At 48.6% G+C, this 71184-nt stretch overlaps 1 protein-coding gene across 5 annotated transcripts; it reads right to left on the reverse strand.

The window, feature by feature from the left end:
- Positions 1-6273: 6273 nt before the first annotated feature.
- SLC25A37 (solute carrier family 25 member 37) lies at positions 6274-49884 on the reverse strand. 5 transcript variants are annotated; one of them, XM_089912799.1, is made up of 5 exons: positions 49600-49684; positions 14987-15029; positions 13997-14225; positions 11905-11961; positions 6274-10028 (listed from the first exon to the last, which is right to left on the reverse strand). In XM_089912799.1, exons 3-5 carry the CDS (start codon positions 14217-14219, stop codon positions 9508-9510), a joined length of 801 nt encoding a protein of 266 aa, XP_089768925.1. In that variant the 5' UTR covers positions 14220-14225; positions 14987-15029; positions 49600-49684; the 3' UTR covers positions 6274-9507. The 5 variants fall into 5 exon arrangements, with proteins under 5 accessions (XP_089768925.1, XP_022450749.1, XP_030617843.1 ...); XM_022595041.3 differs by lacking the exon at positions 14987-15029 and having other exon boundaries at positions 49600-49884; XM_030761983.2 differs by lacking the exons at positions 13997-14225; positions 14987-15029; positions 49600-49684 and adding an exon at positions 13498-13920.
- Between the last annotated feature and the right edge of the window lie 21300 nt (positions 49885-71184).

The raw sequence follows: 71184 nt of genomic DNA on the forward strand, positions 1-71184 counted from the left end.
AGAAGCACACTCAAGTGTGTCTCTTCCTGGGCTGGGAAGGGGAAGCATAGGAAGCCTGTGTATTGATTTCTCCAGACCTCACCTATATCTTTTTCCCTTACTGAACCATCTAGTTGTATATTCTTACTGTGTTGTTTATAATAAATCTTAGCTGTGATTACAACTGCCTCTGAGCCCTGTGATTCCATCATCTCATCTTGGGGGACCCCTGAAACACTCAATAATGCAGTAATAATGTACACTGATAGATATTCTGTGTTAAACTGTTCTTACATTCTTGGAATAAATCCTGTTTCGGCATGATGTATTTTTTTATATCTATTTATTTATTTAAGTTTTGGCTGCATTGGGTCTTAGTTGCGTCATGCAGGATCTTTCGTTGGGGCACGCGGGCTCTTCATTGCGGCGCGCAGGCTTCTCTCTAGTTGCTGCGTCCGGGCTTAGTTGCCCCACCGCACGTGGGATCTTAGTTCCCCCACCAGCAATCAAACCTGCATCCCCTGCATTGAAAAGTGGATTCTTAACCACTGGACCACCAGGGAAGTCCCTGGACATGATGTATTTTTTAACTGCTTGGTTCAGTTTGCTAATTTTCAGCTGAAATTTTGCATCTATATTTATAAGTGAGAACCGTCTGTAATATTCCTTTCTTTCACTTTCCTTCTCTGGTTTTTCTGTCATGGTCATATTGATCTCAGCAGCTTTGTAAATCCGGCTTATAAAACCACTTGAGTTTGGACTTCCCTAGTTGCACAGTGGTTAAGAATCTACCTGGCAATGCAGGGGACGCGGGTTCGAGCCCTGGTCCGGGAAGATCCCACATGCCGCAGAGCAACTAAGCCTGTGCACCACAACTACTGAGCCTGTGCCCTAAAGCCCGCAAGCCACAACTACTGAGCCCACGTGCCACAACTACTGAGCCCACGTGCCACAACTACTGAGCCTGCACGCCTAGAGCCTGTGCTCTGCAACAAGAGAAGCCACAGCAATGAGAAGCCCGCACACCGCAACCAAGAGTAGCTCCCGCTCGCCGCAACTAGAGAAAGCCTGTGCACAGCATCGAAGACCCAACACAGCCAAAAATAAATAAATAGATTTATTTAAAAAAACAAACAAACACTTGAGTTTGAAGAAAGGAGAAAAAAAGATGAAGAATTACTCTAACCAGTATTAAGTTTCATTATATAGCTATAGTAGTAAATAATCTTTCTCTTTTTTGTGTTTTATTCTTTGATTTATGTTTTTATATTATTGTTTTATTTTTAAATAGTTTTTTTTTAATTTTCAATATCCCATTATCTGAATTCCTGGTGGATATATTCCAGTTGTTTGTCATGATTATTGACTTTAGCTTTCATTGGTTTGTAATTGTAGATTGCAAACCCATCTTTGGCAAGGCTTACCTTCCTAAATTGTTTTACCTATTTTACTGCTACTTCATACTTTTAGCTGTTTGTTGTGGGAGGATTTTCAGTTTATCTTAGTCTTCCACATTGCAGAAACCGGAAATCAAACCCAACATTATTTGCTTATCTGCTGTTGATGTTAGAGGTAACTTGGCAAGGCTGCTCACCTGATCTTCTGAGAGAGCACTGCTTGTTCTGCCAGCAGTTTTTGTGGGTTCTGATCCATCTGCTTCCACGTTAGGCCAGACTTTCAAGTCATGCATCCCCTGGCAAAACATGCCGTATTTTCCAAACCGTGAAACGGTTGGTCCTCCCACAGACACTGCCTTTCCTGGCCCAACACATCCCAAATAGTCAGGGCCACTTGGGCATTCCTGGGCCAGTCAGGGTATTTCACAGGCAGATTTAGCCATTCATTCCAGTTCCATCTCATACTAAATGCCTTGTAGGAGGGTCTCACTGGCAAGGCCAGAGGCTTCCCTTCCGCAAAAACTTGGCAAGTAACATAGAGGTCAGAACATGTTTTTTGGTACAGTCCTGAAAACTTCCACACTGGGTCTTCTAGAACAGCTTTATAACTCTTTTGTTCTCTCTTCCCTTCCAAACTTCCTCTGTTAAACTGCACAATGATGTCCAGGTCACAACGGTACATGTAGTGAAACTTCTCCGCTTCCCCCATGCCCCGCTCCACCCACCGTGGGCCAGAGTAACACCTAAGGCTGAAAGCAGGATGCTGGGAAGACTCCAGGACTGAACTCCTTCATTTATTCTTTTTAAACCACCTGTTCTCTTAAAAGAAGCCACCAAAAGCCAAGGTGACAATGACAAAGAACCCAGGTGTCCACAATGCCTCTGTCGCTCTGGGTTTCACGTGGGTTCTGCTTTGTAGTAAGTGATTTCAGTAGTAAGTCCTTGATAACAGAAATTCACGAGAACTCTAAGGCAATGCCTGGACTTCAACTGCCTTGGGTCAGAGACCCAAACATCTCCAGTATGATCTTGATTTTATAGTTTTTCTTCTCACATAGGACTTTCAGATGACAGCAGACACAGGCTGGGCTATCCTTCCTAAGGTGGCACTTGTGTCCTCTCAGCAGTGGTGCTGGTGGCTCTCCCCAGCTGTCCCACCTGCTATAGAAAGTGAAAGATCACGGCTGCCACGTGTAAATAAAAACATGAGCAAAGGTTTTCTTAAAGAAGCTATGTCAACAGGAAACTAAAGTGGAATTCTAAACCGTGGATATGCCATCGCATATCCACCCCTTCACAAAAGGGGGCTTACACGTTCCCCAAAGTAAGGTTACTTTTAGGAGGAAAGGCTAGAGAAATGAGTAAGCTTGGAAGTATTCTCGAATTTTATAAATGTATTGGGGAGTCCACCTTTTAAACAATGTATCTGACCCGGGACTCCTGATGAAACTTCCTTGGTTCCCACTAGAACACCAGGGTAGCTCGGATGCTCTATAAATCATTTAACTTCTTGATAGATATCGAGTTTGCTTCCAGATTTGACTTTTGTGAACAAGCCTGGGATGGGCATTTCTGATTACTTGCCTGATTATTGTCTTAGGTGGCTATTGGAATATTCTGTCAGGTATATTAGGAATGGCCCTTGGAGGGCAAGCAGCTGAACCTGGGGGAGGTGGGGTTTAGCAAGGAATCAGAAGAGGCAAGGGTAAAGGGGAGGGGAGACAAACCAGGGACAAAGAGGGCAAGAGCAAGGAGAGACAATCTCGGAATTTGTAAATGACTGTCACTGCTTTTACATCACACCTACCCAAGTCGAATGGATGACTCCTCCTCCTGTGAAAAAGCCTCACCTCTTGGCTATCTTCATAGTTTTCTGACCACTCCAGTCTCTCCTGGTCCCCATTTCTCTCCTCACTGTTAAATGTAAGCATTGCACATGGTTCTTGTCCTGCCCTGTTCATGAGATCAAGACCTCAGGGTCTCATATGTCCATTAGCTGTTCTCTTTCTCTTTACTCCCTGAATCTGGCACTGCCATATGCAGGTTAGCCTATTCTTAAAGTCAATAAGCACTGGGGAGCCCTGGAAGATTTTGAGCAAGTGAGTAACATGGTGAGTAGCACGGTAAGGGAGTAGCACGGTAAGGGAGTAGCAGGGTAAGTGAGTAGCACGGTAAGGGAGTAGCACGGTAAGGGAGTAGCACAGTAAGGGAGTAGCACGGTAAGGGAGGAGCACGGTAAGGGAGTAGCAGGGTAAGTGAGTAGCAGGGTAAGGGAGTAGCACGGTAAGGGAGTAGCACGGTAAGGGAGTAGCAGGGTAAGTGAGTAGCAGGGTAAGGGAGTAGCACGGTAAGGGAGTAGCATGGTAAGGGAGTAGCAGGGTAAGTGAGTAGCACGGTAAGGGAGTAGCAGGGTAAGTGAGTAGCACGGTAAGGGAGTAGCACGGTAAGGGAGTAGCAGGGTAAGTGAGTAGCACGGTAAGGGAGTAGCACGGTAAGGGAGTAGCACGGTAAGGGAGTAATAATGTAAGTAACATGGTAAGCCTCTGGTAGGAGGGGCCAAAGTCTCTTGGGGTTAGGAGAACAGTAGCTGAGATCTGGGAGATCTCCAGCCAGCACCTGAACACCTAGATCTGGAGCTCAGGAGAGAGGTGGGAGCGCTATCTCCCACATCTGGGAATCATCTTTCCAGGGGGGCCAGGTGAAGCTGTGAGGGCAGATCAGCACCAAGAGGGGTGGAGAGCCAGGAGTTCCAAAGGCAAAACCTTCCCAAGCAGCCGTCCTTAGGAGGCCTGGAAAGCAACAAAAAGGTAGTCAGGGTGTGGCCTGAAGAAAGGCAAGGAACCATCACCAAGCGGGGGGAGGTGGGGGGTGAAGAGGAAGCTCTGGCCAAGAGCTCAGCTCATGTCGAGCACGCCCAGGGAGGAGGGGGCCTCCTTGGTATCCCACCTCCACTCCATCCTGTTACTTCCGCCAGATGACTCTTCCTAAAGCTGAGCTCCAGTTGTGGAGTCCTCCACTCAGAGACCCTTAATGACTCCCCGTTACCCACTGATTCAAGGTCAGATGACGGTCAAAACTCACATTTGCAGCTCGGCACCGAGGTTTCTCCTACAAGGCCTCTATGGCTCAACCCAGCTGTTCTCCCGAACTCTTAGGCCATGCATGCATTCTGCCTTAGACCAGAGCCAAGCCTTCATTTCTCTGTAAGCAGTACTAGCCCCCCTCCACTCCTCCCAGGGGCCGTGTCTGTCTCTTGGACAACCCTGGGCTTCTTATATGCTTCTCGGAGGTGTCTGTTGCATTTAGGTCACTCGAGCGGGCAGAAGTGGAGTCTCTCTCCGAAGAGGTGGGAACTGGAACAGAATGGAGCGCTTGGCCGGGGAGGAAAGGGAAGCCCTTCCCTTCATGGATTTTCTGGGCTGGAATTTAAAGAGTGTGGATGGGCTGGAAAGGACTCCTAAGTGATGAAGATGGTCTCTGTCGTAGGACGAACCAGGAGCTCCAGCACTAGAGGGGACCCCGGGTCGAAGACAGAAAGTGCAGCCAGCATCTCTTTCACTCAGTGAAACTTCAGCGAATATCACACACCAAGCCCCGTGCTATGTGCCAATAGTGGTGGACAGGTAAGCTGGCTCTTCAAAAAGAAAGAGCCCTGATTTATAGCACCGGCCCATTTCTGTGGTGTAAATATCCCTACCATTGCTGATTTCAAGCTACCAGCGTGACATTACCGAATTCGAAGCTGGGGAAAAATGCGCCCTGTCACCTCCGGGGAGCTGGTGCAGGACAAGACGGCACACCAACGGCGGGGACAGAGCTGGGGATTGGATGGACTAGTAAGTGTCTCATGGAGCCTGGTCTAAAGGTTATCAAGTTACTGTTTTACATCCACGGCAGCCTCCACTACCATCTTGGTGGGTCTTGATTCGATGTCTTCCCTTATATTCTTCTATTAGACTGTATGGCCTGAAAGGGTGGGAACACCACTGACACTTGGCTCGTGTCCCCAGGGCGCCAGGCACGGTGCTCTGCTCGTGGGAGGTGCTCTGGACTTGCTGGCAGGTGGACTCCATGGGGCAGGGAGAGAAATCTGCTGAATGGGTACATACGCACTGGATGCCCTCCAGCCCGGCGTGGAGGCAATCAACAAGCCACAAGGCAGCTTTGAGAAGCACAGTGTTGGCCTCTGGTAAAAGTGCAAAGCAGGAAGTTTACCTACAGCCTTCTCCACTCTCTGATCAGCACCGCTGCCCACCTCCTGGCACCACTGCCCATGGCTGGTTCTCAAGCCTGACCTCAACCCTGACTCCCCACCCTCACTAAAGTCTTTGGTGGTTATGCTGAAAGCAGGCGCTCTGACCTCCCAAACTGTGATGAGTCAAGAGCTGTCCCTGGCTTTTCAAAGGGGTCCGAGATCCCCCAGCCCCATTCTCAACTCCAGAATAGGTCTAGTTCCTGGTTTAAGCTGTGCTGTTTAGGAAGTATGTGTGGATTCTGGTCCCCCTCGGGGTCTTCCGTGTAGAGGAACCCTGATTAAGCCTCCATAAAGGGATGAGAGAGGGAAAACAGGCATGAGCGTGCCAGGCACCAGGGCTGGGCATCCCAGGTGCTGGCAGCCTCTCACACTCATGATCCCACAAGGATAGAAGAGCTGCCACCCTCCCCAGCAGAGCGAGCAAAGCCATGGAGGCTCCCAGCCCTGCCCCATCATCTTTCGTGACCATCCCTGGCCACCTGCTTCCATTTTGATAAGAGGGCTGAGGGGCACTTTCCATCGAAGCCATAGATCCTGGTCCTTAGTGCACCAGACTGCAGGAGACACAAGCCCCATGAACTAGGTTCCTTTTCTCCATCCACTTCCCTCTTATTTCAACATTCCCACCAGAGCCCACAACACTTCAAAGATCAAGGCTTTATTTTCTGTAGCTCCAGTGTCACAACTGTAGCAGCATATCAGAAATATCCCCACACAGAAACACACATTTCTCCCCTTCTTCCAGGAACTGGTGACAATCAAGAGGCAGAAACCATGATATTTACGACAGGAATTTAAGAAAGGACACTGGCCCACCCTAGTAACATACATCGTGCGTCTCGCAGGTGGGAAGCAGCAGTACATTTGTATTGAACAGGCACAATCATCCTTAAATAAAGTTAAATAAAACCTTAATGGTATAACAACGTGTTGCCAGTGCAGCCTTAGGGGGGGACTTTGGAGGACAGCTCTTGGAACAAGACAACAGCATTTAAAAACAAAAGAAAAGAAAAAGAAACCACACAAAAGGATGCAGGCCAGTATCTAGCGAGTTTCGATCCAAAGTTAAGAAAAAAAAGTCATGGATTGAAGATTTATCCCATTTGGAAAAAAAATCAATTTTTTAATTCTAAAAAGTAAAACTCAGATGTATGAGGGGTTGGATCACAAATCATGGTCTGGACAGAAGTCACTGTTATTGAGTATTGTATTCAAGTGGCATTGCTGGGCGGCAGATGACACCCCAATGACACCAAAGACACCAGTGACCAAGTTTGTGCCGTGACTGACTACATTAGGTTGGTCATCGCCAGGGCTGGGGGATGGGGAGAACATGTTCCTATTTCGTTCTTGGCCAAGTCAAAGTCACAGTCAACTGGGCCGCAGTCTGCATGGGGCAGCAAGACAAGCTTTGGAGCTCAGGGTGAGGCGGGGGGCGGTGGTTACCTCCCACAAAATTCATGACCACTTCTATTTGTTTAGTGCTTCACAACTTTCAAAGCTTTTTCAGATACATCGCTCATTCAGCCTCTGGAAGACCCAGTGGGGAAGGCAGGACAGGTGGCATCACCCCCATCTCCCAGCTGATCCCTACACACTGGGAAAGGAAAGCCAGGATCAGACCTTCCGACTCTGAAATCTGGAGACTCTATCTCTCCTGACCCAAAGGAGTTCTCCCAAAGAAGTGAGCCGTTTCTTTCCTCAATACCATCGAAAACAAAATCCCATAAGAAATAAGGAATATTTCGCAGCAGTGTGGTGTATCTGAAGTGGACAAAAAGGGGTGGTTGGGTAATTATTTTAGAATTCGATCTAGATTTTCTTCCATTTGCAAAATGTAACACTGACGGGGTATATGTTTAGAGAGATGTCAACACTTCCCCCAGCAGTTTGGTCTCCGTGGGCTTTTGGCATCCCTGAGTGGGGATGCAACTGCAACGGAGTGGGGAAGCTCGCTGCAATTGATTTCCACCGGGGGATGGGGGTGGGCTAACTCCGAGGTGGGACAGGTCAGCAGGCAGGCCCCCCAGCCCAGGAGAAGACCCTGCTCATCGGGGCACGTGTGGGAGCTGCCTGACGTGGGTTTCTGCTGTCCTTGACCTGCAAACTACTCCCAGAGGCACAGCACACGAAGTTCTGAGATGCAAAAGTCCCAGCACCACCTGAGTTCATCCCAGGAGTCACGGCATCCGAAGGAGCCCAGGTCTGAGCCTCGGTGAGAATGCAAGACATGGACCGTGCCTAAGGCGAAGGGCGAAAGGCAAAGGGTCAAGGTCAGGACCAGGCCGACCAGAACGAAAACACACACGTACTTCCTGCTCATTTTGAAAGACAGCTCTAAAGGAAACTGTGAAGCCACTGGGTCTTCCCTCGGAGAGAGGCCTGGGAAGGCTTGGCTGGAGGAAACAGGCTTGCGTTTGCTCTCAGGGATAATCTGGCTCAGATAGGCCATTTCAGGAAACAAGGCATCGTGTTCCCAGCTGGCGTGGACCAAGCAAGGCTGAAGATGGTTCAAGAGGCGTCCTGACTGAGCACGAGGGCCCGGGTCTCTTGCGCAGCGGGGCTGGGGAGCCTGGCCTGTCCCTGCATGGTGAGAGGCTCTTAAGGTGGAAATTTGTGATGGGCAGGTGTACAGACAAATGCCGTGGATATGCTTGCTGTGTTTTTTAAAACCCCTAAAACTGCACAGGGAAACACAGGAGATCAGGAGATTTAGTCAACACACACACAGACAAGAATACCTGAAGTGCCTGGGTTAAAAGACTGTTGGAGAATTAAGTCCTAGGATCAAGGTAGGATTTATCACACATGCCCGCCCAACAAGTGGCCAAGCGTTGGCATTTCAAGGGCTTTTAAGTGCTGGCCCCCCGTGGCATACATTCACGTCACCCACAAGGGAAGGAAATGGTTTCAGTAAGTGTAAGACCAGCCACCCTAATTCCACTGGGGCCGCTGTGCTCCAGTGTGAGCCGTGCTGACGCCCAGTACGTGTGCGTGCGGGCGAGCACACAGCAAGAGGAAAAGCCCCAGGGCCAGATCTTTGGTCCTGGAATTTCTAGGAAAAGACCAAGGGAAAAGGCACATGAAGGTAACTGATTGAGTAAGAAAAAAAAAAAAAAAAAAGTAGCTAAAAGTATTATATCATTATTTTGACTTGTTTTTCAACGTACCATTTTCCCCTATGAAAAGAAAATTCAAAATATAAACCTTATATTTATTATTTTACATTCAAGTGGAACTTCCATCTGGGGGGGCTCAACACAATTTTAGGCCACGTGGAGCAACGTATTACTTTGGTGCCTTTTGACTTAACCCGATGGAAGAATTCAGCTATTTTTTTTTTTTTTAAACAGCTTTATATTCCCAGCTGTAACACTTGCTTGTACACACACACAGGCACACACGCAATCCCAAAACTTCTACATAGAAAAATAAAGGATAAACATTATCCATCTATGTGATACTGTGTACTGGAACTTCTATATACATAATTTTTTTTTCCTCTTTAATGTTTTCAGTCACTGCACATTTTCTTCCCTCCTGGGTGATCTACGTACGATTCTAGGGGAGGAGATGCTATACTGAAGCAGAAAGGCTACATCGCTCTCGGGGGCGGGGTGGGGGGAGGAAGAGAAAAAGCACTTTCTCGCTCCCCGTCAGTCTTTCGACACGTTCTACCACCTGGGATGTCCCTGCAGACGGACGGCCGTCGTGTAAGCGGCTGTCCCGTCCTCTCCTCTCTCTAAGGCGTCAAAGAGCAGATCCTGCCAACACCCTGCCCCAGGAATCTTGGTGTGAGGGCAGGGGAAGGGCAGCAGTCAGGGAAAGTCTTTGCACCATCAAAGATTCTGGCATCATTTCCCACAGCCCGTTCCTTTAGTACGGAGTTCTATTCTCTAGCTTGTGCTTGGTGAGGAAGTACTTGAAGAACTCGTAGACGGACCAGGAGATGGCAGTGGACGGCATCTGGTAGATGACGCGGGCCTGCACGCCCTTGAAGTAGCCCGGCAGGCCGTTGAGCTGGTACACCGTCCGGAAGGCGTTGGCCATGCCCGACAGCCGGCCGCTGATGTTGGCCAGGTTGAGGGCCATGTTCTCCTGAGTGTTGAGGAGGGTTTTACAAACGTCCAGAGGGGTGGTAGCGGCTGCAGCCAGGGCCCCGGCCAGCCCGCCTGAGATGATGTGGGACTGCGGGTTGTAGCCCCGGTACGGGTTGATCTGCTCCTGCAGGAACTCATAGGTGATGAAGTGGATGGACTGGAAGGGAACGTTCATGGTCAGCTGCGTGGTGTAACTCCGGTAGAAGGCCCCCAAGCCCTCCGTCCCCCACACGGTCCGGATGCAGCTGAGGGCCGACCGGTGCGGCGAGTCGTACATCTGCAAGCGCTGCTTCACAACTGTGGGCGGGTCCCGGGTGGTTGGGTTTAGCCCCACCCCAGGTCGGAGTGAGATGGAAAGCCAAGCCATAAAGAGAAACAAGCAAGTTTAGACACATGGGTAACAGGGCACAGAGAGCTAGCACACACCCAGCCCCAGCCCGAGAAACCACCGAGGGCCAGCTCCAGGGCATCCCGTTCAAACACTTGCCTCCGGGATCCAGGGCCAGGAGGTGGCTGTTTCCTGACGTTTCTACTGCCTGCCTCTTGGTTGACGTGGCCCCCAAACCAGGCAGCCACTTCAGACGAGACTCCCCGAGCTGAGCCCCCAGGCCCTAGCTGCCTCGGGCTTCACACACGCTGAGAAATCTAAACCCTGCTCCTGGCTCCTCGGCCCTCTTCCATCCCAGTACGTCTATTGGACACATGTCCCGTCTTTTATTCGCAGTGGTCTGTACCTCTGACAGTGTTTTTAGCTTCTGGGTCTCAGTGCTCTTGGAAGAGACACTAGAATGATATCAGCCCAAGCTCAATGGCAAACTCCAGTGAGGACCCTGGCTTTATTAATACAAAAGTAACTGGTGGGTCAAAGGACATGGGGCAAATACTTAGAATTTTAATTGTCCCCACGCAGTGCAAGATAAACACATACAGTGTGCTTTACTTTTAAAGAAATAAAGTCCTTAAAACGATATAATGTCAAGGAGAGGAGGGTGGAGTTGAACCTCATTTTTCTCTCCTTCAAAAAAAGAAAAGTAGAAATAAAATTCTTGCCTGGTTGACATGGGCTAACTTACTGCTCATTGATATGAATTGCCTTAAACACACAGAAAAAGCAGCCCACCTCCCAATCTGACCCAAACATCCCTGAAAGTCAGAACAAGTTTCCTATCTGCTAAGGCATGGGAGGCAGCTGACAGCAAATAAATTGTAACCTTAAAAGACAAAACCAGACAAACTTATAATGCAAGATTTAAAATGCTGCATTTTTTAACCTCTGATTCTCCCTTCTGGCAAGGGACCATTTTCAGATAGAGGAGGAAAAGGGAGAGAGTCCTACATCTCACACAGAGAATAACCCAGCTGAAGGTATGCCCAGCACCGGGTCCAAAACCTCCTCACCATTCTGACCCAAGTTGGCTGAGGACGTGAGGATATTGAAAAAGCTGACAGAACTCGTCTGTACAGCTAAGAATTGCTTTATAATGCTCCCAAAATTCCAAAGGAAAAAAAAAAAGAAGGTAATGTGGGAGAAGACAGTTACAACAAAATGGCCAAATATTAATTTATGAAGTAGAGCGATACACACATGGGGGTTCACCATACTCTTCTCCCTACATTCGCCTGTTTGAAATTTTCCATAATAATTTCAAATTTCTTTTAAAAAAGCAAATTGAACATAAGCCCATAAGCCCTAATGAATGGCCTCTGACAGGTTCCTTCTAAATTCGTCTATGGTTGATAATGGTTAACAAGGGCCCAGTGGGGTGTGTTGTGTGCACATGTGTACGTATGTGAGCACACACAGTTTCAGAGTAGTGCAAAAGCACACAAAAGAATTGGCAGGAGAGCCTGTTAAGCAGATATCCTGTCTTTACCCCCAGAGATTCTGGTTTAGTAGGTCTGGGGTGGAACCTGAGAATCACCATGTTTAACATGCTCCCAGGAGACACTGATGCTACTGGTCTGTGTAGCTCTGCTTAAGCGAACAGGAATCCCAGAGCTCAAATGCTCACGTGCCTTCTCGAGGCCTTTGAGAATATGGTACAAATTCTCCTGCTTATTCCGACTGGGGACCAAGAGTTCCCTTGCCCGACCTTCTGTCCCCACCCCCCAACTTTGCTCCGGCCCCTCTGCGCATCCCCTACTGCCACTCCCTGGGACCATGAAACATTACCTTCTGCTGGATTCATTACCGCATCGTGGAGCAGGGTGGCCATACTCCCAGCTATCCCTGCAAAACAAACTCCAGAAAATTACCCTCTGGGACCAGAGGTTCTGAGGAAGTTCCTGGAACTCTGGACTTTGCATTCTAAGAAGCAAAACTCACTACCAACTCCACCCAGGTGAGCACTGACTCTTAAAACCCTAATGATCATGGAAAATACTGGATAAAAATGAGGAAGGTAACACAGGTATCGTTACTCACATTTCAATACTGCAGAACCTCATTTTCCGTGGGAAAAGGCTAGACCTGCCAACACTGGATGCTACCAGAAAACACACTTGGTGGCTTTTTCCACCACAGGGATTTTAATTCTCTCTCATCTCTGGCCTTTGTCTACAGATTAACCCACTCTGCCCTTACGCTGGGGGCAATGGAAGGGGATGATATCATGTATACAGCAGAGACGGAGGCGGGGGGGGGGGGGCGGCGGGGGGGAGAAGAGAAATCTTTAAGAAAATTCCTTAATAAAATCCAGGCATTTTTTAAAGCAAATGGCCAAGGGCAAAGGGCGTCAGGGAGATCTGCATATGGCAGGTTTCCAGGGTGAGTCTGCAAAGTGATGACGTGTCTCAGAAATGGCCGAGCCCATCTGAGGGTCTCCTCTGGCCTGGCTTCAAGAACCAGGAACTTCGAAAGCCAGATTCCAGCCTGGAATTTTGCTTTTGGCTCTGGGTTTCCTCCCTCTGTGGGTGACACTGCCCAGTAATTAAGATAACTGCTAAAAGGTGGGAAGAATGAGGGACACAGGCTAACGCTTCACAAATGCATATATATCCCCCTCCCTCCCTCCCTCCCACAAGCTTAGGATCATCCCCAGAAAGGTCAAAACGCGACCAAAGCACACACCACAGTGAAGCAATAACAGTGCTGGGTAGAACTTGACATAAACTGGGCTCCATTCAAACCGCCTTCAAGGGGCTCAGAGACCAAGGAGCTAAAAAGGCAGTTTCAGCAAAAGGAGGGCCCTGAGGCCACGAACTTGAGGACAGCATCAAGAGTGCAGATCTTGGTGACGGTCCGGACAAATGCAACTAGGGGCCGATTTTGAAAAAGCAAAACCAATGTCTGCAAACCAGCCAGGTTGGAGTCATTATTACCAGGGTTTGCTGATGGGAGGGATGCTTTCTGGTTCTGAGTAGAACAAAAAGGAGAAGGGGTAGAAAGTTGTTGCCAGTCACATCTACCTCTCTGTTGCTGAAAAATAAATTTGTTAAAGTAAGTTCTCCTTATGCCACTAGCCAGAGTCTCGCTCCAAACCCAAACAGAAACCAACAAAAGCCAAACCCACAGGAGGCGAAAATAACCACTTGGCAGGGCCCAGTAAGACAAGCCTATAAAACAGTTGCCTGCGGCCTGCTCAGGCCACCCCCCACCCTCCTGGTTCCCTCGAAACAACAAAAGAAAACGATTTCAGCCCTTGCTTGCAGAGAGATGCAACAGACGGAAGAGAATGGGGGCGAAATTCCCAAATCCCCAGAAGCTTAGGTGGGAAAGGTCCTCTGCGCAGGAGCAAATCCTTTGTCAGCCATAAAACTTCTTGACCTTTTAAAGCTTAGTTAGATCTTGACGTTGTAGAGACCTGTTGGGCCAGTTTTTAAATAGTCTCAAAGAAGCTGTCCAGATAACCTTTTTTTTTTTTTTTTTTTTTTTTTTGGAATCCAGCATTCAAAAGTTTTGTTTCTATTCAGGGTTGTTTGTTTTTTTGTTTCTTTTTTTCTCCCCTAGATCTGATCATTAATTGCTTTTGAATTTTTTTTTTTTAAAAAAACAAAAAGGCAAAACCCACTCAACAATGAAACACCTCTGTCACTGATTCTCCCTGGGCTTCAGAGAGCGAAGGAGGGGAATGAAAAAAAGCGCGTGCGCGTGTGTGTGTGCGTGTGTTTGGGTGTGTGTGCACACACAAATCTAGAGTCCTTGATTCATGAGCAAGCGTGGCGGAGATGAGGCATCAGGCTGCTGGGTCACAGGGAGGAGAACCCTGGGGAAGGGTCTGTTGAAGGAGAGACCTTTCTAACTCCAGACAAATGCTTGCAAATACCGTTGGCTAGGTGGCTGTTCCCTTGGTGGTGGAAAACGGCATTTAAAGTCCTTTTCATGTTTTCGTAGCAGGCAAAATACAGGGCGTGGGCCGGCCCTGCGCCCATCATCATCACGTTGAGGCCTCGCAAGGGTCTCCAGAAGCCTTCAGTCCGTATGATTTTCTTGAGGGCTCCGTAGACACTTGTGTAATGGGCCTTGGGATCTGGATTCAAACTCTGCATTCGTGTCTGGGGGAGGGCGAGAAAAGAAAAGAGTGGGGTTAATGAGGCTGGTCAGGAGCGAAAGGAAGACCCAGGGAGAGAGTGAGAAAATAACAGGCCATTTTTATAGATTCACAGGATTTCTGGGTGAAGAAAACTTTTATTCTTCTCCTTTCTGGAGTAATCCCCCACCCCTACACACACACACACACACACACACACACACACGTTCACATGGATTTCATTATGCCCAGCAAAGGCGGTAAAAATGAGGGGCAGGATTTGGAGTAGGAACACCTGCCCGGCCACTGGGAAGCTGTGTGACTTCTGATGAATCCCTTAACCTCTCTGGGCCTCAGGATTTGGCACCAGAGACCAGTTTCCACGGATTGGGGGTAGAGGGGTGGGGGGGATGGTTTCAGGATGATTCAAGCACATTACATTTATTGTGCACTTTATTCCTATTATTATTACATTGTAATATATAATGAAATAATTCTACAACTCACCGTAATGCAGAACCAGTGGGAGCCCTGAGCTTGTTTTCCTGTAACTAGATGGTCCCACCTGGGGGTGATGAGACCGCCTCAGCCCCACCTCAGATCATCAGGCATTAGATTCTCATAAGAAGCGTGCAACCTAGGTCCCTCGCATGTGCAGTTCACACATAGGGGTCGCGCTCCTATGAGAATCTAATGCTGCTGCTTATCTGACAGGAGGCGGAGCTCAGGTGGTAATGCAAGCGATGGGAAGTGGCTGTAAATACATATGGAGCTTCACTCACTCACCTGCTGCTCACCTCCTGCTGTGTGGCCCAGGGGGTGGGGACCCCTGAAATAGAAGTATCATTATTATCCAGGGGTTCCCACTCCGGTTCTAAAGTCTTCTGTGCCCTCACTTATCTGAGACCTCTGTGTTGTGGAAGCTCCATTCAGCCCCAACCATAAATCTCTCTGGAATCCTCCATCACCCACCCCCTCATCTCCTCTAAATACATTTTACATTTCATCTATACAAGTTAGCACTGAAATATATGGTCTTGTTCTTAATTTATTCCTATGTATAGTCTTGCCCCCTGGAGGCAAAGACCAACTTTCCCCATCTCTGTCATCCCCATCACACTCCCCAGGCACTTGAGTAGTTGTAATGGTGAATCTTATATGCCAACAACCCGGCGAGGCCACGGTACCCATGCTGGCTCCAATTATGGCCGAACGCTAGTCTACATGTTGCTGTGAATGCATTTTATAGATGAGATTACCATTTAAAGTCAGTAGACTTTGAGTAAAGCAGATTACCCTCCACTGTGTGGGTGGGCCTCGTCTAATCAGGTGAAGGCATGAAGAGAAAAGAAACTAATGTCCCCCAAAGAAGAAAGAATTCTGCCTCCAGTCTTTGGTTGTAACATCAACTCTTCCCTGGGTCTCCAGCTGGCCTGGCCTGAAGATTTTGGACTTGCCAGTCTCCACAATCATGTGAACCAATTCTCTCTCTCTCCCTCTCTCACACACACACACACACACACACACATACACATTATTGGCTCTGTTTCTCTGAAGAGCCCTGACCAGTACAGTAAATAAGAAATATCTGTGGGTAAATGTACCACACTGGCTCAGTCCTGCAAAAGCAGCATTCCCTCCTCCACTCCCCTCCACCCAACACACACAGTCTAGAGCAGAGGGTCTCCAAACTTTTGTAGAAATACCCTTTTACCTCTAAACAAAATCATAAAGATACTAACATATAAAATAAAAGAGCTTCTCTGACTGGAAATGGGACAAAAAGTTCTGGCCCTCCTCTCACTCCTCAAGGCAGAAATCCCCCCGACCAGGAACCCCAGGGCTCAGAGGAACAGCATGAAAACCAAATTAGTGGTGGTTTTATTTTTTGGCCCTGTGGCGCAGCACGCGGAATCTTAGTTCCCTGACCAGGGATCGAACCTATGCCTCCTGAACTGGAAACGTGGAGCCTTAACCACTGGACCACCAGGGAAGTCCCAGGACACCTTTAATGCTTTTAAAAAAAAAAAAAAGTAAAGACTACTTCTGACTATAAAATTGGTCTTTAAGTTCAATTTAGCTTTATTAAATACTACTTTCCCCTCTTTTCTTCTACCACAGACTGGTGAAGCCGCCAGATACCTGGGTCCCACATTCCCAGGGGGGGAATGGACAGGGTCAGTGTCCCTGTACCTTTTTGTTTAAGTGTTTTCTATTCTAACCCGTTTCAAAAGGATTTTAGGCAACTTGATAATAGAGGACACATTATAAGCAAACAAGACCAAAGGAAGAAGTGGGTGAGTGTGCCAACCAGAAGGGTCGCTGACTCATGGCTACAAAACCTGTGCTTTGTTCCTAAGGGCACTGCTGGCCAGAGAAAATAAAGTACACGAAACGCAAAGTGCTCCCTTTGGAAGAGACAAAACTGGTGCTCCAGGGATGGCAGAGGTTCTCTAGCACTAAATTCTAATGGATATTTGAAATTGCTCAAGCTTTAGAGCAAATGAAGCTTCATATTTTGCCTGGCTTTCTCTTATCACTGCCCCCGATAAAAATCAGGAGCCTGATGCAGGAGGTGGTACAACCAGGTGGCCGAGAAGGCAAGTTCTGCTATCAGACAGAACTGATTCCATCACTTACGGTGTGACCCTGGACAAGGCAGTTAACCTAAGTTTCAGCTTCCTCTTTTGAGAGAAGGAGTGAGAAAATTAAATGTCTATTACTATCCTTACGGTTAATAACAATAAAGGATTCATCAAGAGGCTAAGTAATATGGTTCTAGTACCTGGCCTTCCAGACCGTTCTAAGCTCCGTGGAGCAGGGGTTGTTGTGTCTGTCTGAGTCACAGCACATCTCCAATGCCCATTACAGTGTCTAACTCACAGTGGGGGACCAACAAATGTTTGTTGAATGAACGGATACGCAAACACACACACATGCAACTTAGGGTACCAACGAGGGTGAAGCCGTACTATGTCCCTTATTCACCTCCCCTAAGTATAAGCATGCTTTCCTGTAATTACCTGTCCCTCCATCACCCTTTATATCTAGAGCGCTCCTTATTGATGAAAAGTTCACATGTGGCTGCATTTCTCAAGCCCAGAGTGTGAGTCTCTGAGCCACAAGAGGACCAGAGGCAGCCTGTCCCTGGGGGCCTAGCTGGGGCCTGTCACTAAGAAGTGGCTCCTGCCAGGCCCATTCCCAGAGGAGAGACCCGCCTTGGGGAAGGTCTGCAGTGGCAAGACCAGCCTATGGAGGTCAGCCTTCCTCGGTCCCAGCAGCCCCTCGCAAGCAGGGGTGTGGCAGTGCAAGAAAACACACAGGACTGGAGTGAGACACTGGATCCTGGCCCTCATTGGCTCTGACAGGGCCAAGTGGCCTTGGCCGTGGCATCTCACCTCTCTGGTCCCCAGTGCCCTCAACTGTAAAGCAAAGGGGAGGATCAAAACAGCGGCTAATTATCAGAATCACTTGGGAAATGTCTAAAAATACCTGTCTGGGCACCACCCCAACACATATTGATTTAAAACTTTCTTTTTAATTGAAGTATAGTTGATTTACAATGTCATGTTAGTTTCAGGTGTACAGCAAGGTGATTCAGTTCTCTCTCTCTCTCTCTCTATATATATATATACACACACACATATATGTATATACATGTATATATATGTGTGTATCTATCTATCTATCTATCTATATATATTCTTTTTCAGATTCTTTTCCCTTACAGGGAAAAGAATTTTATTTTCCTTATTACAAAATATTGGGTATAGTTCCCTGTGTTTTACAGGAGGTCCCTGTTGGTTATCTATTTTATACATGGTAATGTGCATATGTTACTCCCAAATTCCTAATTTACCCCACCTTTCCCCTTTGGTAACCATAACTTTGCTATGTCTGTGGGCCTATTACTGTCTTGTAAATCAGTTCACTGGTATCTTTTGTTAAAAATTTTTAGATTTCACATATAAGTGATATCATATGATTATTTGTCTTCCTCTGTCTGGCTTAGCTTTTTTTTTAATTCCCCAGATGACCCTGATCCTCACTCACACTTTCGGAGAACTGCTAAATAAAGGCCCCTTCTAGGGCTTCCCTGGTGGCGCAGTGGTTGGGAGTCCGCCTGCCGATGCAGGGGACGCAGGTTCGTGCCCCAGTCCAGGAAGATCCCACATGCCGCGGAGCGGCTGGGCCCGTGAGCCATGGCCGCTGAGCCTGCATGTCCAGAGCCTGTGCTCTGCAACGGGAGAGGCCACAGCAGTGAGAGGCCCGCGTATCGCAAAAAAAAAAAGAAAAATTAAAAAAAATAAAAAGTAAAGGCCCCTTCTAGGCCCCAACGCTTTCTAATGACGTTCTTCACCCGGCCCCGGCAGTAATCAACACAGCTTTGGTCGCTTGAGGAGCGGTGAGGGCTGTCTGGGAGGGTGGTGTATGTGGAGAGACGAAGGCAGGGGGTAGTGGGCGCACGGTGGCAGGGCTTTAAAGCCGGCCAAGCCGACATCGCTGGTCTGCACCATCCCCGCTCTGGGACCTCAAGCAGGTTCCTTAATCTTGGGGTATGGAAAAATCCCCCAGAGAGCTGTTGGCAGACTGTGAGGTAACCTCAGGAAACGCCTGGCTTGGAGTGCAGTCAACGATAATTGTCCCCCCTCCTACCTGCCCCCTATATATGGGAAGGCACGGCGGGCAGGGGGCGGAGGGCACGGGTGGTCTCTGTCTTACAAAGCTGCTCATGTCAGCCGGCTCACGGAGACTTACAAGGGAAATTTGGGGTTGAGTTCTCACCTCCCCCCTCTTTATAGGAGGGGTGAGGAAGTTGGAATAAATAAATTTTGAACCAAAACATATCATCCTATGGAAAAGGACAGCTGGACTTCAGTGGACTTCTCTGTTCTCGGGGAGGTGGGCTACCCAGGTGGGCAGGCCATATTCAATGACCCTCGCCCAGAACAGAAGCAAGTGGTCCATGAGCACTGAGGACCCAGGAAGCCCCCTCTCAGCCCACGTCAACCACCACGGCCAGGCTTGGGGCCAGCGCCTCCTTGGTCCTGCAGCACCTTCATTTCTCCAATCTGCCTGCAGGGGGCACCCACTCGGGGTCGGGAGCCAGGAGACGAAGAGGAAATAAACAAGGAAAGTGTGAAGTAAGAGGAGAATGATACGGACTATCAGAAAGAGCTCAGAAAAGGGGGCAGGACTGACCCATCTGTACCGTTACGTAAGGTCATGAAAGCATCCTCAGAAGGGAGCCTGAGAGAAGCTGAAGGTGGGCAGGTGAGAGTGAGGCTGCAGGGACCAGGGCTGGAGAGGAGATAATCAATAGAGTCTCTTTTTTTTTTCTGTGACACTGCCCATAAAATGTACAACTGAGGGCTGGGCATTTTCTACCTACCTGTGGACTAGAGAAGAAGAAAAAGTTAGGGGTGAGTGGGAACCACCCAAGTGTCCATCGGTAGATGAATGGATAAGCAGAATGTGGTCCACCCGCACAGTGGAATATTATTCACCTTAAAAGTGAAGGAAATTCTGACTTGTGCTATGACATGGGTGAACCCTGAGGACATGATGCTAAGTGAAATAAGCCAATCACAGAAAGACACATAGTGTATGATTCCACTTATAAGAGGTCCTAGAGACCTCTAATTCATAGAGACAGAAAGTAGAATGATGGTTGCCAGGAGTTGGTGGGGAGCGGATACGGGGAGTTATTGTTTAAAGGGTAGGATTTGGGGTTTGCAAGATGTAGAGTTCTGGGACTTCCCTGGCGGTCCAGTGGTTAAGACTCTGTGCTTCCATTGCAGGGGGCACAATCCCTGGACCTGGTCAGGGAACTAAAATCCTGCAAGCCAACGCGGCCACAAAAAATTTTTTTAATTAAAAACAATAAAAGATGTAGAGTTTTGTGGATGGATGGTGGTGATGGTAGCACAACAGTATAAACATACTTAACGCCACTTAACAGGACATTTAAAAATGGTTAAGATGGTACATTTGATGTTATGTGTATTTTACCACAATTTAAAAAAAAAGGTGTGAGGGTGGAGAGAAGGAAAAAGAAAATGAATGAATGAAGATGCACAGAGAAAAAGCAGAAATTAAAATAAAATAAAATAACAAGAAAATGGAGACAGAATTTCACCAACTGCCATTCATGTCCTGAGTTTCAGTTCCTACCTAGCTGTCCAGCTCTCCTGTTTATAATAAATCCCCATTCTTTCCACTTTAATTCTCCCCTCTTGGAAATTCATAATGTACATTAGCACAATAAAGACTCTGGGAAGTCCTTCAGGAAAGCAGACTGTTGAGCTTTGTTTCAAGGCACTTCTTCAAGGTTTGTCTTTGGCAATGGAAGCCTCTTCTCACTGAAAAATCAGTTACACCTTGCAGAACTCACTTGAGAAGACACAGCTGCCAATGGCACGGACCCTGGAAGCAGGAAGTGCAGAGATCAGCTCTAGGAGTCAGAGGGACCCCCGGAGCAGCCCCTGCAGAGCATGGGCTGCAGGGAACAGCCTGGAAGACTAGGCCTGGTGGGGGGCTGTGCGAGGCACAAATGAGCAGGACAAGCCCCGTGTGGCACGTGATGGAGCCTTTTACTCCACATCAACTCGCGTAACTGCCGTTGCTCTCAAAGGGACGGGATGGAGGATAGTGCATGGGCCCCGAGATCAGGAGACCTGGGTCTCTGGCCTGGTTCTGCCACTCACTGCATCACCTAAGCAATCCCCCCCCACCCCCCCTCCCCCCCTCCCCCAGCTCTAGAACAGTAATTCTACAGGAGGGATCCAAATTTTAAACCAACTCCATCAGCTGCCAGCAAGACCAGAATGGAGGGGTCAAGCCCCTTCCTCAAATTCTCCCCTAAGAAGACAAAACAGGACAAGCCTACCTTGTAGGTCTGTACTCTCTCTTTCTTTTTTTTCTTTTTCTTTTTTTAACCACGCCTGCAGTGGAAGCACAGAGTCTCAACCACTAGACCACCAGGGAAGTCCTGGCCTGTTCTCGCACTGAGAGGGCGGGGAGGGAGTGGAAAATGTGTGTTCCGCCCCAGGTAAGCTCGAAGGATCGTATAACAGGAGCTGCAAGGGCTGGGCAGAGAGCACATCTAGCTTATTAGCACCTGCCTTTTCTGCTGGGAAACTGGAGCCCAGAATGGAAAAGGGACTTGCCCAAGGGCACATGGATAAGCAGTCACGGATCTGGGCCCACCAGAAAGAAGAGGGCAAGCTGAGTCTGGCAGGGAGTCCTCAGACCTCCCCAGGGATCCTGCAGAGGCCAAGCCAGCCTGGCCCCAGCCGCTGCGGCGTCACTTGGCCACTGTCCTCCCACCTGACCTGGACACGGCTGGGGATTCCCAATCTTTCCGAATTTCTCAAAAATAAAAACCAAGTAATAAGATAAAAAAAAAAAAACTTCCCACGACAAGTGGCACTTTCAAGACCAGAAAAAGATAATGTGAAATCTACTCATCCATCCATTCAAATGCATTTGCCACGATCCTCCCCTGAGGCAGGTGTGATGGGGAGGGAGACAGGGAGGGGCGTGCACAGGGCTCCCAGTTCAGGGTGTGAATGAACAACCATCACATGGGCAGCCACAGCTCCCACAGAGGGAACAAGGCTGCGCTCCAGAAGGTCGCCCAGGAATCTCGGCTCCAGACTTCCTCCCAGAGAAAGGAAATAAGGTTCAAGCACCGAGAAAGTGCTAGGAAAATGCCAAACAATGTTAGCATCTGCCGCCAGTGGCTGCTTCAGAATCAGAAGTCAAGTTGGTGAGTTTAATTCCCTCCCATCTGCCAACTGTTTCCAAGTAACACTGACATCACTAAGTCGAACCACAGTAAAATGCCTAGGCTGGACCGCAGGGCCTGCCCCCAGCCCCCTCCCTATTTTCCAAACCCCATAGCCACGCACCCATGGGTGCAAGGCCTCCCTGGCAGTGCATTTCCACCCGCAGCCCATCCCCCACACTGTGTGCAGCTGCACTGGGGTCTGTCTGCTGCTCACGCTACAGCTCCCGTGCACAGCCGCCCAGAGGAGAGACGGCCGCCCAAGAACCGGTTCACACGCAGGCCAGGAGGGAGAGGCTTTTTTTGGCACAGTGCTTTGTGGGGAAAGGACTGCCTTCCGGAGCAAAGCCACAGACCTCATCGAGGGCTTGGAAAGCCCTCATCGCACCTTCCAGAAGCCTTAGGAGGGACATACAACAGACGAAGAAACCCAAACCACATCAAGGGAGCCAACGCACAGTAAACCTTTCAGCGCTCTGAGTTCAAAATGGCCAGCATCTTGACTCAGACAGAACTCGCAAACTCATCGTGCTCACGACAGGGGATGGACTCCCGGTGGTGCTTCCAACGATCACGCCCTGGCCCTTTGAAAGCACGTGCGGAAATCATAAAAAATGAGGCATGAGGACAGCATCTAGCATCACCCCCGCACCACATTAACCAGGAACGGAGCAATGCAGAAAATCCTCTAGGGGAACCATGCCGTTCGCAGCACTCTGAGGCACATCAAAGTGTATCCCCAGGTTCAAAATTCCAAATCGTGTCTTTTTACATCTCCCAAGTTGGCAAAAGTATATCCATAAGGAGAATATACTGTGTCTCTGATTTTTAATCAGAAGGAAAATTTAGGAGCCAGCAAGAGAAAATGAGTCCTCAAAAGCAGTCCTTGCCTCTCCCCACCCGCAAAAAAGGGGGGTCTGTTGGGAGAATGGCTGTACATTGGAGCAGGAAGACGGGTGGTGCACAGGAGGACCAGGCCTTTGCATTCTGAAAGCCCCTGTTGAGAACCCCTATATGAAAGCAGACAAAGGGCCAGCTCTTGGAGAACCAGGCAGAAAAGGTGAACAGAAAAGAGATGAGAGGGGGGCTTCCCTGGTGGCACAGCGGTTGGGAGTCTGCCTGCCGATGCAGGGGACACGGGTTCGTGTCCCGGTCCGGGAAGATCCCACATGCCATGGAGCGGCTGGGCCCGTGAGCCATACAGAAGCCCCAGACCTCCCAGGGCTTTCAGGTGGCCCCGATGTTGGGGGAGGGTGGGAGGAAGTGGGTTCACACATGGGAGAGAAAACCTTCAAGCCCGCTCTGCCTTTTCACTTATTTCCCATGGGGTCCAATGTTCACAAAAGTCACATTTGCTCTTCTCATCAGACCAGCCACCGTCAGACGTTCCTGATTAACTGCTGCCTCGGTGGTGCTGGGCCTGAACTGCAAAGGATCCCTGCCATCTGTCATTCATGCTCTCCGGATGCAACCCTGAAACCTTCAGGCCCATTAAGGGTGTGCTTAGGGGGCATTGCTATTTCTAGGGACAAAAGGACTAAGTGATGACATCACTTATATGTGGAATCTAAGAAATAGTACAAGTGAATTTATTTGCAAAACAGAAACTGACTCACAGACATAGAAAACAAACTTATGGTTACCAAAGGGGAAAGGGGAAAAGAGGGATAAATAGCAGTATGGGATTAACAGATACACACTACTATATATCAAATAGATAAACAACAAGGACAGGGAACTATATTCAATATCATGTAATAACCTATATAATGGAAAAGAATCTGAAAAAAATATAAAAAATATATATATATTGCTGTACACCTGAAACTAACACAATATTGTAAATCAACTATACTTCAATTTTTTTTTTTTTTAAAAAAGGACTAAGTGAAGAGCTTCCACGATGCAGTCAGTAGAAAACACATATTCCACCAAGACAACCCAAACCAAGTTCCTCAGCCTCCCAGGGAAAAAGCCACAGCACCAAACACCACTTCTCCTGGGAACAGGCCACAGACCCCAGAGCATATCCAACCCAGAAAGGGTGGCAGAAAAGGGCCATTTGAGCTGCACCTGGAAAGGGGGATGGTATTTCAACTGGCAAGAAATGGAGCTGTCATTACAGTCCCTTCCACACTATTTGCCTTTTTGACTAGGTGCACGTGTGACTTTGATTTTAAAAAAAGCAAACAGAGCAGAGAAAGGAAGAGAACATTCGGGCTGAGGGGGATGTGAATGTGCTGGTGGGTCTGGGAAACGGAGGAGGTTCTGGCTGGAAGGCGTTTGTGCAGGGGATGCAGCGGTAAGGTGTGCATGGAGAGGGAGGGCGGCTGAACTCCAGGAGGCTCTGAATAGGTTGCTAAGGTGTTTGGAATTTACTTTACAGTCAAGTGTTCTCCATGGTTACGCCCCGCACTTGACAAAGCAGCTACAAAGAGCAGCACGGTAAGCAAGAAGGCTGGGATCTCCTGCATCTGGGAGGAGGGACCAGGCCTGTGCAACAGAAGCCCTCCCCATGGGGTCCCATTACGGGCCAGCAGCTGGCTCCCAAGCTGCAAGGTCACTGTAACAGCACATCCATGGAGTCTTCCTTCCCACCCACAGGCAGCAGCTCACAGCCTTCTCGCCTGTGGCTCCAAGGATGCCATTCCCACATTGCTTTATCATAGGAGCCAAACCTGCTCACTCCTCCCCTTCTCTAGAAAATTCTATAGCAGGAGGGAGGGATGAAAGAATCCGTACCTGGCTCAGGTCCCAGGTACCTAGGACACACTCAGAGTACCTAGTTGGTGGCCCGCCCAAAGGATTAAATGATCTCTGCTCTACAGGTGGGCAAATTCCCAAGATTCCAGGTAACAGGGTTGGAATTTCATGGGTGGGATTGGAGACCTCATTGGGAGACAGAGAGGGCGGGAGAGCACTGGGTGGAGGGGAAGCCTGGACCACTGGTCACTCTGACCCACCTTGCTTGGCTCCAGTAAGACGAGCCAGGGCTGGACTCCTATGTTCAAGTCCCACATCTAGCATGAAGGACTATGTGGCCTTAGGCAAACTGCCTTACTTCTCTGAGCCCCAATGCCAATACTCACAAAATAAATATAATAAATAAATAGGGCTTCCCTGGTGGCGCAGTGGTTGAGAGTCCGCCTGCCGATGCAGGGGACGCGGGTTCGTGCCCCGGTCTGGGAAGATCCCACATGCCATGGAGCGGCTGGGCCCGTGAGCCATGGCCGCTGAGCCTGCGCGTCCGGAGCCTGTGCTCCGCAACGGGAGAGGCCACAACAGTGAGAGGCCCGCATACCGCAAAATAATAATAAATATAAATATAATAAAATATTTATTATAATAATGTATTATATATAATATAATAAATAAAATAATTATAATAAAGTTAGATAGCAGCTAACTATCCCCGTTTTACAAACAAGGAAACTGAGGCACAGGGGGATAAGCGACTTGCCCCAAGGTCACAGAGTACAGACAGGACCGGAAGCCACACGGTCTGGCTCCAGGACTGCACCATTAGCCTGCACCAGGCTACAGGACCTCTCATGGAAAGGTAGACTGGAAGGGTCACCTATGACCTCCAGCTTCTCCGTGGTCTCTGATGTGCCCTGCCTCTATGACTGTGCTAAGTCACGTGTACACCACCTCACGTGCCGGACCTTTTAAAGAGGGAGTAGCCCTGATGCGTCAAAGTCACCTAAATCCTTGCTGCTTAAGTCCATGCAGGTCCTGGGGAGGGGGGCGGGGGTGTCTATGTCCAGGTGGTACTTAGAGTCAGTCATAGAGACCAGTCCCCTGGAGGTCACACAGCATCACTGTTTCCCAACTCTGGCTGTCAGCCTGGACACTGGGCTCAAACAGAGCTGGGTAATAGAACCCGGTTCAATACCAACCCACCTCTGTCCTGGAAAAGAGCTTGCCCACTCAGGTTGTGGGCAGGAAGGGCATCCTGACCCACGAACACCCCCGGCACTCCATCAGTATGCAAGGGCTGAGACTGAATACTCCAATGGTCAGGCTGCTTTCAATGAAGAATTTCACTCACCTGGCCTCCCCGGGGCCTCCCCTGACTCAGCAGCTTTGTCTATGTCACTGGCTTAAAAACACCCCACCTACAGGTAAGGAAAAGGCGTCAGAGGCAGCACTGGAGAAACACCTCACTCTCCAGAGTGTTCTGTTTTCCTGGCATCTGGGGAAACTCGCTGAAGCATCACAGAACCGCCCGCACTGAAGAGCAAGCTTAATACAAGGATCCACGTGGAAGCGCCCAGGGAACACACGAGGTCCCCCACCCCAGAGCACCAGCGCATCTCCTGCATGCAGGAGAAGCAGAGTCCGGACAGCCCTGCTACCTACTTCAGCCCCCCCCCAAGCTCCAGCAACATCTGTTTTGTTTTGCATGGGGTGGAGGGGCTCCTCCCTCTGGGCTTCTGTTTGATTTCAGAGTTTACCCACCCATCCAGCCCCCCCCAACTCTGCTTGGCTGATGAGGAAACGGTTGGATGACTTGCCCAAGCTTCCAGAGTTAAGTCACCACTGCACTGAGGCTGGACAGCACTCCGACTCCCGGACCCCGCCCACTTGACCATCCTTCAACAGTACTTTGCTAAAAATCCCAATCATGGAATCTCAAAGAAACCTCGTTCGATCACCCACCCACCCAATGCTCAGACAGTTCCTCGGGTTTGAAGTTCATCCATTCACTCCACCATCACATACTGAGCTCCTACAACATGCCAGACGCCATGATTAGGACCTGGGGACACAAAGATGGCCCCGTCCTCAACCACGTCACTATTTTTGAGCTGTACACATTAAGTTACTAAAATTCTCTGCCCTTCAGTTCCCTCATCAGTGAAAACCCCTACCTCACGTGCTTCCTGCGATGAGTAAGTGAGAAAACACGAGCACATCGACCACCTAGCACTGTAGAGGAGGTAGTAAATGTTAGCATCACTGCAACTTTTTGTAGAAGGGCTCCAGCAAGTATGATCCCTAAACTACCACCTGTGTTAATACAAATGGCTTTGAAATATCATTAAGAACTACCACCGGGCTTCCCTGGTGGCGCAGTGATTGAGAGTCCGCCTGCCGATGCAGGGGACACGGGTTCGTGCCCCGGTCCGGGAAGATCCCACGTGCCACGGAGCGGCTGGGCCCGTGAGCCATGGTCGCTGAGCCTGCGCGTCCGGAGCCTGTGCTCCGCAACGGGAGAGGCCACAACAGTGAGAGGCCCACGTACCGAAAAAAAAAAAAAAGAACTACCACCAAAACTAGCTTAATCTTGCCTAGAAGGTGAGGGTATTTTTCCCTGCTTGCTCATAAATGGCTGTTTGGCACAAAGGATCTCATTACAGGTTTGAACGGAATCATTAGACTACAGAATAGGATAGGCCATAAACCACACAACAGAGCTCAGGGTCCTGGAAGGAAGCTACCAGCCACAGGGCACTGGGGACTCCAGGCCACAATTCCTACAATCTCATAATAAAGGGACAGGAATGGAACCCCTACTCCAATCCCCTCTGACCAGAAAGAGGCTGGACAAACCTGGAGCAGCCCTCCAGTTTCCAGTGGAGTCCAGACCCATGACAGTCAGCTGAACAGGCTCTGGGGCCTCACCTGACATAAATCCCAGCTCTGCTGCTTCCTCTCTTGCACCTTTGCTCCTTTGCACCTTCCGCGAATTACTTAATCTCTCCCAGATGCTTCCCTACCAGAAGCATCCAGCTGCTGGTGCTTCTATTAATCCTTTTTATGGGGGTGAGGGGGAGATAAATAGCAAATTCCTAGGAAGATGTCATGTCATTTTTATTCCAATTCCTTCATAAGATGCTCATTTCCTTGGGGAGGATGCCCCCGGGATCCACCCTGGTTGGAAGCAAAGCCCCTGCGATCACTGCATATTTGGACTAGACGACCTGACTGATTGTCAGGACTGCCCAGCAGCCCTTTAGTTCGCTGACCCTCCGAACAGAAGAGAAACTGAGGCCCAGGGAGGTGAGGGATCTGCACAAAACAGCCCCTAAGGGTCTCCACCCCTCCCACCCACCCCACTTGCACAGTCACCTTTCTCTGCTCCCCATTTCTAAATGAACGGAGCCGGCTGCTTACATGATTCCTGATTATGTAACAATCAGGGGAGCTAGAGAGGTGGGGGGGAAAATCTAGTGTCAATTTACACTGGTGCAAAGGGTCCAGAGGAAAGCGCTGCAGAAAGTTCACTAAGAGCTCAGGGCAGTTCTGGAGACCTTTACCTGGTGCTTAAGTCCAGGGCTAGGGCCAGGCAGAGCCCTTAAGTGCCAAGGTTCCCTGAAACGGCTGATTGGTACCCACTCCCGTGCAGTCACCACAGTGGGAGTGAAGGCCCTCCCCAGCTCTCAGGGACCCACCACCCTCGGAACTGCAGGGAGACAGCCAGCTGGGGCCAAACTGAGCTACAGGCCCGGGCACAGGGCGCCCTGCTTGGGGTCTGCTCCCTCTGCCGCGTTCCACCTGTGGGTGTGGGCCGGCTCTCAGGTCCCTCGGATTCTGGGGATAAACCCAAGTGTGTCTCACTTTCCCAAACGGGGGATCTGGGGGATCCCCCCAAGATGTGCACCTAAACGTGAGCACGACAGAACAGAGAGAGCCCTGTTCCAAACGTCACAAGACCTCAACTCCCATCCAGCCTGGCTACCAAATCCCTGAGGAACTCCTAGCAATCGGTTCACCTAGCTGGGCATCAACACGAATTTCCACCAGCAGGTAAACCGAGAGGTGGAAGACTTCCTGCGTTATGTTCACCCATCTATTACAATTGCAAATATCTGTCCAATGAATAAATGGAGTTAATAGATTATCTCTAAGGAGGTCCTTTTTGGCCTCTAACATTCTAAATCTATAAAACCAATAAAGAGTCTTTAAAAAAACAAAAGGAGGGGAGTGTTTTATTTGGGGGGGGTAGGTGAATCTACATTACTAAACCTTAGGACTACCCGCAGCTTAAAAACACCTGTATTAAAAAAAAAAAAAAAAAAGAATTCTAGCAGAGGTTAGAACCCTTGTGTGTTGCTGGTGTGCGTGTAAAATGGTGCAGCCCCTATGGAAAACAGTATGGAAGTTCCAAAAAAAATTTAAAATAGAATCATTACACGATCCAGCAATCCCACTGCTGGGTATACATCCAAAAGAATTGAAAGCAGAGTCCCAAAGAGATATCTGTACACCCATGTTCACAGAAGCATTCGTCACAATAGCCAAGGGGTGGAAGCAACCCAAGTGTCCATCCACGGATGAATGAATAAACAAAAGGTGCCATTATCCATGCAACGGAATATTATTCAGCCTCAACAAGGAAGGAGATTCTGACACATGCTACAACATGGACGAACCTTGAAGACATCAAGCTAAGTGAAATAAGCCGATCACAAAAAGACAAATACTGGGGGCTTCCCTGGTGGCGCAGTGGTTGAGAGTCCGCCTGCCGATGCAGGGGACGCGGGTTCGTGCCCCGGTCCGGGAAGATCCCACGTGCCGCGGAGCGGCTGGGCCCGTGAGCCGTGGCCGCTGAGCCTGCGCGTCCGGAGCCTGTGCTCCGCAACGGGAGAGGCCACAACAGTGAGAGAGCCGCGTACCACAAAAAAAAAAAGACAAATACTGTATGATTCCACTTACATGAGCTATCTGAAATAGTCAAATGCAAAGTGACAGAAAATAGAATGGTGGTTGCTAGGGGACTGGGGACAATGGGGAGATGCTGTTTAATGGGGACAGAGTTTCAGTTGGCAAAGATGAGAAAAGTTCTGGAGATGGATGGTGGTGACGGTTGTATTACACAATAATGTCGATACACCACACTACTGAACTGTACTCTGAAAAAAGGGTAAGATGGCGAGTTTTATGTTATGTGTATTTTGACCACAATTCTTAAACAATCCTCAATCTAATCGACAGCTCACTCCGTATGCATTTCTGAAATCATAGTCTGAAATCCTGTCACAATCCAATGGTTCCCTGAGGTTTCTTTGCACAGCTGGGAGAGCAATTTTTGTTTTTCTTGTCTGTTTTTGGCGAAGGCGACCAGAGGCTCAAATGTACAGCATAATCGCCTGGACACAGCAACATCCCTGGCTCCAGGGCCTGCCTTGGAAGGAAGTACCTGGAAGTTCAGCCCAGGGGCTCTTGGACGGAAGGCAAAGCTTTGATGTAAGGCAGAAAGGCTTAAGATGCAGAGCTGGGATGCTCACCCTTTTCCACATGCTGGCCCCCGGCCCCAGTGATGCAGTGTGTCCCTGTCTGATACACCCTTGGCCTGTGTCAGCCCAAAAGATGTCACGCCAGGAAGATATCATACCCCACCTGCTCAGGTGTGGAGGTAGCTGTCAAAAACCAGCCAAACGTTTGTATGTGAGAGACTGGGTGATGATGCCGGTGTTTCCAAGGCCCTACCTTGCCATCAGAGCCAGGGAGCTGTGGGTGACAGCCCTCCTGGATCCACCCTGGACAGGCTCAGGGAGCCAGGCACCTCGCCAGTCCCGTGCACGGTTCCCAAGTCAAGTGCGGTCCTGCCAGCTTCTGCAAGACTGGCTTCCACGCTCGCCAGAGAAGCCATACCTTCTAAAGCAAGCCCCACTATTAGCCTGTTATCCACAGGAAAAAAAGCCTTTTCAAAGCTGCCCTGTCTCCAGCCTTCTCTTGCTCATTCCTCTACTTATAATTATATCAGGTGATGCGTCTGCATGCCTGTCTCCCATTAAAGTCTGACAGAAACACGAAGGAAGGGGCAGCCTCATCTGTTGTGATCTCAGCGCCCCAGCACTGTGCTTTGACACTCCATAACGATAGTCAAGGACTCAGAGGTACGCTGCATTTCATCCACAGACGTACACAAAGCAGGCACGTTAAGCCCCAGATATACTCTCCTCCCCAAACAGCTATCTATCTGCTTACTGAGGATCTATGTCCCACAGTGTGATGCATCTCACATTTTCTGGGATCTAACACACAAGATAAGAGCCCAGGATATAAGCCCTAGGAGAGCCAGGCTCCAGAGTTCAGGGAACACTAGAGGGCTAAGCATGGGCCCTGGGTAAATTTCCCAGATGTTCCCGAAGCCAGATTTCCCACAAATGCTGCTGTCAGATCATCTCCAAAATGCTGGGTGATTTACGTGTAGGCGGGACCAGGTCACAGCTGGAGGGGATGTTCTTCTTCTTCCTTCATATACCAGACAATAACAGAGAAAGATGACAAAACACCAGAAACACCAGGCTCGATGTTCTAAGGGTCTCAGGGGAAAGACACCAAAGGTAGCATCCTGAAGACTCGCCTCTCAGCCTCCAAAATCCACTTGCACGTATAATACAACTTTTTGCACGTACAAATTATTTCCTAAGTTTTGGGGGAGCTTTGTAAGTTTCCCTGGATGCCTAAGAGAATGGCAGGAACCTTCAATCCTGGGTGAGATTTCATGCCGTTGAAAACCCTCATCCTGGAAACAGAGCTCAAGTGTATGATTTAAACCAAAGTCAACTGATGAGAAGGGTTTCCAGGGGGAGAGAAGGAGATGGGTGCCGGGGATGAGAGTGAGTGGCCAGACCGCAGGAGTCTCACGTTGGTAAAACTGGGTCATTCGACCAACAAATTCTCCCTACGACATAAACAGGGCGCTGCTAGGGGTGCTGGGGATGATGGGGCAGGCAGAGAGTCCTTGCCTTCAAGGAGGTTAGAGTCTAGTAGGCAAGGGGAAGAGCAAACCAAAACTCATACAAATAGGGACTTCCCTGGTGGTCCAGCGGTGAAAATTCCGCGCTTCCAACGCAGGGGGCCCGGGTTCGATCCCTGATCAGGGAACTAGATCCCGCATGCCGCAACTAAGAGCCCACATGTTGCAACTAAAGATCCTGCATGTTGCAACTAAAAAACAAAAAAAGATCCCGCACGCCTCAATGAAGATCCCACGTGTTGCAACTAAAGACCCAGTGCAGCCAAATAAATAAATATATAAGTTTTTTTTTTTTAAGTCATACAAATAAAAACTTTTAAACTCTAAATGTCCTGAAGCAAGGGAGAAGGTGAAGGTGCTGAGACAGTAAAGGCAGGGATCCTAGTTTAGATTTGGGGCGGGGTTCTGGAAGTGACTTCGAAGCAGGGACCGGAAGCCTGGGGGGAGCCACGCAGGTGAAGCATGGGAGAAGGGGGCCACCTGGGGGCACGGGTAGTGGCAGGTGGGATGTGAACAGAGGCCCCAAGAAAGGTGTTGTCATTGCAGCCAGCTGGGTACCAGGAGCACAGCACAGAGCCCATGTGGAGCCCTGAAAAGAGGACAGTCCTTTGACCCTCCATGGGATGTTTCAGTCTCTTTGGTCCCGACCTCACAAGCTGTGGGGAGTGATGGGGTTCCCATCACTGTGCGGGGAATGGCTGCAGCAAGCCTCTCAATGTGGCAATGCTGGGTGACCGTGGCCATGCCGGCTGACCCCTCGATGACTCAGCTTCCTGGTGGTGAGCTCATGAAAGGTCCTCGGCAGGAAGGACTCAGAGAGCTATAAACAGAGCCTTCCAGAAGCATCTGCTACAAGGCTCTCCTTGCTTCCAGGGTGGGGCTGTGGCCATTCAGCATTTCTGGAATAGTGTGAATGAATCGTTTGCAGTCTTTCAGTGCTGTAGTTGGAGGTTTCAAGTAATTTAAATAAATGATCATTTCTCGGCAGGTACTCTGGGAAACAGGGGCCCCAAATGGTAGCTGGGCATCTAGCTCTTTTCCTCCTTGGGCATTCTAGCCCTGGGAGAATTCCAGAGCTGGGGGCCGTGGGCAGGGGTGGTCTTCCTAGCTTCCTCCTTCAAGCAGAAGTGCTTGCAATTCTATACGTTACATTCCAAGTCAAAAGACAGTGCCCAGAGTTATACAGCCCATGCAAATAAGGAGTGGAAATTTTAGAACCAGAAGCTTCCTAAGAAACCATATAGTTTTAGTTCCATCTTCCCATTCCACAGATGAAGAAACTGAGACTCAGATTAAGTGAAGTGTTTTCCCAGGGTCACTCAGTTGGTCGGCTTTTGGTCATCAGGAGCTAATTGTAACTCACCCTAAAATGGAAACTAAATGTTCTGTGTGTGTATCCAGAGAAAGAATCCGTTTCGCCTTGATTCTCTTCATATCATCCCCTGCCCTCCACGTTCAAGTTCTGGGCTGACAAAGCTTCTTCCTGTCCCTTAAACTCAGAGGGGATCAGAAATCTGTTTCCAACTTAAAAGCAGCTTCTAGTAAAAGCCCAGCTTTGTAGTTAACTTTCATTTTTTAGGGTCTGAAAGAGAATTTCAGAAACTTTCTTGTGATTAGATTATCAGAAAATTCAAAAGAACCTTGGAAGAGACATTCACGGGAAGGTTAAAATGAGAATTCTTACCCCAGGTCAGGGGAAGCATCGCTGTCCGGCCCAATCTCAGGAGCCTGTGGAGGGAACAGTGCTAATTCCAAGGATAAACAGAACCACCTAAAACTGTACCCACACAGACCCCATTGTGACAAACTGCAGTGTTAACTCCTTCTCTACCTCCTTCTGAAACTTGAAAGACTGTTTTTGGAGGCAAAGAAGGAACTAGGAGTCACTCCAACTTGTCCATGTATTCCTCATTGTTATTCTATTGTTTTTACAATGAAAAGTCATTTCTAAAGCTGATTTAAATCATCTTGCTTTATGTATTTTTTTTTTTTTTTTTTTGCTGTACGTGGGCCTCTCACTCTTGTGGCCTCTCCCGTTGTGGAGCACAGGCTCCGGACACGCAGGCTCAGCGGCCATGGCTCACGGGCCCAGCCGCTCCGCGGCATGTGGGATCTTCCCGGACCAGGGCACGAACCCGTGTCCCTTGCATCGGCAGGCGGACTCTCAACCACTGCGCCACCAGGGAAGCCCTTGCTTTATGTATTTAAAAAAATTGAACTATAGTTGATTTACAACTTTGTGTTACTTTCAGGTGTACAGCAAAGTGATTCAGATAGATACACACACACACACACACACACAATTCTTTTTCAGATTCTTTTCCATTATAGATTATTACAAGATATTGAATATAGTCCCCTGTGCTATATAGTAGGTCCTTGTTGTTTATCTGTTTTATATACAGCAGTGTGCAGCTGTTAATCCCAAACTCCTAATCCCCTTTCCCCTTTGGTAACTGTAAATCTGTTTTCTACGTCTATGAGTCCGTTTCTGTTTTGTAAATAAGTTCATTTGTGTTATTTTTTTAGATTCCACATGTAAGTGACATCATATGATATATGTCTTTCTCTGTCTGAGTTAATGATGGTGATATTCTCAGTACTCTAAGGACTAACTATAAATCTTTAGTCATTTTTGAAATAAATTTAACGCTTCACGCTTCCTGGCATAAATACACGTTCATTAATTCAATGATTGCCTGAGAAGCCAAGATTTAAGGAAAAACAATTTTTAGTGTAAAAAGAGAACTCTCTAGTCTCTCTTTCATATTTTAGATTTTTAACCCTTTCACTGACAACTCCTATCCCAACGGGGCATTTTCTATGGCGTAACGTCCACCAGATCAATCCTTTGCTTCTATCTCGACTGTTTCTCCTGGAGAACAGCTCAGCATTGTCTGTCGACACTGAAAAAGGCCCACACACGTCCTCCTTCAAAACACCCAGAAGATTTAGTAACAAAGACCTCCTGTGCCACGGGAATCCGCAGACACAGAAAGGGAGGGCTGGCCTTGGGGTCGGCTGGCTCTTGCCCATGTCACTGGACCAGTGTTTTGGAGAAACAGGACTCAGATTTTAGAAGCTGTGAGATCCAGGAGCTTCTGTCTAAACCTGGACTAGTACAGGCACCAGGAGGAAAAGCCACAAGAGTCCAGCTTCCAGCCTTTATCAGAATCACTGGAGGTTGACGGATAAGCCCCAGGAACTGAACCCTCTGCATTTATAGGAGGATCCACCGGAGAGAGAAGGGCTCAAAGGAAAGAGAGGGCAGGAAAAAAATGTCCAGCTATTCAGCTGCCTTTAAAAAGTGACAAGGAGGGCTTCCCTGGTGGCGCAGTGGTTGAGAGTCCGCCTGCCGATGCAGGCGATGCGGGTTCGTGCCCCGGTCCGGGAAGATCCCACATGCCGCGGAGCGGCTGGGCCCGTGAGCCATGGCCACTGAGCCTGCGCGTCTGGAGCCTGTGCTCCGCAATGGGAGAGGCCACAACAGTGAGAGGCCCGCGTACCGCAAAAAAAAAAAAAAAAAAAGTGACAAGGAATGAGATAGGAATCTGAGTGTCAAGAACAGGGCCCTGTATGGGGCTCCAGGTCAACCTCTGTCCTTCAGAAAGCAAAGTGGTCACCTACACTGTGTGTCATGTCTCTCAGGTCACCCTACAAACAGTGACCTGGGCCGAAAAGGTTACTCAGGCAAACCCTAAACCTCGACAAGTCACGTGACTATTTAATTTTTAGCCACTTGTCTGGCTGCTGCTGCAGCTGGCGTTTGCCAGTCATGTCACCCATCAATTACGAACCAATTATGAGCAGAAATGCCTTTGACATGACAGCTTTCCTCCCTTCTTCTGTTTTCACCCTCCTCTGGTCCTCAGCTCTGCAGTGAAAGTTCTCATCCAGGGATGAGGCTGGGCCTCCTGGATGCCACCGGGCAGTCACTCGGAGGCGAAACAGTGAATTAAAATTTCAGAACAGGGTGGGGAGAGAAGAAGAATTTCAGAATGCGGGGCAGGTCCCACGTGGAGGCCCCAGTGTGACACCAAACCACAAAAACTTTCTCAGCTGATTCTGTGATCAGACAGCTCAGAGCAGAAGCCCAAAATCAGAGTGTCAGGGGAGGGGTACCTTGGGGACAGGCCATGACATTCTAAGGGACAGGGAATCGTACAGCCCTGTTCTAACATCTACTTCTCCTTCAGTCTAGATACAGATATGTTGAGACATTATTTCTTCGAGGGGCCCTTTCCTGACTGCTCCTGAGGTTCGGTTTCCATGAGAAGAGGCTCATCGGCCCCTCCGGAAATGATTCATTGATAGCTCTGTCCTCCTGGCAGACGGGGGACTGCTGTGGGGTGACCTCGGAGGTGTCGAGCCCCCCAGCTCCCAGTGCCCAGCACATGTGGTCACACCCACATGCTCCCACGCCTGAATTAATTTAGTTATTCAGTGAAGTCCAGGGGATGAAGCTGCACTTTTACAAATGCCTTTTAACTCTTTCTCGGTAGAGATGTTTCTATGAATCATGCTAATGCAAGACAACATTTAGCAAACAAGCCGTGGAAAGAGTGACTAAGGAAGGAGACTTGGTTCTATAGTCAGTGACACACCCCAGGTTCGTCCTTCCACTCTCACACTCAAGTACACACACACCAGCATCCTCTTTCCTTTAGAAAGGCTTCCCGGGACTTCCCCAGCAGCCCAGTGGGTAAGACTGCACTCCCAGTGCAGGAGGCCTGGGTTCGATCCCTGGTCGGGGAACTAGATCCTGCATGAATGCCACAACTAAGAGTCTGCATGCTGCAACTAAAAGATCCCGCATGCCGCAAGGAAGAGCCGGTGCAGCATGAATGAATGAATGAATGAATAAATAAATAAATACTTTAAAAAAAGCAAGGCTTCCCCCCGTTTCTCCACTCTGACTTCTTAGATCTGATCATCTGCCAACCACCCACTCCTTTAATCCAGGCTGGAGACAGCCCCAGGACACCCATGGGACCACCTCTATTCCAGGGGAGCAGAGCACCCCACTGCAAGCCAGAGGCAGGGCCCTGCATGTTCCCATCCCCAGCAAGCCAGCCAGCAAGCTTCCTGCGGGCTGCCAGCGCCCACTCTCCACCTCCACCCTGCACACTGGCTGTCAGGCCCAGGGCAAAGCAATGAGCAAGCGAAACCCTCCGTGTCGGCAGTGCGAGGAAAGGAGGACCAGGGACCCCGAGACAAAGGCATCTGTGTCCTACCTCCTTCCCCTCTTACTTTTCACGGGCAGTGGCCATGAACAACAAAGGCAAACAGAGATGAGAGGGACCAAGGTAGGTAAGAGCATCAACAGATACAGAGAGACACACTTCAGGGTGATCAGCCACCTTCCCTGGTCCCCAGCCTCACATGCCTGCCACTCAAAGAGGCAGACTCACCTGAAAAGTGAAATGGAGCCTCTAAGGTGATAACCCCACGGAGATGAACGGGGCCCTCACTCCCTGAAGTCGGCCTTAATCACTGGCTTTAATCACCGTAACCGGCCGTATGCGGCCCCGCTCTTCACTGGTCCTACATCATCAATTTTAAATGTATTTCTGAGCACGCCCCAGAGTATTATTGGCTCTTCATCATTCCCCAGCTAAAGAGGCGGCAGCAGCCGGCCACCCTGGTCTTTATTCAACAGATGGGAGACACTGTGTGTAAGGAGAGAGGTTAAGTGCCCAAGGCCACGCAGCTGTAGCAAATCCTGCAGTGGCTGGAACCAGAGCCTGTATTTTCCATTCCAACGAGCTAACCCTACCCCTTTAACAGGATCCCAGTTTGATAATAAATACCACAACCTGGCACCTGCAGAGAGCTTTATACTTTTTAAATGGTATAAAGGTTTGTTCACTGCAAACCGGGCTGTATTTTCCTACTAGATGTATTAAGTAGACCTGAAACGGAGGCACGACAGGCATTGTTACTCTGCCCTATTTAAGATGAGGAAACTGCAGCCCTAGCAGACCGAGGAACTATGAGGTAATGCTCTTCCCAACAGGTCATTTTCCGGCTGTGTTCTGGAAAGGAATCCTCAGGCCAGTCCAAATTCAAATTACTATACTGAGTCCAACGTTGACACACTGCTGAAATGAGAGCTGCAACTTGCTCCAGAGAGAGAAGCCAGACAGAGCCAAAAATATCCTATGGCAATAACCATTTGTCATCATCCGCTTGCCCTGCATACTAGAGTACTTGACCCAGGAACTCCTACCTATACGTTAGAGCCCCGTGTCCCATGCCACACTTTGATTTCCTGCTGGTGTTCCCTCAACTCCAATTCCTCCCTCCCAAGAATACAGCTGAGGCCCCATCATCTCCTCTCAGAACCCAGCTCAAGGGCTCTGCCATCATTAACATCTGAGTCTGCACCCCAGCACCTCACTTGCTTGCTCCTACCTGATTCCTTTCCTCAACTCTGGTACAGCAGAAAGAGGCCCAAGTTTCAGGGCATGTTATTGTTCTGAAGCTCAGTTTTCTCATCTATGAAATGAGAAACTGCACATGCCTTTTCCTACCTTCAAAGGAGAGCTAAGGGCTTCCCTGGTGGTGCAGCGGTTGAGAGTCCGCCTGCCGATGCAGGGGACATGGGTTCGTGCCCCGGTCCAGGAAGATCCCACATGCCGCGGAGCGGCTGGGCCCGTGAGCCATGGCCGCTGAGGCTGTGCGTCCGGAGCCTGTGCTCCGCTACGGGAGAGGCCACAACAGTGAGAGGCCCACGTACCGCAAAAAAAAAAAAAGATCTAGGAGGATCAAGGGACAGAATATAGGTTGAAACGATACAAAAATACTGTAATATACAATTACAATAGCAACATACAAGCATAACCAGGCATTCAAGAAATAACCCTTTCAGAAATGATATTACGAGCTAATATTAAAGGAGTGCTTTCCACGTCCCTGACGCTCTTCGTAACACTCTAGGCGTATCATAATTAATTCTCATAGCAACACGCTGAGGTGAGTACTATTTTATCCCCATTTCACAGATGAGAAAAATAAGGCACAGAGAGTTTTCAGTAACTTGTCCAGGCACCAGCCTAGGGAGTCTAGCCCCAGAGCCCGTGCTGTTAACTTGAAGGGCTCTTAATCATTAAGCATATTGCCTCTGATATGATCTGTCATTAGCTGGGCCTGTCAAGGTTTACAAAAGCCGCCCGCAAACATGATCCCACCTGAGCTTCTCAACAGCCCTGTCAAGTAGGTAAACAGATGATGTTAGTCTAGGTGACTAATAGTAGTCCCTGAGACAAGGAGACACTGGCCCAGAGAAATGACTCGTCCAGGTTTCAAAGCTGGCGCATGGCAGGACTGGGACTTAAATTCATGGGGCCAGCCCCAACCCCTCCTAGTTCAGTGCCCTTTCTAGGGGCTTCAACACCAGCACCAGTCTGACAGACATGCCCCCCTTCCCAGCCCCTGCCCACGGCAGCATCTCCAGGGAACAAAGGCTGTCGCTACAATGAGAGATCCATCAGGGGCTTTTGCCACTGGACCTCAGGGTACCGTGGCTTTCTGAGTCTCTCGCAGGATGTGTGTGATGAATCTGGAGGCTGCTGGCCTCAGAGGACGTCCTCTCCATGACACGAAGCGGCAGTCCCTTCACCTGACCCACGGAGGCCAGACATTTCCTAAACCTGTTATGCAACTCTTGCTTCAACCAAGCTGCTGCTGGGATTTCTATTTCAACATGTTTTGTTTTCTCTTCAGAGAGAAAGCACGAATGTGAAACCAAAACACCTCTTAGTGACCAGACAACGGCCCTTCCCGGCAGTCTGGGATTACTGGGAGGGTACGGTGAGGGGATTCTCAAAGGTACCTTCTGTGAGCCAATTTCAGCTTCCAGAATGACTAACAACCGCAGGGGTGAGGAAGAAGATGGGGGTGGGGGGGCACGGAGGAACAGTACAACTGAGGGCCAGTGTCTCCCACGGGGACAGGAGCCGATGCAAGAATGCCAGGCAAAGACATCCCAGTGACACTCCCAATCTGACTCCAGACCTTCAAGATGGCAGCCTGGGCCCTCCAGACTCCACACCCCAGCCCTCATGCCCATCTGAAAGCAGATATCAAGTTGGGCCATTCATCTCCTCAAAGGGAGCCAGCCGGTCCCATCACCTAAGCTCAGGGTCTAATTATAGGGAGCAGGCTCTGGAAATAGGGGCCAGGACTTATTTTTGTTGCCCGGGACAGGAGGGGCCTTAGTTAAGTGTGGAATGAATGAAGTGGCTGAATTCATAGCCTCATCAGGGTTTCACTGAGGCTTATGGGTCCTACCACAAGAAAGGGACAGGCAAAAGGGCTGAGAAAGTCTCTTTGTGACCAAGATACGGTAGAGATTCCAAACAACGCTCAGCAAAACAGAAACTAGCATTTGTTTCATAGCAGGTTTTAAAGCACTTTTCCCCCCACATCTTCTTTAAAACAACTGATTCATTCAACCAAGAGTCACGGAAAACCTTTACGTATCCCCGGTGCCTAAGTCAGAGGGGGAGAAGGTCTAGGTCTTTGCATGCCATGCGAGGTAGTCCAGGTTTTATTCTGAAGGCAACGGGGACAGCTAGGGGAGTGTCAGGTGGGGGGAGACACCAATGGATGTGAACTGAGACAATGGGCTGCCCCTCTACCCCCTCAGGCCCCTTGCAGGCTCTGCAGCACCATGGAGAACAGGCTGGACTTTCCATTCCAATCGGCTAACCTTACCCCTTTAACACGATCCTGATTTGATAATAAATACCATGGTCTGGCACCTGCAGAGAGCTTTATGCTTTTTAAACTGTGTTCACTGCAAACCTGGCTGCACTTTCTTCCAAGATCCAGTAAGTAGATCCGAAAGGTGGGCAGGATGGGTATTGCTACTCTTCCCTGTTTAAGGAGAGAAAACTGGGAGTGTGCAGGACTAGCCAGGAAGGATTTGTGGGAATTCATTCAACAAATATCAGTACTTAACTGAGCACCTACTGTGTGCCGGGTCCTGCTTCTGGCAATAGGAACACACCAGAGAACGAAGGAGTAAAACGTTCCTGCCCACTGGGAGCTGACATTCCAATGGAGGGAGACCATAAACAATGTAAATAACATTACAAATATGAAGAAAATAGTAAACAGTATAAATAATAAATATGAGGGAATTCCTTGGCAGTCCAGTGGTTAAGACTCTGCACTTCCATTGCAGGGGGCACAGGTTCGATCCCTGGTCAGGGAACTAAGATTCCACAGGCTGGGTGGCACGGCCAGGAAAATAAATAAATAAATAAGTATGAATTAACAGTATTGTGTGTTATAAGGTAACACATGCTGCGGAGAAAAAGCAGGGCCGGGCAATAGGGAAGTGTGGGTGAGTGGAGGGGAGGGTTTGTTCAACTGTGACTCCGTGATCAGGGAAGTCTGCCATGTAAAGGCGAGAGCTGCTGGGTCCCCTGAACCAAGGTAGAAGCAGTAGGAGGGAGAAGAAAACACATTAAGAGGTATTACAGATGCAGGAGTGGACAGGTCTTGGAAGCATACGGGGAGAAGGGGAAGGGGGGCAGAGGTGGGGGAAAAGCTGAAGACCATCCCCAATTTTCTGAGGGAGGGGGCCCAGGCCAAAGGGCAGGCCAGAGGGGAGGGCAAGACGTCCATGATGGACACCAAGACAGCCAAATGGACATGTCTTCAAGGCAACTGTTTATCTAGCTCCTAGAGAGTCTGGACCAGAGACACAGAGATGCCACCTGCAAGTTATCAGGACCCAGGCAGAAATGGAGACGTGTCCCGAGGAACGAAAAGAAGGTAGAGGGCAGAATTCTGAGGAAGACCAGCAGGCTGCCTGTCGTCAGAGGGGCCAGGAAAACGATGGCTGAATTTATTAGCCAGGAGATCGCTGGCACCCTAGTGCCAGCAGAGCGACGGGCACAAAAACCCAGAGAGGCCTGGGGGGTGACAAGGGGAGGAGGGAGAGACTGAATGTCAACCATCCTTCTCTAACATTTGTTATTTTAAGGGCACGTGGGCTCAAGGTGAGCTGCCTGGGGTTGGTTCGTTATTTAAGATGGGAGAAGTACGGACTGGACGTAGAAATGCTTCTAAGAAGGAACCAATGGTGGGGTGGGGCTGGGTGGGGGTGTGCTAAGGATACTGGAACCGGGTTACTCATGAGACAGCTGACCAAACTAACTACTCCCATGACCTTTATTGAGAACTTCAATAAGCAAGAGCTTCACGTATGTCACCCCACTTAATTCTTTCAACAACCCTGTAAGGTAGGTCTTGGGATTCACATCCACTCTGCAGACAAGGAAACTGAGCTTAGAGAGGCCAAGTAAGGTGGCCCAGGTGGAGAGCCAGGATTCAAATCCAGGTGTATGGGGTGGTCCCCACACGTCACCCTTCCCCCGCTGATTCCCCTTAGAGGAAGGAAGGACCCTCTTACCTTAAGATAGGAGGAGGGAGGGGCGGGAGACGGCAGGCTAGTTGGAAGGACAGTCACAGGAGAGCCTGACTGGGGGCCTGGTTCCTCTATAAACAGGGAGCGAGATGCCACGCTGAGGCTGAGAGAAGTGGAGGGGTGGGGGTCTGAGAAGCAAGATGCTCTGAAGTAGCTGCTCAGGAGGACAAAAGCAGACTGACCAGAACACGGGCAGGGACAGTAGATGCCATTCTGCTTCGAAAGGGTGTGAAATCCCAAATTGCTCTCGTTCTTGCAACAAAACTATAGTGATCTTTCCTGTCTCCTAGAGATCCCGCCCCTCCCTTCTTTCCTGTCCTCCTTCAGCGGGAGGCGCTTTTCTAAGAGGTGGATTTCGGAGTGCCGTGGAGTCCAGCGAGGAGTCCTCTCGAACTTCTGTCCGGTTGTCTGTGTCATGAACACCCGGGCCGCGTGCCGATGCCCAGGGCTGGGGTCTGCTGGAGGAGTGGGGTCTGCTGGGGGCCCCAGAGGCCTGGCACACGGGGCAGCAGTGTGGGTTTCTCCCGAAGGGCTCGGCTGCCCAGCGGGTGGTGGGTTGTTAGGGATTAGGTGTGGGCAGGCCAGCGTTGGAAGAACCAAAGGCAGAGAAACTGCGGGCCCGGGAGTGGCTGCAGTGACGGGCTGAGGAAGCCAGGGATGCGCTGTGAGGATAGAGAGAAGAGACAGGAGCCCTAGCACAGTGTGACCATGAGAAAGCTGTGGCCAGGTTATGAGACGTCTGAACGCACGATTTCAGAGGCGGAAAGGTTCTGGGTCAGGACAAGGTCCCGTGGAGGTAACAGCCCTCGATCTGAGCCACGTAAAGAATGGAGGGATTTGGGTGTTCGTTGGGTGGTGGCCAAGAGGGGACAGTCTCAGGGTGATGATGGGATTCAGGGTAGAGGAGCGGTCTATGAGCCAGACGCCAACATTCAGAGAACGAGGGAAAGTGACTGGATCACGTCATTGATGATGACCATGATGAAGTGGAGAGCTCCCACCTAGGGGACACTCATACACAGCAGGCTCTGATAAGCGCTGTAAGGACTCAACCCTCACAGCCACCTGGGACATCAGTACCATCTTGTCCTTTTTTTACAGGTGGGGAAACTGGGCACAGAGGTGGATGAAGAAACTTGCCCCAGGTCACACCCAAGTGGGAAGCAGGACCTAGTCCATGCAGTCTGGCTCAGGGGCCCCTGCCCCTACCCATCCTGCCATCCCAATAGAGCAGGAGGTGAGTGGGGACAGAGAGAGAAGAGGGATTGACACTGGTGGAAGTGGATGGCGGGAGTCTCAAAGGGGAAGGAGCAGTTGATAAGGTGGGTGATTAACAGCCAGAGGGCAGCAGCCCCAAGGCATGTGGTTTGAGGTGATGGGAACCATCTTTTCTTGAGAGGCTTCAGGGAAGTGGGGGTCTCAGGAGAAGAGCACCGGCAGGAGGAAGGAAAACTCAGTGAAGATGTAAGGGAGCCTGTTACACGGAACTTCCATGGGTTCCGACGGGAAAACAAGGGAAGAAGGAAGCAATGGAAAGTTGGTTCAGGTGAGAAAAAGCAGGAAGAAAATTTGTGTCTGCATTTCACAGATAAGAGAACTAGACCTCAGAAAAGCTAAGTGTCCTGCCCAACCGGTTAAGTCCAAGACTGGGACCTGAATTGCCCCAAGATAGTTCTCTGAGGGTGAGAAACTGCGGCTCAGAAGGAGCTTGAGGGCAAGTTTGCAGTTAAAGAGACAGTGATCGGATGCAAGGCTCCTATGAAAAATGACGGCAGCAAACATTCCAGGTGGAGGCTGGGAGGGGAGGGCAGACTTTCGGAGAAGCAGAACTCAATGAAGATTAAAAACAAAAAGAAAACTCTCTGAGAAGGAAAGTACCCCTTGGGTACCAGGGGAGATATGAAAAGTACCCAAGTACCCCTTGGGTACCAGGGGAGATATGAAAAGAGCCAGTTCTGGGGTTCAAGAGGGACTACCAGAGGCTTCCTTGAACACCAGTTCAAGGATGAGCAAACCAGTTCATCCAGTGGGTCAGGGAAAGTCAGAAGGGGTCCAGAACCCAAGCCTGTAAAAGAAGAAAAGTGGGACTCAAGTCTGGAGATTGGTCACCGCCCCAAAGAGCGGTGGGACAAAAGCCCTCTTCAATGAAAGGGTCACAGATGGCTAAAAGGTGCCCAACGGAAACCAGGAAACTATGGAAGGCCTACTCCACAGAGCCACGCCCTCCCTTCCACATGACACGCCCCCCCCACTTCATGTGCACACCCCCCTACCCCATGTGCACACCCCTGTATGGCTTAAACAATGTAATTGAATCCCCCCAATTAGCCCCAAGTGCCTCCCGCTGTTAAAGAGCTGAGGCCGCCTTGGCTGCCAACTATAATCCTAGGGGCTCCCCTCCAAGCCCTTTGCTCCAGCCTCCCTCTCCCCGACTTCTGGGCAGAGGGGGCCAGCAGCCGGCCAGAAAGTGGCCACATGGGGGCCAAGTGATGATCTGGGACCGCCTGAGATCCCTTTTCCCACTCCTCCAGCAGACCTCAGCCCTGGGCATCGGCACGCGGCCCGGGTGTTCATGACACAGACAACCGGACAGAAGTTCAAGAGGACTCCTTGCTGGACTCCACGCCACTCCGAAATCCACCTTTCAGAAAAGCGCCTCCCGCTGAAGGAGGACGGAAAAGAAGGGAGGGGCGGGATCTCTAGGAGACAGGAAAGATCACTATAATTTTGTTGCAAGAACGAGAGCAATTTGGGATTTCACGCCCTTTCAAAGCAGAATGGCATCTACTGGACGGTACTTGGTTTTGAAAGCACTGGAGTGGGTGGGAGGGACACTGGCAGCTGCCTTCGCCCCCTGCCCCCCACCTCCCCAGAGGACCCTAGCAGTCAGCTTGCACTGCTGGGACCAGGAAGGATGAGAAAAGTCAGAAGTGGAGGAATGCAGAGCCTCCTGGCACCTGCCTGGCTCGCTGCTGCTGCTCGGAGCTCAGCAGGGCCGGCGACAGAAACCCCCAAGGCCAAGCGAGGTTTCTAACTGGCTCGGCAGCCACCAGCTCCTAGAGAGAAGGCTGAGCCTTAACCCACTCGGCCGGCAGTCAGTGCCCTGCCATCGGGCTGCACCCTGGCGGGGAAGGAGGGCTTCCCCCAGCAGAGCTTGAGGACTGAGTTTCCCTGACAAGCAAAACAAGAGAAGGGCTGTGAAAGGGTCAGCGGAAGTTCCCTCGCTTCAAATCTTTCCTGTTTCCTTCTGCCCCGGCTTTCGCCACCGCAGGACTCAGCATGGTCTGCGAGCGGTGTGCCTAATCTGGTTGGAATTTCCTCCTCCACCCACCTGGCATTCTCCCCACAGCCCTGAGCGCTCCCGATCAGGGGTTCTCACATCCACCCCAAGTGCTGGTCTAAGCGACCACGCCACTGGCCCCTCTGGAGCACCAGGGAGAGGCTCACGGTAGAGGGGCTGCAAAGCCCCAGTTGGAAAGGAGCAAGTCGTGGCTACCCTTTGGCGAGAGCCCTACGGAGCCCCCTCGCTCGCTCCCCTGGGATCACTACGGGGTCCCAGCAGCCTGGCCCTTTATGGATGAGTGAGTACTCATATGCCACCAGCGCGGGGACAAGTGACAGAGGAAGACACAGGAAAGAGGAGAAAAGTTGCCCAAAGTCTTCCAAATACCCACTTAATAATCACAGGCTGTTGACTGCTGGAGCTCAAGAGGCACTAGTGATTATGAGGTTCAGTGTTTTTCAGACGTTTTTGTCCATAATCCCCAGCCAGAAGTGCACTTTACACAGCCACTCAGGGAACACACACACACACAAACACACACACACACACCCAAGCAGAATTTCATGGAGCGACACTGCTCCTTACCGCATGCCACACATGCCCGTGTTTTGTACTCGCACCAATCTGGCTTTTTAAAAATGTTTTTTTCCCTGGTGGCGCAGTGGTTAAGAATCCGCCTGCCAATGCACGGGACACCGGTTGGAGCCCTGGTCCACGAAGATCCCACATGCCTCAGAGCAACTAAGCCCGTGCGCCACAACTACTGAGCCTGCGCTCTAGAGCCCAGGAGCCACAACTACTGAGCCCGCGAGCCACAACTACTGAAGCCCATGTACCGCAACGACTGAACCCCACACGCCTAGAGCCCACGCTCCGCAACAAGAGAAGCCACCGCAACGAGAAGCCTGCGTACTGCAACGAAGAGTAGCCCCCGCTCACAGCAGCTAGAGAAAGCCCACACGCAGCAACGAAGACCCAATACAGCCCAAAATTAATTAATTAATTAATTTTTAAAAAATGTTGCTCCCACTGATGGGTCACCACCCAGTTTGAAAAATGCAGATCATTAAGGTGACATGGTGGGGGGGATGGGAATTCATGGGAAAATGTATGTAATGTTACAGTGGGAAGCATTAGCAAGGCTGACCTATTTGCACTCAATGACCCAACCTAACAGCTCGCTGGGCTCAGAAATGAAAGTGACCACCCCTGAGCACCATGGTTCACACTATCTAGGAGAGAAAAACTGGAAAAAGCAGGCCCATCCAACACTCTCACTGAACTTTATAAGAACAGATTAAAACTGTGTGCCTTATAAAATCAAAGAAAACTTTGTTTTTCCCTTTCAAGATACAACTTACATTGATTTGGCTTCAGGTGTAATAACTTTTTGAAATTTCAAGAACGTAAAGAGGACGAGTGGGGGCTTCACTGGTGATGCAGTGGTTGACAGTCCGCCTGCCGATGCAGGGGATGCGGATTCATGCCCCAGTCCGGGAAGATCCCACATGCCGTGGAGCGGCTGGGCCCGTGAGCCATGGCCGCTGAGCCTGCACATCCAGAGCCTGTGCTCCGCAACGGGAGAGGCCACAACAGTGAGAGGACCGCGTACCACAAAAAAAAAAAAAAAAAGAGGACGAGTGTTCTGTGTTCATAGAAAGGGGGGCAGGTTAAAAATGGGAAATACTGAACTGGTCCACAGCCTCCGTTTTACTAGTGACAAAACTAAGACACAGAACACTGCCTAAGGCATGAAACAAGTTAGGGGCCGGGCTTGAACCCCAGCCCAGGGCTCCTGATTCAATTACTCACAGTCTTCATCTTCCCAAATATTTAAGAAGAACACAGTGAAGGTCTCCCCAAGTAGAGCATTTCCGTGACTGAAGCATATCTCATGTTGGACACATGACAACCATGCTGGTCTTGGCACACGTTGGCACTCTGCCACAGCCTCACTGGGGTCACACAGCGGGGCTCATGCCACTTAACTCTGTGCCTTTCATCCCTGCTGCAAAGTGAAAAGAGTAATCCAAGAAAGTTGTAGCCAAAAAACAAGAGGGGCTTTAAAGCCAAACCTGCATGCTCAAAACCAGAAGAACCCCTAAGGGTCGTTATTCAGAGCTAGGATTATAATCGCAGAACCTAGAAAACCTTCCTGGTTAGTTAACCTAAGCCTTCATTTTACAGTCAAGCCCCACAGAATGACTTGCCTAGGATGGTAAGACCAGCTCCTTCGATCATACACACCACGTTAACCTGGTCACAGGTGAAAACCGCTACGGAAAGTAATACTAAGTACACAGTGACAAATGGATCAAAACAGACCAGCATCCATGGGGCAGAAGGAGGGGCAGGGAGGAAACTAAACACAGATCACAAAATTTAAACACGTGAGATTAATGCCTCTTCAGAGTGTCACGGGGAGCTCAAAAGGCATGACTGACTATTCCTAATCCTAAAGATAAGCTAAAATGATGCCCTGAACCAAACTCACAGCAGAGGCCAAGGGCCTCAGAAGTGGTACAGGTCCTTGATGGAACATTCATCTCCACGACCCAGTGGGTCTGGTGCCTGCTCAAATAACATCTCCCTGCTCCTAACTTTCCCACACTCTGTCCAAGGCACCTGAGACAACAACTTCAAACATGGGGAATTTTATTACATGTGAGGGATTCTTTCCTACACAAATGCCACCTGGTATCTGTCCAGGGTCTTTCCTGGAGCAGCTTCGGAAACCTAAAAGACAAGATCTCCCTGTGGCCTCTGTAACCCTGGCAGGCAAGGACCATTCCCTTAATTCCCCACTGGGATGCCAGAGGGAGAGAAGGGGTGATGGCTCAGTCCCAGCAGCACAATATAAGACTTGGGCTCACCTTACTGCCAATGCCCGTGGTCTTCTCTCTGGACCCGTGTCTGTCCAGCCACCGACTGCCAGCTCTGAGAGCTGCCCAGGGCAGGGAAAACCCTCTGCATTAGACATTCTGGCCTTCACGCCACTCACATGGGGCCAGCATCAGCAACAAGATACAGATGCTAACTGGGGAACTCTGCTGGGCCTGCCTTCCAAGATAACTGCCACCCGGAGAGGTCCCCAAATCTCCCAAAGCACACTGAGGCTGGAGTCGGAGGATACAGGTGGCTCACGAGCCCGGGCAGGCTAATCTGTTCACCTCTCTGTGCCACGGTTTCTTCATCTGTTAATCCCCAGGGTTGCTGTATGTTTTAGATGAGTTCTGCCCACAAAAGTGCGATGTGTCAGTACTAGTATTACTCCCCCTCAGCACTCTATCCCCTAGCCATTCGGTATCCTGAACAGGCTGACTGAGGGCAACTCAGGCAAAATCCGCCTGGCTAAAACTGCCTCCTTACAGAAATGCATTTAAAACTACCCGGGAAGTACCGGGCCAACTGAACGTCTATTACACAAACCGTAAGAAAGGCTGTATAGCACACGCTCTCCCTGCCTGCCCGCCTCCCTGCAACAAAATGAGAAGACAAATGTCATTGCAAGTCTTACTGCCTCTCAGCGGCTCGACAGCCGGAGGGCGGGTGGCCGGGCCGGCCGGACCGGGGACACGTTCCTCGGCGCGAGCGTGGTTAGCGCTCCCGGCGGCGGGTCCCTCCGGGACAGCGCACGTGTCGGCAGCCTCGGCCACCCGGCACCGGCCGGCGGACACCGCTCGCCACGGCTCGGACACCGGGAGCGCCAGCTGGAGCCGCAACGACCCGGGACCACAAACTCTCCGATAGCGTGGCCAGACAGTGGTAAGACTGTGCAAAGCTGCACTGGCCGCCTCCCTCGGGAACCCCGCCGCCACCACCGAGGCCAGCGGCGCTCGCCACTCCTCCTCGCCGGCCGCAGCGCCGCCAGCAGCCCGGGCCGGGAACTCGGCGGGAGCGGCGGAGCGGGGCGCCGGCTGGGGCACCCTCGTGGGCGCGGGGGGTGCCCCCAGGGCCCAGGCGCACAGCGGAAGGAGCTGCGCAGCGCGCTCCTCGGCGCCCCCGCTACGCGCGCCAACTCCCGGTGAGACCCAGGAGACCCGGGGCGCCGCGGCCCCGAGGAGAGCGCGGTTTCGGAGAGCTGCATCCAGGCTGCTCCTGCGCGGGATGCAAACGCACGCGCGCGCGCTCTCCTCTCCGCTCGCTCCGTCCCTAAAGTCCCCTCGCGCCTCACCTTCACTGAGTCTACCGGGTACATGACCGAGTGCTCCAGGATCCCGGCCATCGCTCCGGCTGTCATGTGGATGGATAAGGAGACGCTGGTCGGCAGGTTCTCATAGTCCTCCGACCCGGCGTCCTTGCAGCCGCCGCCGCCGCCGCCATCTCGGCTGTCCCCATCCATCCTGCGCCCTCCAGCCTGGCTCCCTACGCCGCCGCAGCGTAGCTCCATCCGCCGGCTCCGCTGGGCGCGGGAGGCTGCAGGAGGCGGGCGGGGAGGGGGAGGGGGCGAAAAACTTCACTTCTTTAAAGTGGGAACCACCTCCCGGGTGCTGCGACGCCTGACGCCATGGCGGGCTGGGGTGGAGCAGAGGGGCACCAATCACTGGGAAAGGAGAGGCCGGCCGCGGCCGCACCATTGGTGTGCGGGACAGTGGGGACCCGCCTCCCAGTGTGACGTCACTGCCCAGTGCACATTTCCAAGCTACCGGATGGGGGCGAAAGGAGACGTTGGGGTGTCCCGGGAAGTTGTCTTACCTCCTGTTGGGGTGGTGCTGCCTGGTTTGGGGCAGACCAGGGGGTAGTCGCTGGGGAGGGTCAGCCGGACCGTAGGGATTGGGCAATGCTTGAGGCTGGAGGGAGATTCGGAGCAGCGGAAAATCTGTCCCCAGAGCCGGGGATTTTGCAAACAGTATTGCTCAGCAAGCTTTGGCATTCCTCAGGCCTGGAGGGGGGAAGTTGCTGCGAACGTCATTTATGGAGCAGTTATGGTGGCTGGAGGAGGGGAGGGGTGGAGACACACGTGGAGGTGGAGTGGAGTTCTAGAATTGAGGACCCACTGCGCGATATGAGGCGTGCACCTCCTTTTGTGCAGCTCGAGAGCACGTCCCGTGGAGGGAACAAAGTGAAAAGTCAAGATGCTGTGCCAGGCTGCTTCGTTGAGGAGAACGGCCACTTACTCGAATTTTTCTGTCTCACTGAAAACACATAATACATAGAGCAAAACTTGTGCCTCCTTATTCTCACCAAGAGGCTAAATCCACCCTGCCCTGGACTGGGCAATAAGTAGTCACCAGGATGGAGCCCTTCTGAGTAGGCGCCTTCAGCACGTTTTCCTGGGGCTGGAGGGGCTTTAGAAGCCTGGTCTCACAGTAGGGTGCAAAGTGGCCAAGAGAGTGAAATCGTGCAGTATTGCATCTGCCTATCTTTAAAGACTCTGGTCTTCTAGATCTTAAACTCATCCCAAGCTATCTTCTTAAATAAAGTGTAACCCAGACTGTTTTATTTTAACCTAAATAATATTGTCTATCTCCATCTGGGGGAAGGGGGAGTAATCAAAAAGTAGGGCAGTAACCTGCCTGTTTATCTAAGGCTCCCTGAAAGCATGGCATCTGCACATCTAAATGTGCATGTTCTGGGCTTAAGATTTGGCTGGAGCTGATCAACTTTTACTGCACCTTATCCAAAGAAGGCTTCTCTGGTCAGAAAAGCTGTGCCTTGAGATATGAAAAGGTGCAGGAGACCCTGAAGATGCTGCACACCCTCTTTGGCCTCACCCTGGTCCCAAGATTTGGGTCATAACAACCCAGGCAGCTCTCTGGGATTTGAGATTCAGTGATGTGAGTGATGTCAATAGAGTCTTCATGGCCAAGGGCACCATTTCCCCAATTTTGGTAGCTGCCAAAAGTTGCTCCCGAGACGGGTGCTAAGGATGGGCTAGGTAGAAACACGCTCTGTATTTAGTAATTGCCGGAGAACAATTTAGTAATTGCTTTTGCCAGAGGTGATTTTGAAGAAACGTTGGTCAAAACCTGTTGATACTCGTGTAAAAATGGATACCCTTTAACCAGTACATATTAACTCATCGTCCCACTTCAGGGAATGTGACACAACTGTCTGAATATGCATGACGCTCTTCAAAGCATTATTCATAGTAATAAATAATTGGAAACAACCAAAATGTTCAACTAGAGAACATTGGCTGAGCAAATTATGATACCTGTATTCATGAAATATTATGGGGCCATTAAAATTGTGGCTACGCAACGACACGGGAAATAATTATGATGCAATGTTATGTGAAAAAACAAAACAAAATTCTATGAACATTACGTTCACAAAGATGTAAACATGCATAGGAAAAGAGTGAAGTGGTTATTGTGATAGTGACATAGGATTAGAGGTATTTTTACTCTTTTTTTCAAACAATGCTTGTATTGTTTCTATAATTGAAAAAATGGAAAGAATGAAAATGGATCATTCTTTTTAGGATCTAATCTCCCAACGGATGAGAAACCCCCTGAACTCTGCAATGGTGATATTGGTGGAGAAAAGTAAGCTTGTGGATGGTTAAGAGGACCCTTGGCACTTGTGAACATGCCCATAATCTTCAGATACCTAAGATTTATTTTAAATTTCATTAAACAAACGTTAAGCCAGAAGCATTTAGAAAATCTTTGGAATATTTATTTTGAATATTCAATATTTTTTCTCACCAATATATATGGTGGTTTGGCCCTCAGCATCCATCTTAAACTTCTCCTTGTACTGTAGTGACCAGAAAATTGTAAACCACATTTCTCAGACTCCTTTGCAACTAGGAGTCTAGATATAATTTATATTCTGCCAGTTAGGTGAACTAGGGAGATCTGGGAAGTGGAAAGCAGATAGAGACCACCTTCCTGCTGCTTTGAAGTTATACACTGCCTAGTGAAATCATAGACTCTTGGGTTAGGAGCAGTTGGGGTGGGCAGTGGCTTGCCTGTTACAATAGCATTGCAGGGTCTGGACACCAAGTTCATGAATGTTGAGAGGCAATTGTGCCAGTGGGAGTGGCAGCAGGGATGGTGGCAGCACCATAGCTTCCACAGGTGGCCTTCACCTTTGAGGATGTGGTGGAGGTTCCCTTGGGAAGCCAATTTGGAGGTGTGGGTCTGAGAATCATCTCTGGAGTCCCCGCCTAGGTTTCAGCTCTTCCTTCCCATCCAACAATATTCTGTATAGTAGCAAATGGGCATCATAATGAAGGAGGCTTCCCTAGATGTCAGAATGCAGCAGCCAGACGTGGTCTTAGATCTCTGAGGAAGGCCTGCTTGCAAGGAGGGGTGAGATCCCAGACACCATAACCCAGTGCTTTGACCACACTACCAACAAGGAGGCAGCACTGGAAGGACCCAGAAGCAGAGCGGAGATCCTGCCCTGTGGGGTAAACCAGGAGACTCAGAATGACTTGCTGGTTCCAGCCAAGTCTTACATAAAGTTCCTGAATGTTGAAGTTCTGGAGATGTCATCATGCTGCTTTAGCCCAGCTGGGAGTCAAGTTCCACTTAGAAATGGGAAGTTACAGAGGGTGTAGGGGGAAGAGCATTTGAGTTGGAGTCATGGACCTGTTCAAGCCCAGATTCCACCATTTAGCAGCTATGTGGCTCTGGCCCTTTTGGTTGGCATGCTTCCTCACCTGCTTACCATGGGCACTGCCACTTAACACATGGTGAATGAAATACAGAAAAAAATAGAAGTTCGTGGTGAAGTATATATAATTTGGGGGTGTTGGGAGGAAAGAGGACAGAAAGGAGTTAAGAGTATAGAGTTAAGAGGTCCAGGCTTCCTCCAAAATCCTACCTTTTTCACAATAATTACTTAAACCCTGGCATCCACCTGCCCACCCATGCAACACACAGATATATTAACACCCTACCCAGAATTTAGCCAATGCTGTGTCTCCCCCAGGAGCCCCAGAATTCCTCTAACAGAAGGGAGGCCCGGACCATGGAGGGACTGCAGCTGGTGTGATGTGCTGGGTACCAGGTGGGGTGTGCATTTTGCCTTTGTTTTTCACAATGTGAACTCCTCCACATCTCCGTTATCTTTAAGTCAAGTGTATACGTTGGAAGGGCTGCGCGGGCCTCTAGACATGCAGGGTGTCTCCCTCATTTACACATCTGACCCTATAATCCCAGAACCTCTTGCTTTCCTAAAGACAGCACTGTGTTCCCTAAAAGCTCTATCTGTGATTCATCCTCAGGGATGAGTCTCCCCTTGAGACAGAAGAAATGGAGGCCAAAAGCTAGCCTCCCTCCAGGGCCCCCCATCAAATAAGGAAGGGATGGGGGGGTGGGCCACCAGGCACAGAGAAGGCAGAGCTGCCTCAGTTTACGGGGCTTCCTTTTATGAAAGGTGGTGACAAGAGAGGGTCCGAGCTGTTAGTTTAGACAAGAGAGAGGAGTGTTGCCCAGCTCTGCCTCCCAGAAGCCTGCCGGGCTCGCACTGCTGTAGACTCCGCTGCCGAGTCCCCTGTGATAGGGCTGGGCCCCCCTGCTGTGCGACAGCCACCCCCCACCCTGACTCCTGTCCCGTGGATGCCTGTGCTATCCTCCATGGCAGCTGCCCCCTGCACTTTCACAGATGAGACCCAACGATGCCAGCCATACCCTCCTCACATCAGGGTCTCTGCACTGCGGTCATTCCCACTCTCACTCAAGAACCCATCACCTAGCAGATGTCTCAAGGCCCCAGAGGTGGACGGAATGGGTGGCAGAGGAGCCCTGAGGCCCCGGTGGAGGCCAAGCAGTGGCTGAATTGTGGGTAGGGTGTGCCACATCTGTGTGTTTGCATGGGTGACCTTGGGCCATCCGTAGCCCCCCACCAAAAGAGCTTGCATCTGTCATCTTTCCCTTTCCTCACCTTTTTCCACAAATATACTCAATCCTCCATAGCCTAATAAAATACCTCTTTCCTGTTCCACGCCTTAAGCTATTGCCCTATTTCTCTCCTCCATTCTGAAGCCCCAGAAAGAATGATCGCCCCTGGCCATCCCTCCTTACAAGGCATTCACTCCTGAAGCCTCGTGGTTTCTAACTCCTGCACTTTTTTTTTTTTTAACATTTTATTGGAGTATAATTGCTTTACAATGGTTTGTTAGTTTCTGCTTTATAACAAAGTGACTCAGGTATACATATACAAGTACCCCCATATCTCTTCCCTCTTGCGTCTCCCTCCCTCCCACCCTCCCTATCCCAGCCCTCTAGGCGGTCACAAAGCACCGAGCTGATCTCCCTGTGCTACGCGGCTGCTTCCCACTAGCTATCTATTTTACGTTTGGTAGTGTCTATATGTCCATGCCTCTCTCTCGCTTTGTCCCAGCTTACCCTTCCCCCTCCCCATGTCCTCAAGTCCATTCTCTAGTAGGTCTGTGTCTTTATTCCCATCTTACCCCTAGGTTCTTCACTCCCGCACTTTTCGAAAGGCGCTCTTGAAAAGGTCACCAATGACCTCACTGCCGGCTCAGCCCGCCTCTCCTGGCGGGAACCTCTGAAGCCCGCCTCCTCAGGAATTCCTCCCTCACTTCCGCTCTCTTCCTGCCCTTCAGGCAGCACCCTCTGCCTCCTCGGCCTCTCCTTCCTCCTGACAGTCCGTCCTCAGAGCTCCTTTCTTCTCTTCCCTTTGGTCCTCGCTTCCATTCCCACGTTCCCGTTCCCAGCCCGGGCTCTGTTTTCAATCCTGACCACTCCTCTGCACTCCAGCCCCATATTTTCTCATGCCTCTCAGACAGCTCCATGTGAAGCTCAGATGGTAGATCAGTGTCCTAGGGCTGCCGTCACAAAACACCACAAACGGGCAGCTTGAAACAACAGCAGTATATTCTCTGGAGGCTAGAAGTTCAAGATCAAGGTGTTGGCAGGGCCATGCCCCCTCCAAAGGCTCTAAGGGAGGATCCTTCCTTGCCCCTTCCTAGCTTCTGGCGGCTCCCCTGCAATCCTCGACGTTCCTTGGCACCTGTCATTGGATTACGCCAGGATGACTTCATCTTAGCTTGATTATATTTGCAAAGATATTTCTAAATAAGGGCACAGGTTCCGAGCAGACATGAATATTGGAGGAAAACTGTTGAGCTCAAGACGGGGGTGGGTGGTGGAGGTGAGAGGCTAGAGCTGCAGGCTGTCGGGGGAGAAGCCCGGGTTCCAGTCCTGACTCATATCCTTTGCCCGTGTCCCTTTATCTTCAAAAGGAAGAGTTGGACCCAGTGATGTGCCAATCCCGTTCCAGCTCTATCTGTCCAATCTAAAACTGAATTCATAATCTTTCCTCCTAGTTGACAACTCCTTCTCAGGCTACTTTTTCCTGTATCTTACCTCTTTTACCAGGCAACCGACTGGCAAGTTTACAGTCATTCCTGGCTTCTCTCTTCTTCTCTCAGATCCTGTCAGCCATGGGGAGATTCAGGCCTCTGAGAGAGTGTCACTTATAGCTACGGCGACTGTGTAATTTATCATCCAAACTGGGATGCTTTTTGAGAGTGACAAGGGACACTGGTGAGAATTACACCAGGACAGAGGTAGAAACTGAGACCGTCCTGGGGAAACTAGGATATGGTCGTCCTACTTATAGCCTACCCTTGCCTTCCATGTCCCACCTGTCACAGGTACTCATTTCTCAGCTCAGATGGCTCGCCTTCCAGGAAGTCTTCTCTGACCCTCAGGAAGTGAGCTGAACCCTGTCACTCTTTCACGCCTCCTTCCTGGCTCTCCCAACCTTCTATTTATTATTATAGTTATGTTGCCTCAAGTTCTTTGAGGATGTAAATTGAGTAAATGATCAATATTTATTACAGTAGTAAGAGTTTCCTTCAAAGGAGCTCCATATTCCTATACAATAACATTAAAATGCTACAGACATTCGTGATCTCCAGGAAATTAAACCATGTTGCACCATAGCTCCTGAGGCTCTGAGCACAGACGGTGGAGAACAGAGCAAAAAGGGACATTTTCTTTTTTTCCAAAGTATTGATACATGTCACAAACGCTAAAACAGGGTGCTACTTTTCTTGGGAGCGTGGAGTTGCAAAGCCTGAGAAGTGGAAGAGACCTAGAATATGATATAGTCTATAATCCCATCTCACAGGTGACCAAAGAGGTCCAAGAGGTAAAGTAACTTGTCCACAGACACAGAAGTGGATAGTGGAAGAACTGGGATAAAAACCCAGGTGTTCCATTCAGTACTTTTTCAATTCACCCACCTTTGAAATAACCCTAGAGGCTGATAAGACTCCTTTATTGCGGTCATTAGTCTTATCTCAGATGCCTTCTCTGTAAAAACCAATAGTCATCAATGCTCGCTCTGGCCGGGTTCCCCTGACATAGCACATTAGCACACGCCCGCATTTGCCAGATTCCGCAGGTGAGTTTCACCCTGAGCCTTACCATCATTAAGAACGTGTTGATCACAATCCTCTAGGCAGCATAGCTGCCATATTTCCAACCATTCAATAGATTGCTGAACATAGAAGATGCGCTCTTTAGGAGAATGGAGATGATATTCCCCCTGCCTGGAATGTCCAGTGCCCGCTCTTCCCATGGATAGATTCTTTTTTTTTTTTTAACATCTTTATTGGAGTATAATTGCTTTAAAATGGTGTGTTCGTTTCTGCTTTATAACAAAGTGAATCGCTATACATATACATATATCCCCATATATCCTCCCTCTTGTGTCTCCCTCCCACCCTCCCTATCCCACCCCTCTAGGTGGTCACACAGCACCGAGCTGATCTCCCTGTGCTATGCGGCTGCTTCCCACTAGCTATCTATTTTACATTTGGTAGTATATGTAAGTCCATGGATAGATTCTTGTCTTTCAAGTACCAGCTTTAATGTCACTTCCTCAGAGAGAACAAATTAAACCAGTACCACAATCACTTTTTAAAAAAATGTATAGCACCCATTACTTTCTTAATTTATCTTTGTTTGTTTTTTTGTTTGTTTGTTCTTCCTCTTGCACTCTCTCTCTCTCTCTCTCTGTGTGTGTGTCTCTGACTATCACACAGAGTAAGTTTCAAGGAAACAGACATTGGGTGTCACATCTTCACAGCTCTGTCCCTGTGCCTAGAACCGTGCCTGGCACAGAGTAGGCTACGAATGAATAAATGCAAACGAATAAATAAAATGTCCCTTCCTCCAGGAAGCCTTCCCTGACCCAGACAGCCCACACACATCTTTCTCCACTGAACTTCTCTAGGATGTGTGTACTACCTCACCCACATGACATTTACCATTTACTTCCTTGTACTGTAGTTTGGTTCAGAACATACCTTGGTCCCCCATCTAGACCCTAAGCCCGGGAGAGCCGAATCTCTGGTTTATGCTCCTTTGTAGGCCCAGAACCTAGCACAGATTCCTGCACATAACAGGAGAGCAACAGGCATGTGTTTAATCGATTGAGGAGGAAGCAGAACATAGCAGAAAAGATGAACTTTGAACTCAGACGTCCTGACTTACCACTCACTATCTAGCTATGTGTCCTTTGAAAAATTACTTAGCATCTCTGAGTCTAGTTTCTCAATTATAAAACGGGCACATTAATTCCTACATTATAGGATTAAAAAAGAAAATATATATAGCACTCTATATATGTATATGTACTTATGTATTCAGAAATGTCATTTCCCCGTTAGTGTTTGACACTAATGTTTGTTAGCTCTTAGAGTAGCCATGGACATTTTTCATAGCACGCTGATGTTCACCAAAGATTTTCTGTCTCTTAATCCGCAGTTGATTCTGCTTTTTAAGTGTTCTTTTTATTTTTCAAAAATGCAAGTCTGTAACATTTTTATCAAAATGTTTTGATAAATGTAAGTATATAAAATCAGGACATGAACACTACTTGCTACAGTTAACAGATTTCCTTTCCATATTATCATAAAAAGGACCAATTCACATTCTCACCATTTGCTTCACATTCACAAAAGTCACTTCAAGAGCTATAGCCATCTCTCAAAACTGATCAGTTTGGTGCAAGTAAAGCATGTTTCTTTTAAAAGGCTGTGCACTTGCCCAGGTGTGAGGTTATTACAATGTAGCACATTTATACAGGTGGAAATACAGAGAGGCTGCTCTGTCCTTTAATCACCTGTCCTATGACAGCAGAGTCCTAACTTAATCTCCATGTCTCTTCATTCCCAGAAGTTTGGTGGCCAAGTCATACTAAATAGTGGCAACTTGTAGAACTCTGGAAAGTTTTTGAGCACTTTCTCATATCTTATCTCATTTGATTCTTAGGGCTGTTATTACAGAGTTAGATGGAGAAATGCAGGCCATGTTATATTATTTTATGGTTGGATTGATTTGTAAGCTGTACTACCCAAGGAGGTTGATTAATGGGGCCAATACCAGCAAGGGAGGTGTCACACAGTACCCTGTCCTTGACCAAGTTCAATTCAACTATTTTTTTTAATCAACTGCTGGAAAAAGTCATGGAATGCAAACTTATCAACCTCTTGGAAGACGCAATACTAGGAGTAGCTTTACAGAAGGCTAAAAGTCAAGGTTGTTTTTTTAAATCTCTAAAAACATATTGATAAAATTGTGCCCTTAAATCCTGAACCTTACGGACAAGCAAGGCAGGACAGGCCCTCTTGAACTGGTAGGACTTCACATGATGCTATAGTTGCCCATCAGCTTGGGACAAGCTCCAGCTCCCAGGACGTTCTTCCTGGCTCTCTTCACTTGGACGGCCACTGTTTGTCCTTCCAGTCCCCAGTTAGATGCCACTTCCTCTGGGAAGCATCCTGACTTCACAGGTTTGCTTCTAGTTGTTCAAGCCAAAACCCCTGGATTCATCCCAAAGTGCTAATTGTCGCTCACATAGAACATATGATCTATCAAGAATCATGCCAGCTCTGCCTCTAATAGACAATAGAGTTGTAGTTATTAATGTACAATCTAATTTTTATTATTTATTTGTATTTATTATGTTTTTGTCCATCTCCCACCGGTAGAATGTAAGCTCCCCAGGAGAGAGATCTTTGTCTTGTTCACAGCTACTTCCCAGAATCAACAATAGTACCTAACACTGGTAGGAACCCAGTAAGTATTTATTTTTGCTTTTTAAAAACAATTTTTATTTATTTATCTTTTGCGGTACGCGAGCCTCTCACTGCTGTGGACTCTCCCGTTGCGGAGCACAGGCTCAGCGGCCATGGCTCACGGGCCCAGCCGCTCCGCGACATGTGGGATCTTCCCAGACCGGGGCACGAACCCGTGTCCCCTGCATTGGCAGGCGGACTCTCAACCACTGCACCACCAGGGAAGCCCATCAATTTATTTTATTGATGTATAGTTGATTTACAATGCTGTAAATCAACAATGCTGTGTTAGTTCCTGGTGTACAGCAAAGTGATTGTCATACATATATATAATAGTTTGCGTCTGCTAATCCCAAACTCCCAATCCATCCCTCCCCCACTCTCCCTCCCCCTTGGCAACCACCAGTCTGTTCTCTATGTCTGTGAGTCTGTTTCTGTTTCGTAAATAAGTTCATTTGTGTCATGTTTTAGATTCCACATATAAGTGATATCATACCGTATTTGTCTTTCTCTTTCTGACTTACCTCACTTAGTATGATAACCTCTAGGTGCATCCATGTTGCTGCAAGTGGCGTTATCTCATTCTTTTTCTATGGCTGAGTAGTATTCCGTTGTACATATGTACCACATCTTCTTTATCCATTCCTCTGTCAATGGGCATTTAGGTTGCTTTCATGTCTGGGCTATTGTAAATAGTGCTGCTATGAACAGAGGGGTGCACGTATCTTGCCAAATTATAGTTTTGTCCAGATAAATGCCCAGGAATGGGATTGCTGGATCATATGGCAACTCTATTTTTAGTTTTTTGAGGAAGCTCCATACTGTTCTGCATAGTGGCTGCACCAATACGAATTTATTTTTAATGAATGACTGAGTGAATAAGTGAGGGTAAGTTAGGTGTCCCCCTGCTGTGCCCCCATCTCACTCTGCAATCCTCTCCTCATAAGACTTTATACACTGTAGTGTAATTGGGGTTTCTTTCTACTTAAAAACATATCTTTTAATTACATGTTTGCCCATGAATAAATTCTGGTTGTCATGTAATGGTTTGCTTGTCCAACCATTTCGCTAGACTGGGAACCACAAAGAGCCCATAGCTGGTCTTCCTGGCTGCCTGCCTGCCCCCAGCACCTGGCACAGTGCCCTGCGCAGAGAAATAGCACATTTGTTGATTGCCACACCTTCTTCTCATGTTTGACGGGCACTAATTCATGTAACCTCCACAGCCATCCAATGAGGCAGGTTCTACCATTATTATTATTTTATAGATAAGGAAACAAGGCCCTGAGAAGTTGAGGCCCAATGGCACACCGTAAGGGATGGATCTCAGATTCTGACCTAGGAGGTGTGGCCCCCGAGCTCAAGCCCTAAACTGCTAGCTGAATTGCCTCACCTTTACGAGGCACCCAATAAAACGTGTTCGATAGAGGCACCAGTGAAATATGGCTGCCAAAAAAAAAGGCAATGCATTCTTAAGCTGTGTGAGTAGGGTCAAGATGAGGGAGGTTAGTCCCAGGGTCCAGTACAAATCAGCTCAGTTTAGGATGATTCCTTTTGAACAGGAGATCAGCAAGTTGAAGTGGGTCTAAAGATTTAAACCACAATGGCAAAGGGTCTGGAAATTATGAAATACTGCTTAGCCTTTGAGGAGTTGGTGGTTCACATCCAGGGATTCTTGTGGGAAGGAGGCCAGTCTGATGCTCTGGCCCAAGGGCAGAGCTGGGCAGATGGGTTTAAGTCACAGGAAGGCACGATTCAGCTCACTTGGTGGAGGAACTGATGGTTAGAGACATTCAAAACCATCCATCAGTGGATAAATGGATAAACAAAAGGTTGTGTGCATGTACAATAGAATATTATACAGCCTTTAAAAGGAAAGAAGCTCTGACACATGCTACCATATGGATGACTCCTGAAGACATCATGCTAAATGAACTAAACCAGACACAAAAGGACAAATCCTGTAGGATTCCACTTACTTGAGATACCTAGAGTAGTCAAGTTCATAGAGACAGAAAGAACAGTGGTTACCAGGGTCTGGGGAGACAGGGAAATGGGGGGTTATTGTTTAATAGGTACAGTTTTTGTTTGGGATAATGAAAAAGTTCTGGAGCTGGGAAGTTTATACAACAACAAGCGAATGTACTTAATGCCACAGAACTGTACACTTAAAAATGGTTAAAATGGTAACATTTATGCTATGTATATTTTATCACAATAAAATAAAATTTAAAAACAAACAAGCAAGTTCTGCGCTGTGAGACAGTGAGGTTCCCTCCATTGGCAGTGAACAAGGGGAGGCCAGATATCAGGGGAAATATAAGGGCATCCTTGAGTTTGGGTGGGAGTTGAACTGGGTGACCTTTAAGATCCCTTTCAGTTTGTAAGCTTTTATTTGTTCTTAACGTTTATTGGGCATCCACTAGGCATGGATTATCTCGTTGACTCTCCATCACTCTGTAAGACAGCACTGTCCTAGTCTCCATCTTACAAACAGTAAATGTAGGCTTAAAGATCTCCAGTCATTTCCTCAAGGCCTCCCCAGTTCTAAGTGTAAAACAGAAAGATGGGAACTCCAGAGAAAGCACTATGCTACAGCACAAAGATTGCACCAAGGAGGAAACCTAGAGTGTTGGTGACTTCTACGAGGTCATGCTGAGCTAGCATCTGGGCCCAGGTCTTCCACTAACTCCATGCTGACTCTGCACTCTTCCTCCTCCACGGTGGGGCATCAAATGCTCCCCATGGGCATTCCTGTTAGGTCCCAGAAGGTGCTAAGCTGTCCTCAGGAAGGCACATCCTCAAACAGCTTCTGAGGATGTTAAGAAGGCCAGAATGTCCTATGAGAGGCATAAAGCCTGAACCAACATTAGCTGTATCATTACTATCCTTTCAGGGTCAATTTCCCTGATTAACTAGCGGGTCACCACGTTAATTCCATCATGATTTCCCATGTCACATGCTACCTCTGCGTTTCCTCACTTAAAAGGTTATTGAAAATGATGGTTTGAGAACACAACTTCTTCCATAGACTCAACACCCGTTTTAATTTTATGAGCATTGCACTTTGTGTTCGAGATGGTCTTTAAATGCTTCGAAGCAGAGTCTAGACCAGCACTGCCCAATAGAAATACAACGCATGCCACAAATGTAATTTTAAATTTTCTGGTTGCCACATTAAAAATGTTGAAAGAAACAGGGAAAATTAATGTTAATAATATATTTTGTTTATTCCAACTTATTCAAAATAATTATGATGAGATATTTTACATTCTTCTTTCATACTGTCTTTGAAATCGGTGTATGCTTCATACTCATGGCACATCTCAGTTTAGACCAGCCACGCTTCAAATGCTTCATGAAGCTAGTGACTACCACACTGGACGATGCACGTCTAGTTTCTTTTGTTTAAGGAGCTGGATGGTAAAAAGTAAAGAGAAACAAGGCCATGTTTTGAAGGGAGCTGGATCTAGTGAGGGTTTTATTTAGTATGGGATGCATACATGTCGACTCCAGGGGATATAGAGGGGAGAGCCTAAAGGTGGAAGCAAGAGGAAGTTAAAAGCGTCCAGGAAGACGCTGGATAGAAGGGAGGAAGGAGGAAAGAGTGTGAAAGCAGGACAGGGGCAAACTTTGAGGTTGATGCTGGTTGGGTTCCTCTTCCATAATTACAGGAATACTTTGGACATACTGCAGATTTGGTTCCAGATTACCGCCATAAAGCAAGTATTGCAATAAAGCGAGTCACATGAATTTTTTTGGTTTCCTAGTGCACATAAAAGTTACGTTCACAGGGGGAGGGATAAATTGGGAGATTGGGATTAACATATACACACTACTATATATAAGATAGATAACCAAGAAGGACCTACTGTATAGCACAGGGAACTCTACTCAATACTCTGTAATGGCCTATTTGGGAAAAGAATCTAAAAAAGAGTGGATACGTGTATATGTATAACTGATTCACTTTGCTGTACACCTGAAACTAACGCACTGTAAATCAACTATACTCCAATAAAAATTTAACAAAAATTAAAAAATAAAAGTTATGTTTCCACTATGCTGTAGTCTATTAAGTACGCAATAGCATTAGGCCAAAAAAAAGTACACACTTTCATTTAAAAATACTTTATTACTAAAACATGCTAACCATCATCTGACAATGCAGGGTTGCCACAAACGTTCGATTCGTAAAAAACGCAGTTATCTGCGAAACATAATAAAGCAAAGTCCAGTAAAGCGAGGTATGCCTGTATTTTAAATCATTTTACTCTTTTATGATTCCCTATTTCCTCTCCACCCCAGCTCTCCTCGATTTACCCAGTTGCCATCATTGTGATAACACGAGCACAGAGCTGAGACTCAGGTCCCCTATTCAGCTGTATGACTCAGCAAATTAACCTCCCCTGTGGCTTCAGGTTCCTCCGCTGTGTAATGAGGCGGTGGGATTATTTAGGTATTCATTCAATCCGTCAGGCCGTCAGTCAACGAACATCAAGTGCCCGCGAGCACTGACCATGGTCCTATGTGCTCTCTGATTGTCACTTCCTTCTACCTTTTTTTTTTTTTTTTTTTTTTTGCTGTATGCGGGCCTCTCACTGTTGTGGCCTCTCCCGTTGTGAAGCACAGGCTCCGGACGCACAGGCTCAGCGGCCATGGCTCACGGGCCCAGCCGCTCCGCGGCATGTGGGATCTTCCCAGACCGGGGCACGAACCCACGTCCCCTGCATCGGCAGGCGGACTCTCAACCACTGCGCCACCAGGGAAACCCCGTCACTTCCCTCTGATTCTACTGTTTTCTGTTCCTCTTGACTTCCGGGTGGTGCTCACAGGCTGAAAATTTCTATTCCTAAATGAAACCAGAGGTTCCTCAGGCAGTGCAGACCGTCCCCACTAGTGAATTCCTCAGTAGTAATGGCCTTCTTAGCTGACATTGGAGGTTTCCATCATCATCCATCTAAGCTCTTTGTAATATACCCATGGCACTGAGAGGGTAGGGGTAGAAAGGTAAAACAAAAATCCCTAAACTGATCTTCTATCTAGAAATCTGATTTATAATTGCTGTCAGTTAGTACTTGGGGGCCTACAGAACGATAACCCTCACCACTTTGGCAATGAGGGAAATTTAGCTTTCTTCTGAGTGTGTCAAAAGTCTGCACACGGTACATCAGAGGTGGGCTGTCACCTGAAAGAGAGAAGAGGACGTCCAGGTTCCTAAAATCTGACTGATAATGGATTGAAAGTAACACTATTTCAATTAAAGAAAAACAAAGAGTGGACATTGAAGGCATTCTGCTAAGTGAAATAGACAGAAAAAGACAAATGCGGTATGATCTCATTTAGATGTGGAATCTGAGAAAACCTAACTCATAGAAAAAGAGAACAGATTTGTGGTTCCTGGAGGTGGGGGAGAGGGGAATTGGAGGAAGGGGATCAAAAGGTACAAACTTCCAGTTATGAGATAAATAAGTCCTGGGTATGTGATGTAAAACATGACGACGACAGTTAACACTGCTGTGTGGTATACTTGAAAGTTGCTTTTTTTTTTTTCTTTTTTTTTTGCGGTACGCGGGCCTCTCACTGCTGTGGCCTCTCCCGTTGCAGAGCACAGGCTCCGGACGCGCAGGCCCAGCGGCCATGGCTCACGGGCATGTGGAATCTTCCTGGACCGGGGCACGAACCCGTGTCCCCTGCATCGGCAGGCGGACTCTCAACTAGAAAGTTGCTAAGAGATAGATCCTAAAAGTTCCCATCACGAGGAAAAAAGTTCTGTAACCGTATGAGGTGATGGATGTTAACTAAATTTATTGTGGTAACCTTCTCACAACATATGTACGTCATTATGCGTACACCTTACACTCATACAGTGTTTATGTCAATTATATCTCCATAAAACTGGGGGATAGGGGAAAAGAATGGGCTGGTCAGAAGTGGTCTTGAAATCTGGAAGTAAAAGGAGAGTCACAGATGGAAACCTCAGCGACACCTGTCTGTGTAGAGATGAAGAAAGATGCAGCCTCTGCAAAGCCTCGATGGCCCCTCCTATGAAAGCCTGCCTGATGCCAGGACACACAGGGGCCCTGAGTGCTGATGGCAGGGCTGTATTTCTGTGCCTTTGGCTGAATGGCTGTATAAAGCCCTCCCCTGGTTCTGGCTCTCTGCCCACCAGGTCACCATCTGGTCACCTGTGGTTTCCAGGAGGGTTGCCGCACAGAGAGGGGACATGTGAGGCCCCAGCACATTTATTTCTCTCTGTGATTCCTGGGTAACTTGGCATTCCAGTTCCACATATTAATCTTGGGAGTCTGATAAATACAAATCAGCCCCTGAGAAATCAAAATACTCTCAAGGCGCCAATAAAAGCGGGTTTCTGAGTCTAGAAGTCTACCCTGGACCATGGTACAGTCACCATGGTGTCAATGAATGACACTCAGCAAAAAGTGGCCGTACCGCCAGTGGTCACACCCAGATACTGGCTTATTCATTTGACACATCATTTTTGAACACCGTCTTAGCTGCTAGATGCTGAGCTGAGTTTGGGGGACACCTGGCTCCCGCTTCCTTGGAGCGTCTGGTTTTGTTTTCTAAAGCAAATTTCAGAGAAATTCAAATAACAGTCCTTTCCTACCTCTCCTTTTAAGCCTAAATACTACCTTTTTTAAAAACTACATTTATTTATCTATGTATTTATTTTTGGCTGTGTCGGGTCTTTGTTGCTGCGCGCGGGCTTTCTCTAGTTGCGTTGAGCAGGGCCTACGCTTCGTTGCGGTGCGTGGGCTTCTCATTGTGGTGGCTTCTCTTGTTGCGGAGCACGGGTTCTAGGTGTGCAGGCTTCAGTAGTTGTGGAACGCGGGCTCAGTAGTTGTGGCGCATGGGCTTAGTTGCTCTGAGGCATGTGGGATCTTCCTGGACCAGGGCTGGAACCCGTGTCCCCTGCATTGGCAAGTGGATTCTTAACCACTGCGCCACCAGGGAAGTCCCCAAAATACCTTTTTAAAAAAATAAATGCAGACCGAAGGAAAGCTCTGCAGTCCTCTTTTGCTCCACCTTGGGTTTTTGCTGACGTGAAGGTTGTCTTTTAATGAGTGGTTCTCCCTGATGGGGCCCCTCTTGAAATCTGGCTCCACCTTTGCTGGTGCTGCCTGGGCAGAGGAGGACGCTGCAAAGGCTCTAACCCCAGCAGAGCCATCTGGAGCCAGGTGCGGACCTGTTGGGAGGCAGACGGGGAGCAATCAGGTGCATGGGCACCCAAAAGACAAATCCTCCCTAAGCTTCAACCCGTTATGGAGTAACCAGGGATCCAGCTGGGTTCAGAGGTTTTCCCTTTCAGATTAACTCTGCTTGGAAGTGCCCGGCACAGCTGATGTCTTTGTGCAAAGGGCACTTTATGGGCATTAAGTGGAAGCCGCTAGCAATTCCATCACTTGTTCACACACCATATTTAACCTCCCAAGAGGTTCCTACAGGGAAGATCTCAGCTATATTTATCTCCCATGGACTTGCCAGAGCACTTTTGGTTGATTAAGGGAGGGGTGGGTTCAGCCCTGTATCAGAAACCATCTGCTTTCAGGCTAGAGACACGTGTATGAAGGGAGATGTCTCAGAGAGGTGGCGGGGACAGTAAGATAAAGTGGGAGTGACCTGCCGAGGAGAGCGCACCCATTCCAGAACCCAGGGGAAGAGAGGCTCTTAAAGGGACTGGACCACATGAGTTGTGTTTGTTTCCCAAATGTGTTTTGATTGTTCAGAACATTCAAGGGTATGACTGTGGCCTACAGGACACGAGGCTGACTGTCATACATTGTCGCTAATTGAGGGCATGGCATTGTCTGGTGGCAACTAATAGCATATGTTCTTTCCATATTCTCTAGGAGACTGTTTATAAAGGGTCGCCACTCTACATAGGTCATTTAGAAGCAACACTTCAAGGTGTTGTTGAAATAAAGCAGGGCTGTGTAAGAATAGCTTCATGCTAAAATACAGATTCTCAGGTACTGATCCCAAAGATTCGGATTCAGTAGGTCTGGGGTAGGACCCAGGAATCTGCATTTGAACAACTCTCCTCACCGCTACCGCCACCTCCCTGGCGCCCCCGTATACACATCAGGTAATTCTGCAGTCCTCTTTTGCTACATGCAATCTCAGAGGACCCCACTTTGAGAAGGTCTGTGAAAAGGGCTCTGGGCTTGTCAACTGAAGCCCTGGATTTGGGAGTAGCTGTGTGACCTCGGGAAAGCCCCTTCACCTCTCTGGGCCTTCATTTCTGTGTCTATAAAATGAGGGAAGTGATCTTCGGACCCTTTCCAGGACCAATATTCTAGGAGTTCAGGCACATTCACAATGCCCTCCCAAGGCTATGGGTGTTCCAAATCTCCTAGAATGGGAACCGACCCTCAGACTTAGCTTTACCCTAAAGAGGATCAGTTGACAAACCACAGAGCTTTGTCCTGTTCCCTTATGAGGATTAGGCCTCTCAGGAGAGACAATACCATACTTCAATCTAACACAACCCCCTTCCTCCCCAAATAGCTCTAAGCATTTCCATGAGCATCATTTATTTTTGCCTTTTCTAAGGCTAGACTTTTCTAAGGCTGGACTTTTGTAAGGCAGGGGAAAGGGTGAGCCTTCCCATTTATTGAAGACAGACTGAGGCACACAGAGGTGGGGAAGCGAAGAGACAGCCCGTCTATCTCTGACTCCTATGCTTTTGGCGCCATCCTCTTCGCATCTTCATTGCAACATCAACTCACTGGGAGCCCTCATCTGCTCTGCATCTGCTAGAGATGAACATCGTAGCCCCGGCTGAGACTTATGAACAGGCCATCTCTCTCCTACCGTATTTCTGTGAGTTTATCTCACAGACACATTGCAGGAGCAATTTACACAGGTCCTGCGATGGTTAGAGTGAGAGCATTCCTTCTGAAAGGAATTTAGAACTTTTGTCCTCTGTCTTTTTATTACATCTGGTCACCCCCCACCCCAGCTAACTGATAACATCAAATGAGCCATAACTTCCTGCACTCAGAGCCTTGGAATGTAGTTGTGAATCATCACCGCTCTGTGTTGCTGCCTGGTTATTGCAATAGGAAGAAAAACGAAGAACGCGACATATGCATAAGAAAAGTCCTTATCTGTGATACTTGAGCTTCGTGGCTACCTTTGTTTTGTTTGATTTTTTTTTACATCTTTATTGGAGTATAATTGGTTTACAATGGTGTGTTAGTTTCTGCTTTATAACAAAGTGAATCAGTTATACATATACATATGTTCCCATATCTCTTACCTCTTGCGTCTCCCTCCCTCCCACCCTCCCTATCCCACCCCTCTAGGTGGTCACAAAGCACCGAGCTGATCTCCCTGTGCTACGCGGCTGCTTCCCACTAGCTATCTACCTTACGTTTGGCAGTGTATATATGTCCATGCCTCTCTCGCGCTTTGTCACAGCTTACCCTTCCCCCTCCCCATATCCTCAAGTCCATTCTCTAGTAGGTCTGTGTCTTTATTCCTGTCTTACCCCTAGGTTCTTCATGACATTTTTTTTTTAATTCCATATATATGTGTTAGCATACGGTATTTGTCTTTCTCTTTCTGACTTACTTCACTCTGTATGACAGACTCTAGGTCCATCCACCTCATTACAAATAGCTCAATTTCGTTTCTTTTTATGGCTGAGTAATATTCCATTGTATATATGTGCCACATCTTCTTTATCCATTCATCCGATGATGGACACTTAGGTTGTTTCCATCTCCAGGCTACTGTAAATAGAGCTGCAATGAACATTTTGGTACATGACTCTTTTTGAATTATGGTTTTCTCAGGGTATATGCCCAGTAGTGGGATTGCTGGGTCATATGGTAGTTCTATTTGTAGTTTTTTAAGGAATCTCCATACTGTTCTCCATAGTGGCTGTACCAATTCACATTCCCACCAGCAGTGCAAGAGTGTTCCCTTTTCTCCACACCCTCTCCAGCATTTATTGTTTCTAGATTTTTTGATGATGGCCATTCTGACTGGTGTGAGGTGATATCTCATTGTAGTTTTGATTTGCATTTCTCTAATGATTAGTGATGTTGAGCATCCTTTCATGTGTTTGTTGGAAATCTGCATATCTTCTTTGGAGAAATGTCTATTTAGGTCTTCTGCCCATTTTTGGTTCGGGTTGTTTGTTTTTTTGTTATTGAGCTGCATGGGCTGCTTATAAATTTTGGAGATTAATCCTTTGTCAGTTGCTTCATTTGCAAATATTTTCTCCCATTCTGAGGGTTGTCTTTTGGTCTTGTTTATGGTTTCCTTTGCTGTGCAAAAGCTTTGAAGTTTCATTAGGTCCCATTTGTTTATTTTTGTTTTTATTTCCATTTCTCTAGGAGGTGGGTCAAAAAGGATCTTGCTGTGATTTATGTCATAGAGTGGTCTGCCTATGTTTTCCTCTAAGAGTTTGATAGTTTCTGGCCTTACATTTAGGTCTTTAATCCATTTTGAGCCTACTTTTGTGTATGGTGTTAGGGAGTGATCTAATCTCATACTTTTACATGTATCTGTCCAGTTATCCCAGCACCACTTATTGAAGAGGCTGTCCTTTCTCCACTGTACATTCCTGCCTCCTTTATCAAAGATAAGGTGACCATATGTGTGTGGGTTTATCTCTGGGCTTTCTATCCTGTTCCATTGATCTATCTTTCTGTTTTTGTGCCAGTACCATACTGTCTTGATTACTGTAGCTTTGTAGTATAGTCTGAAGTCAGGGAGTCTGATTCCTCCAGCTCTGTTTTTTGTTCTCAAGATTGCTTTGGCTATTCGGGGTCTTTTGTGTTTCCATACAAATTGTGAAATTTTTTGTTCTAGTTCTGTGAAAAATGCCAGTGGTAGTTTGATAGGGATTGCATTGAATCTGTAGATTGCTTTGGGTAGTAGAGTCATTTTCACAATGTTGATTCTTCCAATCCAAGAACATGGTATATCTCTCCATCTCTTTGTATCATCTTTAATTTCTTTCATCAGTGTCTTATAATTTTCTGCATACAGGTCTTTTGTCTCCTTAGGTAGGTTTATTCCTAGGTGTTTTATTCTTTTAGTTGCAGTGGTAAATGGGAGTGTTTTCTTGATTTCACTTTCAGATTTTTCATCATTAGTGTATAGGAATGCCAGAGATTTCTGTGCATTAATTTTGTATCCTGCTACTTTACCAAATTCATTGATTAGCTCTCGTAGTTTTCTGGTAGCATCTTTAGGATTCTCTATGTATAGTATCATGTCATCTGCAAACAGTGACAGCTTTACTTCTTCTTTTCTGATTTGGATTCCTTTTATTTCCTTTTCTTCTCTAATTGCTGTGGCTAAAACTTCCAAAACTATGTTGAATAAGAGTGGTGAGAGTGGGCAACCTTGTCTTGTTCCTGATCTTAGTGGAAATGCTTTCAGTTTTTCACCATTGAGGACGATGTTGGCTGTGGGTTTGTCGTATATGGCCTTTATTATGTTGAGGAAAGTTCCCTCTATGTGGCTACGTTTTATATCCTCCCTTCCCTTCCCCCTTCTGGTTTTGCAAAGAGTAGGCCTGAGATTATAGACCCAGCTCTATACTAACCCTATTTTTCTCAGATGTATAAGGCTGTTACTTACAAAGCCTTCATTAATAGTCACCTTCTGTATCTTGGGAAATTCTTGTGTAAAACCACAAAATCTTCTAGTAGATACTGTATAACTGCTATAAGGTTACGGTTTCTGTCTTAATTTAGGGTT

This window comes from Delphinapterus leucas, chromosome 6 (genome assembly GCF_059928025.1).
Source record: "Delphinapterus leucas isolate spDelLeu-1000000601 "Yukka" chromosome 6, BTC_Dleu_Yukka2, whole genome shotgun sequence".
Lineage (NCBI taxonomy): Eukaryota > Metazoa > Chordata > Mammalia > Artiodactyla > Monodontidae > Delphinapterus > Delphinapterus leucas.

Excerpts from the sequence above, each read along its gene's own strand:
- SLC25A37 (XM_022595041.3), bottom strand. The coding sequence starts at position 49,815 with ATGGAGCTACGCTGCGGCGGCGTAGGGAGCCAGGCTGGAGGGCGCAGG. Across the intron at positions 11,962-13,996 it reads GAACAGCCACCTAGCCAACG|GGATAGCTGGGAGTATGGCC; the intron begins GTATTTGCAAGC and ends TTTGTTTTGCAG. Across the intron at positions 10,029-11,904 it reads GGTAATGAATCCAGCAGAAG|TTGTGAAGCAGCGCTTGCAG; the intron begins GTAATGTTTCAT and ends ACCCGCCCACAG.